This window comes from Phoenix dactylifera, unplaced genomic scaffold (assembly GCF_009389715.1).
Source record: "Phoenix dactylifera cultivar Barhee BC4 unplaced genomic scaffold, palm_55x_up_171113_PBpolish2nd_filt_p 000828F, whole genome shotgun sequence".
Lineage (NCBI taxonomy): Eukaryota > Viridiplantae > Streptophyta > Magnoliopsida > Arecales > Arecaceae > Phoenix > Phoenix dactylifera.
The window spans coordinates 70816-142904 of record NW_024068195.1 but is presented as its reverse complement, the minus strand read 5'-3'; the positions used below and the strand labels follow the sequence as shown (position 1 = coordinate 142904).

Here is a 72089-nt window from a genome sequence, read left to right as displayed (position 1 = left end):
ACACACACTCACATGGGTCTTTACATACTTTCTCCGTTTAAGTTCTGGCATCGTCGCCAGACTAAGGGTTCAAATTCATTCAAATCTAATCATAAGTACTTTAAATTCAATCACAAACACTATGATCGGATTATGGTCAATCCAAATGGATATGTGCTGCAATGTCCCCAAGTATATATGGGCCATGGGTCAAGTCTGCTCTAGTACTATTTGTAATGATCGAAGACCTTATCCAAAAAAAGATTAACTGAAAGGCGATATTTGGATCAACATAGTGCATAGCTAATGCAGGACTAAACGCACGCCCACATGGATTCTTACAAAAATCTATACCAAAAGGTGAGTATCTAATTTTTTGACACTTGGGTAACACTGGTTATCTCAAGTGACCTTACGTTTAGGGTGGATCTAGTTTGCTTTTGGTGAACCCTACCCCATTTGCACCGCACTTTGATCTAACAATCTTTTCTCCATTTTGGATTTTCTTTTGAATGTTATGTGCATTAGTAAAGGTTATAGAAGGTACATCAATTTCATATTGTTTTGTATTTGTACTAGTTAGACTATGGTTCGCTGTACTGGCCCGAATCGAGCAGTACAAGGTGTACCATATCGGTTTGATACCGGTACCCGGTATAGGAGGCGTACCGACACTTGGCACGTCAAAAAGATCCTGTACCTACCATACCGATACAGTGCTAATGTGGCACCGGTACGGGGTCCGGTACTGAGATGGCAAACTTTAAGCTAGACTTTTAATGTCATATCTACCTAAACACGTTGTATTCTACTAAATGATAGCTAAAATTGGTGGTAGGCTTATGGTGCCTCGTGGCCTATCAGGTTGGACATAAGTTAATTTGGGCAAAGTAAACTCGAACTGGGGATGGTTTAGGATTAGATTTTGTCTTGATACTGATTCCCGCATGCGACGCACTCAGGTCAACCTTGGTTTAGTCCAAAACTGAATATAATATACCATTATATGTATAATGATATATATACTTTATTAATAAATATGCTATAATATGGTTTATATACTCCAACCCGGTCCAAACCTAATGCATTCTCAATTCTTCTTGTCTCTTGCCTCCTCTCTTTCTAGAATACCATAGCTGTTGCAGCCTTGATTTATCATGCATTTGTTCTGCACCTCGTGATGACCCCCCTCCCCTCCCTTCATGTTGTTGGCACTGGTTTGGGATTGGTCCTTGAAATTAAACTTTGGCCAAGCAGGACCTTTATATTTTGTATTTAACATTGTCTAATCGGTGATCTGACTTGTGCCTGGCTTGTTACCTGCCCTTGAAATCTCAATAAACTGTCTGAGTTTAATGGGAGTGTTTGATATTTGAAAAACAATCATGCAGTTGTGATCTTAAAACTTTTCCATGCATGAAGTCATTTGTGAAAAATCTCCATGAGGGTGATTTCCTTCATCTGTCAACTATTTCAGGTGCTCTGTATCTCTTACAAACTTCACCCAAATCTTGTGTACAGTTGGTTTCTTGCAACACACCCTGTTATGAAGTAACCGTAGCTTGTGATTTGCCCCTCATGACCACAGGATGTCGCATTATGTTCTGCCATGCTTATTTAAGATTTTGTGCTCCTGAATATGTAGTAGATGAATGCTCTGGTGGATGTGAGACAAACCAGGATAAACAATCAAGGGAGCAATACATTAAGCATATTGAATACTAGATGATCTAGAATTTACAGAGAGAGTCTGGGCATGTCTAGATTTGGGAAGGTTCCAGTAGAAGATGGACTGAGGTATCATGCAGTAGCGGCACGAAAGAGGAGAGGAAGACCTAAAATGACATGAATGAAAGATATGACACAGAATTTTAAAAATACCTGATATGAAAGTGCGGATAAAGCCTTGTTGGAAATGATTGGCGAACCAGCATTCATGAGATCTTCTCCGTCTATTTGGGATAGGGCTTCATAACTCTGCTTATGGTTACACTATTTATTCTCATGTATGGGTTAACCCTTCCAATTCTTTTTTCACGTAATAATATTTTTTTTTCATGTTGGATCACTTAAAATATCTTGTTCTGGTCCTCTATCAGAAAATTTTTCGTGCGTGTGCGCGTGGAGTCATTTAAATATGGGGTTACATGCAATTTTGCATGAATGATTTGTTCTTGTATTTCATTTAAATATGGGGCTACATGCAATTTTGCATGAATGATTTGTTCTTGAACATGCAGCATGATCATATTGGTGTGTGACAACTCCAATTTGGAGACTTGGGATGTTGGCATGACTTGTCTCATGGTCAGCTCACTGTGGTACTGCATCTTTGCAGGTCGGTGATCTGGGCCTATCAAAGGTGAAGTGTCGTACCCTAATTTCTGGTGGTGTGCGAGGAACACTGCCTTGGATGGCTCCAGAACTTCTAAATGGCAGCAGCAGTTGTGTCTCCGAAAAGGTTAGCTGAACCTCCATGTGTCACTTCAATGGCTTTTTAGTTTCCTGGTTTGTTTCATCTTTACCCTAATGGATAACCACAGGTCGATGTCTTCTCATTCGGAATTGTTATGTGGGAGCTCCTTACTGGGGAAGAACCATATGCTGATTTGCACTATGGAGCTATCATAGGTGATGTTTTGGCAGCCAATGCATGTTGTTGCCTGACTATGTCTTTTCTCCATTAATTTCTGGGCAACTCTAATTTATCAATTTTGATTTCATTCCTGAATAGGTGGAATTGTGAGCAACACGCTGCGACCTCCAGTACCTGAGACTTGTGATCCTGAGTGGAGAAAATTGATGGAGCAATGTTGGTCGGCTGAACCATCAGAGAGGCTGACCTTCACAGAGATTGCAAACAGGCTGCGGTCTATGGCAGCATCTCTGTCTCACAAAGGATAAAAATGATTTCGGATGCAACTTTTTTTTTCTATGACCAGTATTTTATGACCTTTGGTGTTGGTTTGTCGATTAATCAGGCAGGTCTTGAGTTTGGGAATTAAAAGGGAAGGATTGCCACACTTTTGAAATGGCCATAACAAGGAGTGCTCTTTCCCTTGTAATTCCCCATATATTTTTCTTCCTTTGATTTTGGTTTTCTCATGGTTAAAAGTGCTTGCTTGTATGGTCACGACCTCAGGGTGTTCTTTGTAAACCATAAGCTTTTGTTACAGAAACGATCGCACTGATGAGCTGTTTGGACGTGTGAAATACTATGAATTGGAACTTGAAATTTACAGATCTGATATGAGGGGCCAGTTATTACATAGGATGATTCAACCAAGTTCCGACGCCAATTATATCCCTGTAGTGGTTGATTACTGATTTCTTGCATGGAGAAGAGTTTTTTGTCTTCATGGCAGAGTCGATCTTTATTAATCATGAAGAATAATTCTATCAGAGTCGAAAGTGATGCAATGTTGGAAGAACATCTCAAGTTCACGATACATTTCTTGATTGGCACTAACTGCTTTTCCATGACAGGTAAAATTAGGGGATGCATGTCCCCAGTATGATTATTTTTCGAAGTTTCTGATATGCCATTTGGTTGGGGTCATTGTATGATAAAGGGGGTGTATTAGTGGGGATCTCTACCATGTGGTTCAAGAAACTTTCTGAAACTATATTGTGTTTTGTTTGCTTGAAGAGACTGAATTTTCTGAACCCCAATCATTTGGGTTTTACAAGCAAGAGCCAACCGTGCGCCATTGACATGGACAACAACCAACGTTGGGCCTATTTGTTTAGAAAAGAAACATGGGGCCCGAAAACCTAAGACATGGTTGTTTTGCCTGGAGAAATCCATTGATTTGCTAATCTTTCGTGACTCAAAATGTTGGTCCGGGTGCTAAGATTCTGATGGCCAATTTCAACTCGCTCACACCAAAACCATGTAAGAACCAAAGAATTGCTATTAGCTTTCTTACAACAAAAATAATGCAAGAATCAAAGAAAAACTAGGAAAATAAATGAATGACTAAATGAACGAACGAAAAAAAAATCATCAAGATGCACAACTTTGTCTGGTTTGATCGGTCATCGGTTCTTCGACTCCGCAGTCGTCCCCTTCATCAAAATTCTGGGCATAGCTCGTCGAGTCGTAGCGAAACACCGGCTTTCTCCTCTTGATGTTGTTGTGGGACCTCAGCCTTCCCATGGATTCCAGCAGCAGTTCCTTGGTTCTCTTTCCTTTCTCCGCCCACCACTTCTCTTTCTTGCCATCTTCCGTCAGCAGGGACCTATATACGGTCCTTTTAACCTTTCCTAACGGGCATCTAAAGCACAAAAAGCAAAGACAATGACCTCCAGTTCCGAAAGCCTCCTCGTAGTCTTCTTCTTCTTCTTCTTCGATCCCTTTCATTGGAATTCCTTCATGAAGAGAAGCCATGAGAAGATGGAAAATATGGGGTTACGGGCGTATAAAGGGGAACGATGCTTTTATAAGAAGAAAGGAGAGGAAGTACCAGAGAAGATGAGGTAAAGTTTTGGTGTCCGAGGGAGCTCTCAATCCGCGTTTACGACGGCAACGATTTGGACACGGATTGTTGCCGGCGAAGAGTTGTCAAAGAAGTCACACGACGCGGGCCTTTTCCAAGTCCAAAGAACGGTTGGAATTAGCAACTTGGTACGCTTCTCCAGCTGTAGTTGACGTTATAAATCCATATTAATTAAAAAAAAGGGAATATAATAGACTAGATTGAAATTTAGAGATATAATAAAATTATGGAGTGACCAACTAAATATATTAGTCTTCTTGTTGCCATTGTAAACGCGATCTGAATGGAATACAAATTCTCTGTAGTTCTTGGAAATTCTACAGCTAGTTTTCATGGTAAATTTTCCCATGTCTAATCGTGAATTCGATGTAGTAGTTGCAAATTGGTGGATATTTGGGTGGACAATTGTAAAGATAGGTAGCAACTCTTTCTAGTAAAGGCTTCATCAAAAGAGGGGGAAAAAAAATCTTTCAACTGAAGCCAAAACAGGGCAGGATGTCAACTAGGCTCAAGAGTTTAGTTGCGGTCGCTAAACCTATGAAGAGTGGGACCCATGTCCATTTAACTTCAGCTCAGGTCATATCTAAATTAAGCTAACAGAGTTTTAAAATAATATTAATTAGTTTATATATAACATATATAATACATGGGGATGACAATTTATTCTGTTCAATTGGGTACCCAACCTGATTCGATCTTAATGGGGCATATTTTACCTAAGGGTATCAATCGGATTTGGATCGGGTCGGTTTGGATACATATCGAGTTAAAAATTCATCAGTCCTAATCCAACCTGTTTATTAAATAGATAACTCAATCCGACCTGCATAACCTATCTATTAAACAGGTCAAGTTAGGTTAAATGCGTTAGAGGAGTTTTTAATTGATTAAATAGATTTAAACAGGTTAAGAAGACTTCAAACAAGTTAAATAGGTTGGGTTATTGATTTGATGCAATTATCAAACGAGTTAAAATGGGTTAAACGGATCAAAGATTTAAGCCTGAACCGAACCTATTTAATAAACAGGTCTAGACGAGTTGACCTATTTTTTCCATTTATATCAAATCAAAATCTGCTTAAAGCAGGTTGGTTTGACTTGTCGGATCATTAATTGCCATCTCTAATTTTACGTGGGTCATTGTAGATCCGAGATGAGTATGGGTAATGCTAAAACTCACCCCAAATCTAACTAAGATATATAAAACTCTTCACAAATTCCCTCTCCGAGGAGAAAAAAAAAGTATGTCATTTTTTTTTTATTTTTTGTAGTTTTACCCGACCTAACCCATCCAATCTTCCTTGTTTAACTTGACCATTTCAAGACTCTACTTGTCTCATCTCGTCCCGAGGCAAGTATAGGGTGGGTATGGATAATGGTCCATCTACTCATTTCCAGCCCCGATAAGAAAAGAAAGAAAATAATATATCATATCTAACCCTAATTTCTCTCTCTTACATGGCCAGTAATAGTGTCATGTGGTTACAAGATTTAGGTCCCGCTATGAATAAAGTGTTGCCACGGTGACGGTGGTTGAAAGCTTTCCAGTTGATTTGTGGCATATAGATTTAGTACCTCTCCTACTTGAACTTATTCTGGGCATGCCCTGGCTTTGGTGGAAGCATTTGATATTTTAATTGGAGATTTTTCTTTCTTCTTCTCTTCAAATGGGCTGGGTGATTTCCATAAGTAAAAGAATTATTGGCAGTTCATTAATGAAGGCAGCAAGATCTACACGTTGTATATTTAACCGAATACAGTGACAAGATATTGCTACCTAACCCCTTCTTTGGTTACCCTCTTGGAAAAGATATCACAACCGAGGTGTCTTTTTGAAACAGAACAATGCTACTCCTGACATCCTTCAACGCAAAATAAAAAAAAAAAAAAAATTAAAATTATAGGGAATCAATGAATGGGTAGAATGAGATATATTTTCCATGCAAAGTTTTTTGTAATATAATCAACTCGTTGAGTTCATGGATATAGCCCTCAATTTGAGTAAGCCGTATCCCAGATTTTGTGGGAGTAATGTATGCATAAATGAAAAAAGGCTAAGACTTGCATTGGCTTCACAAAGTAGTAGCCTATATGAAGATGGAGCAAAATTGGTGTCATTGGCAATCAGAGCTACATGATGCCTTTATCTCTGTTTATCCTTCGCAATTGATAAAGAAATTTAGTAGCTGCTTCCAAACACACATCAAAATTCGCGTCATTCATCATAGCTTGTTTTCTTTTATAAAAGCCCTCATGATTATAACTTTCGCATAATTGCTGGAAAAAAAAAGAGAGACTAAAACTGTCACAATATTCAGGGGAAGCCTAGCATCAGCGGCACCGGATCCACCCAACCTGCATTCCACGTAAACATACACTACCGTGTTCTCAACTTCTCATCATAGAAGATGCTATTATATTATGATCGTAGCCAACAAAGTCTCGTTCTTCCAAAGCATGTCAAGGTGGAGGTGCACACCTTTTTTGAGAACAAAAAAAAAAATAAATTCTACTTGTCTTTTTACGAAGTGGACTTGTCAAACATTGGCAGAAGATGGCTCTTACTCCACGGCAAGTTACAAGAAGATCAGATTGCTGGATAAACAATTTATTGGGCCAAAGAGAGCTTATTATCGGGAAATTATATATATATACATCTTCTGGTGTATCTGGAGGACCTCGCTAAAATACTATACAGTAAAGAAAGCGACCCAATTCATAGCTCTATTTGCCTCACAGTATGCATATACGGCCTGAAAAGTTCTGCAGTCGCCCGCCATCCTCCAGATGTCACGCAACAAAGGATTGTCACCCCTCCTCGGCTCCCCCAATTGAATCCAATCGATTACTCTCGTGCTGCCCTGAGCTCCGCTCCGATGGCCGTCAATCCAGACAAGCGTCGCCCTTTGCAACAATCAACCTCGATTCGTGATTCCTGATCACAAAACTCACACCTGCACTGTCCCCAACATCAGACACACAGTTCTGTCAAAATTCACCTTCAGATGGCCACAGAGTGGGGACTCCCACGAAATAAGAACAATCCTAGGCGAGAAATTATATGTTACATGACGTGCACTATATGACCATGTATGCCGGTAATTAGAGCTGCTCATTTTTAAGGCAGTGCACCAAGATGAGCGCTTGATGAACGGAGTCTATAAAAATGAGTGGTTGTGACGAATGGCATACATGATGTGCGATATAATTTCTCTATATTCAATTACAAGATGATTAGATAAAATTGTAATGTTGAATGACTTTGGGTTACACACTGACACTTGACCCAAGATGGTCCTCTGAAATTCCAAGCAAGCAAAGGAGACGGTCAGACGAACGAGGATGTGCGCTTGCCCACCTTTATCTGGAGAAGTTTTCCATGTTCTCCAGGTGCCCGGATCAGTAACCAACATAAAGTTTGAATCTTTGAAAATTCCTAGCTTATGGCTCTCAGTAAAGGGGAAAAAAAGAAAGGATAATAAAATATATAGTTTGTTTTTAAGTAAAATTCAAACATTGTTCTAATGTTCTTCTGAAAAGAAAAAAAAGTACTAGTTCTAATCCAACCGCAAGGCACTGTTGGGAGGCGGTTTGTCTATAGCACAAATGCGCAATGATGCATGGCTTTATAAGACATCTTTTACTTAATGTTTTATTTATTTATTTATTTATTTATTTTAAGGATTGAACAGGAGCCCATCCTGCCCATTTCTTTCGTTGAGATGGTGAAACAAAAAGAACTATGAGATGCACAAGAAATATTGAAATCATATCCGAGTTGATTTGATTTTGTCGAGCAGTTCTCATAACTAATCCATCAATAATCTGCATGATAAATATTGAAACACAAATATCAATATATAGAACAACTTGTCTATCACAGAATTAATTTAAGTCCAGAAAGATATTGATGCTCTCTTGAATTTCATCAAAGTTGAGAAGGCAAGAATTGCACATAAGTGTTTGATATGCTTCAAAACTGACCTCTGTTGATATAGACGGGCTGGCTAATAAGAGTTTGCTGTGTAGCCTTCATTCAGAGCGCCACAAAGATATTTAAATTTTCTTTCAGGACCGACTGTTACGACTCAACCTATGATCGTGCATGGTTAACCTGACGCGCATAATAAGGCGGTGTTTATCGAGCAATACTCGGATACCGATCCTTGCTTATATAGGCTATGCTCGAGGAATCTTCACGTATAATTTTCTTACACTTTCTTCACGCTTGCTACCACTCTCTCAAGTCTCCACTGTTTTCTATGCTCAAGGGATCTTCAGGTATGATTTTCTTACACTTTCTTCATGCTCGCTACCACTCTCTCAAGTCTCCACTGTTTTCCTAAGATCTCCACCTAACTAAGGTATTAAAGAGTTTATGCGGGACAAACTCCGATAAATGGCCTTTCTTTTCTTGTTTCAGGTCGTACGTATATGTCGCACCAGCTTCTTTGTTCGAGCATAGCCACCACCAATCACTCTCTCCAACTCACCATCTTCTGCTTGGACCAATTTTGCCGATCCGTATAGCATCTCCACCAACCTCACTAGTGCTTGCCGACCTCATCAACACTGATCTCCAAACAACTCATGGTTGGGCTGAATTTTGGCGGCAACCATGTTGATATTACAAATTGTATCTTTAATACAAAATAATATTATAAACTACTGTACTTGTTCGGGGAAATGTACAAGAGTATGCAGACTTGAAAAGAAAAAAAAATACCAAAGAATTATTTTGTAGAGGAGATTTTAGAAAAAATAATTATCTAAAGTCCTCCATATACAAATTATATAACAACTATAGGTTTTGACTGATATCTTTAGATTAGATCATATTATTTTTTTCCCTCCAAACAAAAAACATCACGCCCTGTACTAATATGCATCTAATGTTAATTAACTATAGTCCACACACACGCTTAGCAGCAAACCTCCGGATATAGTAGATGATTGGACAGATATAATATTTGGAGGCCACCGCGCCTGTCGTTCTAAAGCTCGACACAGCCATACAACCCTCCAAAAAAAAAAAAAAATTGCAGCGACATTTTTTTTTTTTTAAGTTTGGGCGCAAAACACAATGATCCTAGGAGTTTAAAAAATTTCAACTAAATATCAGAACTTATTTTTCCATATCAACATAGTTTAGCCATCGATCTCGTCCCTGACATCATTAATGGAGCGACTAAAATGGCTGAAATACACTCAATATAGATCGTAAAAGAAAAACAGTAAAAAATCATTAACTCGGAATCCCTCTTCGTCATTCATTCAATTGCCGTCTCCGGATTCGTCGACTTTTAGCTCCGGGAGCTCACCATCCGATCCTCCGATGCGAAGCCTGCCTGCCTCCATCGTCTGATGCAACAAATCTCCTTCACGACTCTTTTGACTTCTCCGCCAGCTTCAACTCCAACATCTCTGGTGAGCTACTTGAGTCAAGGCTCTCGTTGACCTATGAATTAAACGATAAACATTTTTTTCAGATTCTTGTTGAGATGGTTGTTGGATTTTTAGTTCTCCCGTGATACAGAGATATCTTTAAGAATGATCCACCAGCACAAGGGATTATTTCACCAGCTTCAGCTCTCTTCCCAAGCTCATCAGTCCAAGACCGGTAGGCGGGGTTGCCACAGCGGACGTGGTGGATAGGCGAGAGATTTCGTCGATCCAAAGTTAGGGTTTCGAGGAAGCAGGCGAGGGTTTGGGATAAGGGGTGGCGAGGGATCAGAGAGCTTGTGGCCATGGAGTGCATGCGGCGGAGGTCGTCAGGGGAGAGGAGATGCACTTGGTGGGGGCTTCGAATTAAATTTAAAAAAAGAAAAAACTAATTAAAAGTTTTAAATTTTTAGGGCTGATATCTTTCTTATCTGGTTGTCGTTGCATTTTACCCAAAGATAAAACAAAATCTTACCATGAAAACGGCAATGATCCCGTCGTCCTTAAAACCATAAGTCATCGTCTCTACACGTAGCATATCATGGCCCGTTGGGCCGTGCCCTCCCTCCTTGAACCGCGTGTTATCTTCTTCGACTTGCATCACTCGATTTCTTCATACTCCTCGGAAAAGTGGATTTCTCCTTTTCATACTGTCCGATAAAATATAAATATGCTCAGAAAACTGGTAGGTTATTCAGAAACCCCCCTGCACGTCCCAGTTGCTTATCTTTTGCCGCCTGTGCCCTGCGATTGAGTCATAAATTAGAACACCAAATGCCAGCCTCGGTATATAGGGACCAAGCCCCCATCATGACCGAGCATTTGTATAGGTGGGCCCCGTTATGGGTCTGGGTTGATGCAGTGGGTCTGTTCCTTGGTCTCTGTAGATTTAACCGTATAACAAGCTATTAATGGAAGTGGTAGAACACAGTCCCGTAACTTTTGACGACAAGCTGACGCGCAGCTCGAGTCTCGCTACCGGATGTCGAGGCGGTGAGCCGGATGAGACAGGGCATCACATCGCCAGCAGCCGGTCACCCCCGTCATCTCACCGTCCTCCCTTCTCCCCTGACCAGTTACACCCGGTGAGATCGCGCAATCCACGTAGGTGTTACACGGGGACGATTGTGTAATGATCACACCTTTTTAACACGATATGACCATAAGTTAATTCTCCACCTCGCCTAACGCCTGCCTTTCTGCTAGCCTTGATAACCTTTACTGGTGCAGCGGCGCTTCCGACGTGGCAGGTATATGGTGTGCCACATCATCGACCTAAGGGGCTGGGTGCTGATCTCGGTATCTCGAAGTGTTACAAAGCTAATTACGAATGTACAGCAGTATTGGTGTGAATGTCATAATTAAATCTATACCAATCAACCAACAAGCAACATAAGTTAGCTTTTTTGAAAATATAATTTGGGACGAAAAAAATTTCAAAATTGCACAAAAACTGAAGATTTCAAAAAGAAGAAGATTTAATAATCTAGAGAGAGACTTCCAACCGATCCAATCAATAACTACACTACAATTATTTTCAAGTAATAATCTTCTACATTGAAAATTGTAGAATGCAACCTTAAAACCTTTCTAGGCAACTCTTAATATTCAGTCAGAGAAACAGATGTAGCCAAAAAAAACACCTGCTACCTGCATAGATAAGACTAACAAAATGGTCCTTAATAAAGAATGCAGCCGCATCTTAATTGCTTCCAAGCTAACTATCAAAGTTGATTATCTTCAAATTCTAGAAGGAGATACCCAATGAATATGTATATTAGTAGGAAGGGAGATGTTGGAGCTCCAAGCAATATGGTGCCTTGAAAAAATGAAGCATGGACTCGCTGATGTCTCCAAAATTTCAAGAGCAAGATGAATGAATTGAATAGCAATAAACCTTGAATTTGGAGAAGCCATCTAAAATATCCTGTCATTTTGATGCCTCCCAAGCAACCAACCGAAATAAGCAACTATGGGCTTATGTGTAACTAATTAAGTTACTGGCTGAAAGATAATCCAACAATAAACTGGCAAGACAAAATGACTAGAAATAGAGATTAGAGATGATCCCAGAAACCTTCCGAGCAACATGGCATGGCAATAGGACATGATTCAAATTCTCTTCTTTATCGCAGGTATCACAAGTGGCTGTATTAGAGTCAAGAATACTTGCTTAAGCATGGAAGGATTTGCATGGAAGTTTACACCAAGCAATTTTCAACCAAAATAAAATTTAACCCCCTTGCAATCGCCACAATAGAAGAGGACTTTCGTATCAATAATATCAGAATAAGATTCAGCCATCAAAAATTGCATGGATGCATCTCCTGAGCTTTCAAATTAACTGATCCAGAATTGCGCCAAGTCGGATTTTCAAGAAATTTCAGCACCCAGATCAGTGCTAAATATCTCCGAAGAACTAATAACATAATGAAGAAAAAAAAAACCCATCATTGCGACCATAACCCCATGGTCAGGAGGCCTACACACCCTCCGCCTTCCAGAAACGTTTGCAGTGATCGTGGGCCCCATTTTTTTTTATCTCCAGATGAGTGGGTCCTACTTTAAATCGAGCCTTGCATCCGTCCCGCCTGTTACCCTCCTCCGTCCTGCAGTCACCTCCGGTGACACCAGCGAGAACAAACTGAGCTTCCATGGCCTCCTTATACTCCACGCCAGCCCTCATGCACTGCTCCAATCGTACATAAAAGATCAGAGACATGTCCGTACGACCTCCTATCACTTGCATGGCCCCCCACCCGCCGTCTTTTCACATTCCCCTTGCCCGGCTGAAAGGAACTTAAGCTCACCGGAGGTGACCACATCTCCGAACTTTATACCACTCCTTCGCCACTCTCTCCAGCCAATGACCAGCCTTATCAAAGCCATGGAAGCCTCCACCGCCTCTCTTCCCTCGGTCCGCATCAAGCAAGAACCATCAGAGCCAGCCGAGATGCCCGCCCCAACCGGGCTGGTTTTGCCTGCCGCCTCGACCGCCGCGGTTGAAGAGAATCCGCGACCTCCACCGCTCGACGGGATAGCGGCCGTGGTGGGCTACCACGTGCTCTACGGGAACCGGCCTGACCAAGCCGGACCGGAGAGGCTGCCGGCGGCTCAGAAAGAAGATGAGTTTAAGGTAGGTGGGGTTACCGGGGCCGGTGAGGGGACCGGTGTTGGGAGGAACTATAGAGGGGTGAGGAAGAGGCCGTGGGGGAGGTGGTCGGCTGAGATACGGGACAGGATAGGGCGGTGCCGGCACTGGCTGGGGACGTTCGACACGGCGGAGGAGGCGGCGAGGGCGTACGACGCTGCCGCCCGGCGGATGAGGGGGTCCAAGGCGAAGACCAACTTCGCCACCTCCCTCTACATCCCCAAGCCCGTCTCTTCCTCTTCTTCCTCGTCCACTTCCTCTTGTAAAGCTGCCTCCAGTAGTAATATTGGTGGTAGAGAGGAGAGGAGGAGGGGAGGTGAGAACAAGAGGAAGTGCGAGAAGGTGACCTCATTCGCTCAGCTGCTTAGCTCTACGAGGGTTGCTGGTGGTGGTGCGGCTGAACGAGTGGGAGAGGGCGGAGATGGATCCGAACATGTGAGTTGACGTCGTCAGATCTATCCTCCTCTTTTTGTTATGCTTTTGGTAATGCATTTTTTTTGTTCTTTTGAAACAGGGTTCTTTGGAGTGTTATATACGTATATGATACACAAGTAATCTTACAATATGTATACGTGGGGAACCCGCGATATATGATCTTTTGGTTTGGGCTTGCATGGGGTTGGGTATCAGCAAGGAAAGGAGTGGGAAAGAAATATGTGAAGAAGAAATTTACTTAAGAGTGGGTTTGTTATAAATCTCTCCCACTACCTCTCTTCCCCCTTTCTATGTTTTCCTTTGCAAGCTTATGTTCTTCTGATGGAGTTCTTTTTGAAAGCATACGGGCGGATGTATAAGTTTTAGCAGGCATTATTGTATTAAACAGCAACCGATGTTTCCTACGTTCACCATTTCTGTCGTCAACTAAGCATGCTTGAATAGTAAAACACGGAAAATTAGGATACTGTGCGCAATCGTTCAAAAGTGTTCCGGTCGGCCACCGTGCTTACACCGCTAGGAATTTGAAATTCTTAGCACACATAATAATGTTGTTTTATAGCAAGTAATTTATTATCTGTTTGACTGTTTCTCATATGTAGTAGCACCAGTTCTATTTTCCTCTTGTTTTTGTTCGGTTTTACTCCAGTTTCTTGCTCGGTGTTCAGAGGTGCAGCTCTCCCATTTTGTGCTGTATCAATGTTGAGCTGTGCCTTTAAATGTTCTGCGTGATCCGGACTGTAAATATGCATGGAGCGAATCTAAGAGCATGCTTTTCATATTTGCCGATATATCGGGTCGTACAACGTCCGGCACTCGTTGATGCTGCCTGCACAAAATTTAGCCTTCTATCGTGTTGATAGATATATATATATGTAATTAATATATTTTTAGATAATTTTCAATGTGATACTAATGTATAGATCCGATACGATTCTTTGAAATATTTTGGCGTACTCTGATAAGATATATACAATCCTCGAAACCCTATCATTGTACTCTCGCATGTACGCCAAATATTCTATATTGCCTGAAACTATAATTTTCGCTCCCACCTATCAACCCTATTCTGATATATATGTATCTGTTCTTGTATATATGTTGTCCCAGTTTTTCAGGGTATGCAATTTTTTTTTGATCCTTTGATTTTTTTTTCCTTGATAATTCAAGGGAATCATTTCCTCAAAAGTGCAAAAAAAAAAAAAAAAAAAAAAATGGAGAGAGAACAAATCAAAGGAATCAGTTTGATATCTGGATATGAAAACCAGAAAATAGGCAGAAAAGGCATTATTCGTTGTCAAATGGTCGTTTAAGCTTTTAGATAAGCGATCCCAGAGGACCCAGACTATATATCGTCGATGCTCAACATATAAGAGATATAGAATGATATAGACTGATCGATCGTATGGTGTCTATTGGAGTCTGATATGCATTTGTTGTACCTGTTTTGTATACCCATTTCACTTCTGAAATGATCCAAAACTATACTCACCTGCTAGTGAAAGAAGATGGATTTTCTGTCCGAATAAAAGTAATTACAACTATTTGCAAATCTTAGTTATAGATGTAATTACCTTTCCCAAATTTAAAAGAAACTCTTTCTAGTGCCTTCATTGTTGAGGCCGCAGTTCATTTCAATGTTGTAAATAATAGTATCGCAGCCATTATTTTATGGTCATTATAATGGTTTTTGTGGCCCCCCATTTCCTTACATATAATTACAATGAGAAAAATAAATAGCCATCAAATAATCCTATAAAAATAATCTTTTTTCATGTCAAAGTGATTTTAAAGTTCACACGATAATGTTATTTTATCAAATGAAAATGATGAATAGAAAGATAATTCCAGTATTTTTGTTGTTATTCATTATTTATCATTATAACACTATTCTAAAAACTATCATAACAGTGACAATCTTAATATATAAATGGAAATGTTACTTTTCGAAGGCTACAATTGTATTAATCAATAATAATTTTGATAAGGGTCCATTATAAAGGCATAGCATACTATTCAAAACTTTTAGTTCATTTAACTTTATTTCTTAGTATTTTAAAAAAACTATGAATAATATTTTTATGTTCAGCTCTATTTTTTAGAATTTTTAGAAAGATTTTCAAATTTGATATGGACCTAGTTACTATTGGGTGCATCAGGGAGGGTCCCGGAGCAAAATGTATTCCATCGCGAAATGAAATTGAATGCCAAAATCTCAAAAATCCTAATTTGCATGTACAATATTCGATTGAAGTATTTTTTTTCTGAAATTAGTAACTTTTCGAGTTATACAATAAGATACGATCCTATAATAGTAAAGTTAAAATATATTTTTTAAAAGAAATTGCTTCAGCAAATTTTTTAATCCGAAAAAAATTAAGCAATGGAGCTATAGATGAAGTCTATTTAGAATTAAGATTTATCTCCTATAAATTTTTGACTTTGCATGATTATCGGAATTCAAGTTGAATGGGTTGAAAAGCAAAAAAAAAAAAAAAAACTTTCCTCCTGATTAGATAAGTACCAACTAATTTTAGCTTATTACAATCCATTTAGAGGGGGTTAGGGTTTCAAACTGTACTGGTAAAATATTTGCTATTTTCCTCAGAAAATACAAACAATATTGATTGTCGACAGCTCCCTTCGGAGCCTCACCACTTGGGAAGAGACAACGTACGGTACGTGGCGTCCCTCCATCGCGGTACATAAGATACATAATATTGTTTTATATTTCTTTTTAAAGAACGAAATCGCCAAAAAAAATTTCCCTTCCAGTTTTTGGATCAAAGCGTTGGAGCAGGGCAGGGCACCCGCATGGTAGGTTCAGCCACTGAACTACAGTAATTCCAGGTACTGGAGAGAGGAATACGTTATACCCCATTGACGTCATGACGTGCGGTATGATAGATCACACTGGCTTTCTGCGATCTTCGTACTTGCACCAAATGATTCCTCTTGCAGAACCATGGCAATATGGAGGACAAATTCGTAGATCCTGGTGGAGGAGGGGGTGGGAGGAGACAGCTGATGATATGTATGATGTAGGCTGTGACTGATGGGACCTTTGTGCTCCCTCTATCATGCTTTCGCTCGGTCTTAAATGGAAGTCCCGTGATTTCGTGAGAGATAACTCGTATCTCCGGGACAAGACCTGCTCTCGAGCTGGAGACCTCAACCTAAACTCAACTGTCTCTAGTATGGGAATACCTGTGATGGTAATAGTCATATTAAACCGATGGAGATGTGAGGGGATCGGTTCGCTGTGTTTTCCTGCATGCAGTGCTTCTACAGTGCTACGTACTCGTTCCCGGGTTTCCATCATGGCTTGGTATCATGAAAAGCCGGCGTCTTGGTGTGTAAAAACTAAAAAATGCAGGTCCCGACGATGCAAGCCCTGAGGAGCCCAGGAGACCGTTCCAGTCAAACTTCGACGAGTTCCCGTAACTTGGTCTGTTTCCTAAGACAAACGCTGCCCATTAGTTTAGCTGTCACTTAACTATTAATAATGTACTATATTATTTGTTTTTTTTGAAAAAACATTTAGTTAAGTACTAAAAGATATAAGATAGATATCTATTCTAATCAAAAAGCTGAGATTATAAAATAATACAATATCCAACCTACAAAAGCATGCTTGCATATATACATATACATTTAGTTGTCAAATTTAACATCACATCCCTCGCTTTAAAACCATGATAGCTAGTTTTCCCATTCCAAAAACTTGTGATAATTGGAAATATGTTAATAATGTATATCAAGCTTCGCAATATTTATGCACATATACATGGAGATTTGGCTATGCTCGAGTAAATCTGTGCCCAGGTCCGACAAGATTTATTATACCGACGATCCAAACTATTAAATATAATTTACTATCCAAACTCTTTCATCGACGTAAAACTCTCACCGTCTAATCCAAATTTGATCGATTTTTAGTGGAGATCGACTCTGAGTATAGTTATGTCTGTCTTCCTATACGTATGAAATATTTTTATATTGCTACATAATATGAACTATAAAATTTTAACTCTATACAAGAGTGTTACTTCGAAACAATTTTACTTTTCAATATTGAAACAATGTGCAAGTTTGACACCAACTCCAACCTTTTTTTTTCTCCAAAATTAAAGTTGCTTTGCCTGAACTTTTTTTTTTTTAACCATGTTTCTCCTGTCCAAGCTCATGCTCCTCAATTCAAACCATCTCTAGTGAACCCTCTCTTGTATTTGATTCATGCTCGCATGACATTACATATCCAAAATGCTAGTAACCATTTATATTATTTTTTTAAAAAAAATAAAATTAAAAAATGATTATATAATATGCTAGAATCAAAATTTTTGAGAATTCGTGTAGGTGTGTGATTAGCCTTGAATTAACTTTTTTTTTGGCATGAAATTCTTAATTATTATAATTCGAATTTAATTATACTCTGAAATTAATTACAATTTTGTTCAACCATCATTTGAATTGCTATGGAGCAATATTTGTGTTTATACTTCCCATTGGATGAATTCCAAAGGCACTTGTTGGATTTTAAGTCTACCTATTTACTTGAAAGGGTTGTGTAGAGGAAGCACGACTGATACTGACGCAGGGAACTGTAATGACCATCCCCAACCGTACTAGAAGCACGGCTCAACCATTCCTTTGCTTATAACAGGGCTTGCAGCATTTTCTTTGGCATGGCATCCTATCAGAATCAGACAGCAGAGCAAACTATCCTCTGTTCAGGAGATCTCAATTTCTTGTAGCACAATAGCATCGTGCGGAGTGATCTTGATGGATATGAATCTGGTTCTCAATAACACTTGGGAGTTGATGATGCCTCAACCTCATAGGAAACAGAGTACTGCTGCACTGCACGTCGTCTGGGACGTTTGAGAAGTTTGTGAGAATACACACTCACATTAATCAGACTGCTATAATCCACAGAGTGGAGCACCAAACATAAGTATACATTTTTTATAAACGTCTCATGGCAATGAACCGCTCTCCAAAAAAAAAAAAACGTATCAAACTTATATAAGTTTACCATATCATCTTCAATTTCATTCATCTCAAAATGTTGTGATTTCGTTATCTGAATTATTTTCAGTCTCATACAAATTTTTGGGCCCTTCCCTATCAATGAAACAGAGTAACAGACACACCCTAGTTTCTCCATTCATATCAGATAAATTCTGCTATAATCTCAACCGGGGGATGATAATTAGAAAGATTTTTATTCGAAAATGCTGTTCCTCCCTTGTTGCATTAGTTAGAAGACTCTAAGCTTAATAGCTCAGAAAGGTTAAAGGTAAATAACTTGCTACTTACCAATTTTATCAAGAGACTAAATTTTTTTTATATAAATGCGAATAACTATTTGAGCACTGTTTTGAAGAGCACATATAGAAGCCAAGGAATAAGTGTACGGGCAAAAACTATATAGTATGTCATCTGACTATAGAGTATATATATATATATATGTCTTTTTTTTTTTTGAAAGCTTATTTAGCAGATATTCACTTAGGACTCGAACACATATATATGTCCACGATTTTTATTTTTATTTTCAAGTTGAGTTCCCTGTCTATTTTTTCTTCTTTTTTGATGAAAATTTGAGTCCCCTGTCATGTCGTGCTTCTGATTGTTCATCCTTGGATTTTCATTTCAATAGATATTGCAGTAATTAATAAGCTACGGCACGGTTTCTCGAAATTTTATGGGCAAGTCTAATATCAAATCCACGCATTTTATCATCTCCAATACGCACCGAGGCAAAGGAGCGAAGCAAAGTCCTGTTGATTGGACCCTCTGACAGCACAGGAGGTATTGATTCGCCACACGAAAACTCTGATGTGGAAGCCTCATACGCCATTTTGCTCTCTAGATTACGTGTTTTTTTTAAAAAAATATATATCTAGAATATAAATTATAAATCGATTATCAAGTCATATTGTCACTAGAAATCCATCAGTCCCGTGGGACTCAAGCGAGCAGGCCGGGTCCGCAGGTCGAAGGGCACGCGATTTCATTTGTAAGAAAAAGAGAACGCTTTTAATTCGTTTTTATTTTTGAAAATATTATAATAACACCCCTTAACTTTGGATATTTTCTAGAAACACTCTTTTATTTTTTTTAAAAAAATAAAATTAATCTTTTAAGTTTTCAAATCATTCCAAAATAAAAAAAATATCCTCATCCTCTTTAGTGATTTATATTGCTCTGAACTTAAGAGTGATATCGTGCATAGTATTTTTCTGCTCTTTTCTTTTATTTTATTTTATTAATTTTAAATAAATTATAAATACAAATCACTATCTATTTTATTAAAATAATAAATAAAAATTATTACTTCGAATGTTTTTAGAAATGATAGGAAGATACAACAATATTGCAGGCCATCCAATAAAATAATTGACATTTTCTACTATTATATTTTTATGACTTACTCAAGAATAGATATATTAGAATTCTTTTTTTTTCTTTGGTAATTTTAGGAGCCGAGATTTAATGAGGAGAGCAGTTACTATTGTGGAAAAAAAAATATACCAAAGTAAAACTGTTCAAAATAATTGATATTTGCTCTTACCATCTGTTGCATACTAGCAAAACCTACATCAAATATTGTGACAAACCAAGGGAGCAATAGCAAAATATCATAATTGCCCAAGTCAGCCCAAGTTGATGGCTTAACATGAATACATGTTGGCAGTTGTGCAAAACAAGCTTAAAAAAGGTGGGTAGCAACAAATTTAAAAATTTATCAAAAAAAATGTACATGCGAGATTTTGGCCTTTTATTTTGTCTATTGTCGAATAAGCTTCCCAAAGTTGAATTGCAATAAAAAAATCGGATGACAAAATTATAGCTAGAAAAATGAAGTTGTATCAGTGCAGGGTGAGATTATGAACCAATGGCTAGAATCTACCATCCTTAGGGCATAGATGGGGACAAATCTACTATCTATATAATTTAAACAATAGAAATCTTGTCATTAGTTGATTTTCTTGATGATGTTAGAAGGACAATTGTAATGAATAGATGGCAATTTGGTTACTGTCGGTTGATTTTTCATGTCTAGACCACTCTGAGGTAGAGATTTTATTTGTAGAGATATTTTTTTTACTAGTTTTTCAAGTCCTATACTGAGTTCTAAGATATTCCACAAATTTCGATCGATGTAAGGGCTTAAAAATACTATAGATATGCCTTGTGCTCCCCTCTTTTTGATCATGGTGAATAATATTAAATCTTGAAGCTCTCATTTAGCATTTTCTTTAGTGGCACGACTTCTCCTTGCTATGAGGTGAAGTTATATCTAATAGCACCCATCCAATTCTATCTTCTTATCCGAATCTATTAAGATAAAATACAAATTTAAGCATTTAGTTCTATGAACTTTTAAAAGAAATAAGTGACCATATAAACATATTATTCTTGATTTACCTCCCATATAGTGAGATATTTGATTTGGTAGCCATAAAGTTTAACTATTCAACTTATACCATATTTATAAAAATGTTTTTATGATTTTCATTTGCATTGTTTAAAATAAATATAAATGTAAATTTTTGTATCTAATTATTAGTACCTGCATTTTTATTTTTCCCATACCCCTCCATTGCCAAAAAAAAAAAAAGGACTTGGCAACCAATGTGAGACTTGAATGTTTTCTTTGATTCGGTGTATCTCCGAAAGGCCCTATATGAAGCCTGACTCTAGTCAGATTAAACGAATCGATTGGCGAAAATTCAAACTTAGACTACTTTCTAGTTCTGTTTTGTTTCTTGCTTCCTAGTTCTAATTTAGTTTCAAGCTTTGTAGTTAAATTATAATCTTCTGATTATTTTTCTTTTGCTCTTACTTTCAAAATTTATTATAAAAATAAAAATTATTCCGTTACTTTTTCATCAATTCTAGAAAACCTCAAGTTCCATCGAGGTGGATAGTGGCCTTGTTCGGGTTTTGTTGGGTCCATTATGGCAATTTTGCACCATGGATTGCCTTCTACTCGAAGCCTTTTCTTCTACAACCCATGCAGACAAAAGCCTATTGCTTCCACACACCTAGTCCCTGTTGGTCCCAACCTGCATCACCATTAGTCTAAAATTGGAGAATAGAAATACTCGTTGTAAGGACCCGTGCGGGCGTATGTTTAGTCCCACATCGGTTATTCGCTGGGTAGATCTTGAATACTTATACAGGATTAAGGAACCCAAACAATACCTTCCGGCTAGCCATTTTGGGTGAGATCCTGGGTTATTACAAATGGTATCAGAGCGGACCCGACCCATAACTTATGTGGACTAGGGGACACTGAAGCATGGATCCATTGGAGTTGACCACGGATCGGTCGTGGTGTTTGTGATTAGATTTGAATGGATTTGAACCCTTAGCCTGACGAGGACATCAGGGCTTGAACGGGGAGAGTATATGAGGACCCGTGCGGGCGTGTGTTTAGTCCCACATTAGTTATTCGCTGGGTAGATCTTGGGTACTTATACAGGATCAAGGAACCCAAACAATACCTTCCTTCTAGCCATTTTGGGTGAGGTCCTGGGTTGTTACTCTCGTCCTATTGCATCTAACTTGCAATTAAAACTATGACCTTTGTCAATTATGATGAGAGATGTTGGGGTCTAGAGCTGGTAAACGAAGAAATCAAATATTTACCAAGAAAAAAAAAACCAAAGTCAAATGAAAATGCTGTCCAATAGGAATCAATAAAGCTAAATAATAGCCATACTATTTATTTTTTTTCTATTGACAAGATACAGAATGTGAGGATCCATGTGTGTATTTAGTCCCATATTGGTTATTTGCTGGATAGTTTTTGGGTACTTATATAGGATCAAGGAACCCAAATAATTCCTTCCGACTATTCATTTAAATTGGGTGAGGTTCTAAGTTGTTACAAATATTATTAGAGCAAATCCGACCCATAATCTATGTTTGGATTTGAACCCTTAGCTCGATGAAGACATCGGGGTTTAAACGGAGACAGTGGGCGTGTGTATTTAGTCCTACATCGGTTATTTACTGGATAGATTTTGGGTACTTATACAAGATCAAGAAATCCAAATAATAACTTCTGACTAACTATTTTAGGTAAGGTTCTAGAGTACTAAGTCAAGTAATTAGTCGACCCAAAATGGACCCAAACCTCAAATATTAGTTCGGCGAATATAAATATATGGTCATATATCTTGCGAATGCTTAAGGAGTTGCTTTCATAAGATTGTAGCGGTGTTTCTTCACTCTTTGTTGCTAAAAAATAATTACATCTTAAAAGAAATAGCTGATCTAACTTATTATGTGGATAGCGCACTAGTTTCATTGACCCCAAGCAAATGAGAAATATTATGACTTTTTCAACACAACGTTGAAGGGACTTTGGACAAGACCACAAATGTTATATCTTGAAGGAAAACAAAAGCAACCTTTTTTTACCAAGTTATGCAAGTCAGATGAAATCCAGCATGCATGCATAATCTAATCAACTACAGAGTAGCTCCAATCAATGGTAACCAAAATATATAATTAATCATTACCACGCAACACCATCCACCTATTTTCTCAGCAATTGGTACTACCTATATCTTGCTTCGAAGACCAACCCTATCAGCTGATGCATTAAAGGAAATGTCCCCAGATAGTCAATAAATAAAACAGAAAATTTGCCGCAAGTAGAACAAGAGAACTCTGTGCGAATTTAAAATCCGGAAACATAGCATCCATATCCTACTTTCTTCAACCAATAGTTCATTGACATGCAAAAACACGATAAACTCACCATGGTTCAAAGCATTAAGAAGCACTGAAAAATAATTATACTGCACACGAACACCTCCTTATTCAAAGATACGCAAACAGGAGCTGAATCTGCCAATGGAGGACGTTGCCATTTCATGCAATGGTATGGCTACATGCCTATAAAACTGCTGTATATAAGGATACCGAGTGCTTGCAGAACTGTGATGATTTCTCCCAACATGGCACTAGCTTTCCTTAGAAACCATGGAGTAGTTTACATGCGACGGTCTCTCCAGATTGTCGTGCAGCCTGTCTTTGATATCTGCTGTGCTTACATTTACTTTGCTGCGGTAAACAGTTCTGGGGCTGCTAACTTCTACGATCATCATCTTACGTGAAGTGTTCGGCATTGTTGTCGCCTGCATTACTTCTTATTCAAACTTAAAATAAGCAGAAAGCTCTTAACAGTTGCAGGATTCCAATTAGTGTAAAAGCCCACTTTAGGATACCTTTTGCGTTTACTCTTCATTGCAGTGGTGGATGAGGGATTGGTGTGCCAGTTCCTCTTCCTTTGGTTGATGAACCAGTTATTGATCTGTTTCAGTTGCAGACCTGTTTCCTGCACCAGTCGTGCCTTGTCATCTTCCTGAACAAACAATACATGACCAGCTTGAGGACAGAGAGGAAAAACCACAGGAGAAAACACAACGCAAACAAAACCAAAAGAGGGGAAAAAAGCCACAGGAAGCTATTGAATGAATTGAATGTATCATCTTCACTCACTGTTGGGTAGGGCCACTTGGAGTGAGACTGCCACCAAGCCTTCAAAAGAGAAGTGGTGCCTCCAGGGAGTTTTCCAGCTCTTCGCTTACGTAGGATCTCTTCTCGAATGTCTACAATCTTATTTTTGTAACCCTGCAATTTGAAGATTTTTTTCAGTAACCCCATGAATGATGCTGCTGCAATAACATACTACTTCCATGGTGCTTCCCCACCTGCTGCAACTCATTCTTCAGCTCTTGCCTGACGCGCTCCATCAATGACCGCTCGCTCTCGGTAGGAACAAGAGGACCAAACCCCATGCTATCAGACCCATCCAAGCTTCCATCAAACAAGTTGGTGTCGCTGTCTGCCTGGTCATCATCATCGTCGGACATGGTTGCGCCTGTACCTCCACCAGGAGAGACACCTATTGTATTTGACAAATTTAAGAACTAAAAGCTCCTCACAGTAGACATCCTCATCAAAGGTATAAGACCTTTGAAAAATTAATCTATAATCGATGTGCTCATGAAGATGTCCAACTAATGGATAGCAGCATTTCTTTTTTTCCAAAACAATATGCAATTTTGAGTTAGCCTTATCTTGAAGCAGGACTTTAGCATTGAGCCAGCCTAGTGCAGATCATATGTCTCTGGGTCTTATTTAATAAAATCAATGGTAAATTATGGATTGTAGCAGCTCTCTGTATCGCATAATCGATACATCTTTATTTGAAGATCTTGTACTCGACAAGATGCAGGAATATGATTATTACATCTATGAATTGATTGGAGCAGAAAATAGATGACTATTTCGAGAAGAAAATTTTAATGCTGGACTCAACAAGTCACAACTAACAGATCATTATAGAAAATGAGAAACAAGATTAAAAATAAAACCTTGACATCTACCATCTCTTCCAAAACTACAGCAGAGTGTAGATGTTTTAAGTTAAAACCCTTTTTTTTCGTTGAGAACAGTGCGAATTTAAAACCTTAATCCATGGTAAGGAAGCTTAGATGCCTTCCAAGGGCCTTGCATGATCAACTTAGACTATCATAGGAGTGATTGCCTAATAAAATCCACCCTTTTATAAGGTCTGAACGGCATGTGACCAACACAGCAGCGCATAAGCATTAAATAAGTGGTATGGAATTATGAGTACGAGATGATCTGAAATTTAAGGACAAGAGAGACAACTTTCCAATAAGAATCTATTGTGGGATCATCCACCTGAACTTAAGAATCGTATATTGAGTCCTCACAATGCATGAAACATGTACAGCAATATTTACTTCTAGCATCGAGTAAAGATGCAGTGGAACTTGATGTTCCACAAGTTCCTGATTTGCCCTCCAGCTGCTATAAATTTTTGGGTTGGCACTGGTCAAGGAAGCCAATTCCTTGTAGCAAGGTTAAAAGGCAGTTGCTAGGGCTATTAACAGGCCGAGTTGCTCGGGCTCGGCTTAGTAAAAGCTCAGCTCGTTAGTCAAACGAGCCCGAGCCCAAAATGAGGCTCGTTTAAATCCGAGCCCGAGCCCGAGCTCAAGCCGAGCTCGAGCCCAGCAGCTTACGAGCTCAAACGGAGCTCGTGACTTAACACAACCAAATGAGTTCGGGATCCTACGGTCAAGATCACTTGGAAACCCAAAACCCAGCATCCAACGATTCCAAATTCCCAACCCAAGTGCTACTGTGCTAAGGCCCTCCTCTAGTCCTCTTCTACCCGGCTGGCGGCTACCCCTCCTCTGAGTTAGGGCAGTTAACGGGCTGAGCTGCACGGGCTCGGCTCGGTAAAAGCTCGGCTCGTTAGTTAAACGAGCTCGAGTTCGAGCCCAAAATGAGGCCCGTTTAAACTCGAGCCCAAGCTCCAGATCAAGCAGCTCACGAGTCCAAACGGAGCTCGTGACTTAATACGACCAAATGAGTTCGGGATCCTACGGTCGAGATCACTTGGAAACCCGAAACCCTGCATCCAACGATTCCAAATTTCCAACCCAAGTGCTACTGTGCTAAGGCCCTCCTCTAGTCCTCTCCTACCCGGTTGGCGGCTACCCCTCCTCTGAGTCCTCTCCAACCATCCTCCTCCCCCGACTGGCTGCAGCGCTGCCCCAGTCCCCACCTCCTTCTCCGTCTGCCCTAGCTTTCTCTCTCCCCTCTCTTTTCGGTGGACCGGTGCTGCCATTGTCTCTTCCAAAACTATCTCCAACGCTGAGCTGCCTTTTCCCCGTGGAACTCGTTGCTTGACGCTCATCCCCTGCCCTAGCTGAGGTAATATCTTCTTCTTCTATTTCTCAAAAGTGAAGTAAGTTTTCCATCTCCTCTGCGATCTTTGTAGCTTTGTTGGCTGTTGGAAAGAAGAAGGAAAATCAGAGAACAGAGACCAGAACTGTGGGTATGTTTATGTTTCTGGGGTTGTAGGAGATTTATGCCTTTTCACTTTTTTTAACATGTTTTTTATCGTTTCTTTTCGGTTTCTAGAGCAGATTTGGAGGTTTTGATATGTATATTTTGTTAGTCTATCAAGGATTTTATCTGCTTATCTGCTTTTGGTGCGGCGAAGTAGAGACAGGGTTTGTGGTCTTATGCTGCTGCTGCAAATCTCGACATCTGATTTGCAGCAGCAGCATTGTCCACTTGATACACTGCGTTCTAATGGATTTGCTGGTGCAGACAGGATACTCTTTAGTTAGGCTTTTCTCCGAAAGTGTACCTTTATATTTGGCATAGGCTGCAAGGCGCTGAGCCAAAAAGAATTTATGTTGGCATAATCAAATCTCTTAATCTGAGACTTCTGTAGCCCAATCTTGCTCGTCCATTTTCTACTTATTTATTGCTCTACCACTTTATGATTTCTTTTATATATATTCAAATTATTTATGTGCTGTTTCAAGAAAACAAGAAACAGACCACCGAGCTCGTATCGAGCCCGAGCCCGAGCTCGGGCTCGGACTTGAGCTTGTAATTGAAACGAGCTTTACGAGCTCAAGCCTGAGCCTTTGTTTTGTCAAACAAGCCCGAGCTCGAGCCTAATACAAAGATCGGTACCGAGTCCAAGCTTCTGTGAAACGAGCCGAGCCCGAGCCTGGGCCCGAGCCTCCCAGGCTCGGGCTCGGCTCGGCTCGTTAACAGGTCTAGTAGTTGCCAATATGTTGTATAAAAAGAGCAAATTAATGACAAATCAGGATGGAGAATATTGTCAGCTTCAACTTAAGAAAAAGGAGCTCATACGGAACAGCCAGAGCAGGCTCGGGCTCGGCTCGGCTCGTTAACAGGCCTAGTAATTGCCAATATGTTGCATAAAAAGAGCAAATTAATGATAAATCAGGATGGAGAATATTGTCAGCTTCAACTTAAGAAAAAGGAGCTCATATGGAACAGCCAGAGCAGGCTCGGGCTCGGCTCGGCTCGTTAACAGGCCTAGTAGTTGCCAATATGTTGTATAAAAAGAGCAAATTAATGACAAATCAGGATGGAGAATATTGTCAGCTTCAACTTAAGAACAAGGAGCTCATACGGAACAGCCAGAGCAGGCTCGGGCTCGGCTCGGTTCGTTAACAGGCCTAGTAGTTGCCAATATGTTGTATAAAAAGGGCAAATTAATGACAAATCAGGATGGAGAATATTGTTAACTTCAACTTAAGAAAAAGGAGCTCATACGGAACAACCAGCTCTGGACAGAAAATTTTCACTAACTGGCCATAAGCCAAGTGTGACAAAGTACGCCACATAAGGCACCACCCACTTTTTGTTTTTTATCCCCTTCTCGGTATGGTACTCTTGAGGAACAAGATGTTTCAGCAGCTTGGTGTATCTAGGCTTCTAGCAGGCTTAAAGACATGTAATTGATTTATAATTTCAGGCCAAAAATACATTATTCTAGTCTTTAGGCTTGACCTGAAATGGAACCAATCATCAATATCTCTGAAGACGAAGGCCCTGTTTGGGGGAGCTTTTGGAGGGCCAGAAAGCACTTTCTGGCCCTCCAAAAGTACTTTTAGATAAAAAACTATGTTTGGTAAATTTTTCAAAAAGCTGTTTCAGCTTTTGCGGGAAGCTGAAAACAGCTTTTGGAAGGAAGCTCCAATTTGAAGCTTTTGGAAGGAAGTTGTTTCAGCTTTTTCGGAAAGCTGTATTTTTGACAAAAATGCCCATATTAAAATATAATAATTACATAGCTTGTCCCTTTATAAATCTAAAAATCTGCTGGAGCCAAGAATCCTAGCCGTCAGACTCTCTTCCGTATAAAAAGGTATTTTTCTTTTCAATTTTTGTATGCATCTCTTGAACCACATTTTAGAAGAAAAAAATTTTAATCCTTCTCCGTACCTTCCAAAATCAATCTATTATTTTTTTAATATTTTATACCTTTATTTTTGTATTATACTATAAATATAATATCATATTATATTATATCATAATACATTAATATGTTATATTAAATAATTTAATATTATGTTATATTATGGAAAATTAATTTATACTAATAATTATAATATTTTATACCTTTATTTTTGTATTATACTATACATATAATATCATATTATATTATATCATAATACATTAATATGTTATGTTAAATAATTTAATATTATGTTATATTATGAAAAATTAATTTATACTAATAATTATAATATTTTTTACCTTTATTATTGTATTATACTATAAATATTATATTATATTACATTACATTATAATACATTAATATGCTATTTTAAATAATTTAATATTATGTTATATTATGAGAAATTAATTTATACTAATAATTATAATATTTTATACTTTTATTATTGTATTATACTATAAATATACTATATATTATAGTATATCATAATACATTAATATGTTATGTTAAATAATTTAATATTATGTTATATTACCAAATATTAATTTACTTTAATAATTATATTACTATTATGCTATATTAACATAATATTATTTTATATTACAATAATATTATACTATATCGTATATTTATGTATTAATTTATGTTATGTTTTATTATGTTCTGTTGTATAATACTACGTAATGTCTTTTATGGTAATTTTATCATACAAAAGTACTTTCTCAGTTTGTTTACCAAACACAAAACAAAGTATCACAGCACTTTATGAATGTAGTCACCAAACAGCAAACAGCTTTTTATAACAGCTCTACTTCAGACAGCTCTACTTTCAACAGCTCTACTTCCAACAGCTCTACTGCCAACAGCTCTCCTAAACAGGGCCTAAATTAGATATTGTTCTGCATATGAAGAAAAGCAATTATACTGGTCTCGAATTTGGCAAGACGTGCAATACCGCAACTTTCATGCAAATGAAAGCTGCTTTCCTGGTGTGATCTTGAAAGCAGTGGAGAATACTAGACGCTTAATAGAAAGACTTTTGATGAAGCAAGTGAAACTGGTAAAGTACATATGAGAAGTTCTCAAATGTTTCTGGAATGAAGATTAAAGATACAGGGAAGACCATTCATATTAAAACTAGGTTCCTAGAACAATTCTCTGAGCTACTTCTAGATGGTGGATGTGTCACCAAATTGATCTAGTTAGACTGCAGTTAGTTCACCGCAGTAAAGAGGTCTATTGCCCTGATATATGGATGTTTTTTTTACTCTAAATGGTAAATGATAAGATCTCATCATTTTGATAGTGTTGCCTGATAAACATGCGATTTTTAGCTATAATTTTGAGTTGCTTAACGTATGTTCAGGCTCAACAATGCTGCGAGCTGACTTCAGAAGGAGGGCAAGGAGGTCTCCTTCAGCAGATTTTAATCACCCTATAATATGAAGTGCCAGTAAAACGTTTCCCTGCCCTGACATATTCTTGTTAAACTCGAGACCGAACGAAGGGAGCATGTGGATGTGGTTGGATTTGTCGACTGTCACTAATAGTGTAGAGTAAGCCAAAAATTCCCTGGGTATCCATTAAACTCAATTCCACATGGTATTTAGATTCTATGCGGATCGACTTAAATCAGAAAAGGAAACAGAATGAGGAAGTCACCTGTCAGGCTCTGTAGAGATTGCTCGAGCTCCCAGCAGGCCATCACTGCCTCCATCGCATGAACACGAACATGCTGTTGTAGTTGCTCTTTGAAGGAACAGAGTAACAAGACATAGTGCGTCTAAGCATAACAAGAAACTAGGAATCAGACACTAGGATATGAAGAATCAAAAACTAAAACTAGGTAGAAAATCGCTATTTTGTTCAAGTGCTCTGCTCAAGATAAGAATTGCAATGTGCGGCAGAGACATGAGCTTATGAAATAAAAGATCTACATGGTATGATCAATTACAAGCTAATAGCATATCGAAGCAGGGATTTACATGTCATTGTTACTATCTATGGATCTTTTTAGCTTTTTTTATACTAGGAATTATTTCTTTTAAGGTTAACAAAGACTCTGCCTTTAAATTTTCTTTTGGTTGACCTGAACTCATATTGCTAAGCATGGATATGATACGACTTTAAATTTTCTTTTGTTTTTATACGAAGAATTATCTCTTCCAAGGTTGACTTCTTGCCCACATCATTGTAGCTAGTAAAATGTTGGAAATGTTCATTGAATTTTAAATGGAGAACCACCAAAGCCAGAGATGGGAGGGAAAAGTAAAAACAGAAATCCCAAAACAGTATCGGTTACCAAAACTGTCTGGTAGTGAATGACCAAATTTTTTTCTGCTTACTTACATTAATGGTCAAAATCCTATGACTCTCTGTTATGGGTTCCTACAAATGGTGAATTCACTTGATCGCACAGAAATCTGGCAACAGATAAAAAAGTCCTCACCATTTTATGGAATCCTAGAGAATATCCCCGTATTATGGTGCACCAAAGAAATACAAGCAGGAAATTCCCTTACAATCAAGTACCTATGGAAATTCAAATATGAACATTCGTGCATAAGACACTTGGCTATTGACAAGTCTCACGTGTCAAGTTTAAAATAAGTTCAAATAGCAAAATTATTTGTTTTTTTGGTTAGCAAGCAACAATTAACACTCATTTAATCATACATGCACATTTTCTCAATAACTAAATCAAGTTGTTCTTGAAGCAGTCCTCGTGTGCGTTGCAGAACTAAATCCATTTTAGAGATCCTTCAGAATTGCACCTAACTTGAACAAAAAAATGGCTTTAGATCAGATAGAGGCATCACTATATAAAGATGTAGAAGTGAAAGAAATCGTTTTATCTACTAATAGTGCCCAAATTGGCATGTTACCAAACTACGCTTTTAGGCCAAATCTGTACAAAGAACCACTGCTCCCTAAGAAATTTATTTGAGCTTCTATCTCACTCAACCAGATCATAACAGCCAAAGAAAAGGGTCAAAGAAAGAAGAGCCTATCAATTGTAGGAGGTGTGGGAGTAGTATTACTTACCAATCTCATTTTTTCTGCCTTTTCATTAGGTTTGGTTCTTGTTTGTATATTCCTATGCTACATTCTATCGAATTCCAATTTTGTAGCTGTCGTAGAGAATAGCCTATTCCTCTGTATCTCATATGGTTTTACAATTATAGGAATTAGTTTTATAACCGATATGGGACTCAATGAAGCCATTTTATAAATACTCTCAAACTCGCATAAATATGGCCATCCCTACCCTATCACGTCAATCCCACAAGCTTTTTATCCATTCTCGTTCGATCATGGCAGGGGAGCAAGTCAAAATAGAAAAACTCACATTAGGTTTAGGAATAATCAAGCTCAAACTGATGACTTCTACCACGTCAAGTTGACACTCTACCGCTGAGTTATATCCTTTCTCGGCCTCATTGAAAAACAAACAATACTTCTTTATCTTTTGAGTTGTTCTATCGGATTGGCCGCTCAAGAGCTCTATTCTTCACCCGGACACGATGAAAAAAATTGGATCACTTCTTATGGATTACTCGAAAATGATTCTGATCTAGTTCATGGCCTATTAGAAGTAGAAAGCACTCTGATAGAATCATTATGAATAGAAAGAGATCTTCATCACACGAGGCCAAGTTTAACAAAATATTTGAAGATTCTTCCCACAATATATGTATGTATACTTGAATGTACATATGCGTGCATGCATGCATGTATTTATGAATAGATTGCTCCAGCTACAAACATGACATTCAAGTTGTCTAGTTATGGGTCAATGATCTATTTTTACTGATTCAAGGTTCTATTTGCGCCATGTTGAAGCATTGTCAAAAGAATAAATGCTCGGAATTATTCTTTAGCCCCAGATGAGGCCATTATGAGAAGATTTTCTTATAAAAGAGAGAAAGCATCTAAGCCAACCTCTTTAGGGAATATTAAAATTCCCAAACTTTGAATACAGGTTCTAGGAAGTTGCTTCTTCAATGTTTATCTTAGATGAATGACTCTCCCCAACAAAATTTTTGGATAAATCAAAGATGCACTTTAAATTCTTAAAATTGTCGGTGATGGCTCCTCTACCATATATTTCCAGATCTAGAGATAATTGTAGAAGAATGTAAACTCTATTCATGTTTGATTCTATAAAGTAAACAATTGTGACCTTTTTGCTTTATTTAGGCTCCTTTTGTTCTCCAATGATCAGGATATAGAACTACTTATTCAATTTCTAAAAGTCCTCTTTTCTTTCTATTCCTCAATTTGCAAGGAGATCTCTTAATTCTCAATTCTTGCAAGCTCATTGTAATGTTCAACTTTCGTCTGTCTATGATTGTATTGATCTTGTTGAACAATCTTACTTAAATTTAGTGCGTATGATAATGACATACAATATATTCTGATGTCATTTCAGCTTCGCGTATGCTTTAAGTGTGTCTTATCGAGTAAAGTGGTACTCAGATCAAATAAGTGTTATTAATAATGACCTCTATCAAAACCATAGATAGAGGAAATTTAACCCATTGAATAACATATTTAGCCCATATGTCAAAGTCAAATTTGGATAACAAGATTAAAGCTCTTTTTTTAATTTAAAGACATTGTTTGAACTTAGATGAAAGTGCCACTGTCTAGGGACACGGAGCTTATAAGGTGCCGGGGATCCCTTTCTCTAGGTAGCTGAAAGTGAAGTCTTGCCATGAACTTTAGAAATTCCAGGAAACCTACAACAGCAATCATCAACCGCAAGAAAGTTGCTTAGATGTCGATCCATGATCTTGCTTGTAACACCAGATGAACTGTGCAAGCCATCAACTAGTCATTCATAATAATTTGACATGCATTACAGTCACCTAAACTTCTACCAGAAAAATGACACTCATCCAGAATCTCAATAAATCTTAACTGTTTATTTAAGACTTTAAATAACTTCCCTGGCATAAGGTGTCCTTGATTGCATGTAGTTGTGTACCCTGAAAGCCTAGTTACTACAACCCTATTCCAGTACTTGTTTTGGACTGCAGAATTATACTGAGCTAGTGCTAAAAGGAAACAAAAATACTTTGGGAACAACCCTAGTACTAAGAAATAGCTTCAGGGCCACTTATTATAAAGGGTTGGCACTTTTTCACCAGGACCCACCCATCACTTGCGCCACCCTGGTGAATGCACCAATCCATTCGGGATACATGGCGCACCAGTTATGAACGACCCTTTCTTGGTACCAGATTTTTGGCCTGGAAGCATTACTCTAAAGGAAAAGCTCAAAAGCTGCAACCTATTAACCTAAGGCCAAAATGATTTTAGGTGAAGTTGCAGTGAGCAGTCATGGGCATTTAGTAGAGCTGCACTCCTATGTAATTGAAATCTTTGAAATTTCAGCTTCAAGCAACTCTTAACTGATACTCCTCTTCATTACTAGTCACCAAACATGACCAATTAGAAAAGGATTGTTTCCTCACTTTTTTTTTGTCACTTCTTTGGAGGAACTTTTAAACAAGCCACATACATTTATCACTGACGGTGAAACCAAAACAACCTTACTCGAACTCTTTTTTTTTTTTTTTTGAGCATGAAGAAAAATACCAACTTCTAGCCCAATCACATTAAACATGAGGTTAAATCCCCTCGAACTACATCTGCTGAAACTGGCTAGTGGTGTCGCCTAGCAGCTAATAATCACTACTCAGTTTGGAGTTTGCTGGAAAAGCTACTGATACGTTCTTGTACATCATTACTTATAGCAAGAAAACGAAACAAGGAAAAAGTTATGAGCTAGTTTTGTTGCTGGAGTTGGATTCATCCTCCATGTAACATTTAGCTTCACGTACCCCTCCAGAAGAATCGTAGAAGTTTGGGATCCTTGGACCTAAGTCGTGATCCCAGGAAACAAAACGGACTAACTTGAAGTAACTTCTTACTTCCAGGTCCTCTATTCCTAACGTTCATCATACTTGTCAGATTGCTCTCAAACTTATAGCCGCGCTGAAACTGGTCGTGCCACTCCAAACTAATTTCCACTCTGACTTCTCTTCCGTACTCAAGTACCCAATCCCCAAATCCAGAACGAAAACTACTACGTAAAGACTCATAAGCTTGGTTTTTTTCTTCTCTAAAATAATATGCAATTAATATATTTTATCATCGCATACAAAACTAATTAGCAAGAAATTAAAGGAATAGACGGAAGGAATAATTTCGAATATTAAATTACAGTAGAAGGAAGAGAGGTGAAGGGAAGATAATTCGAGAGGGGAGGGGGAGAGAGGATTTGTAACAAACCATGAACTGGCTCAGCTCCTTGTCGTCGGGGTTGGCGGCAGCGCCGAGCACGGAGTACTTGGCGACGACGTGCTGGGACTGGGCGAGCTGCGCGTCGATCCGGGGCAGCTGGTCCACCGGCGTCGCGATCCTCAGGCACGCCACGTGCGCCGCTAGCAGCTGCTCGTACAGCGGATGCGCCAGTATCTCCGCCTTGTACCTCGCGTTCTGCCACGTCCCCTCCCCCAGCGCCGCCACCTCCTCCTCCGCCGCTCCGCCGCCGTGGCCACTCGACCTTCCTCCCCCTCCTCCTCCTCTACCACCGTGTGACATCGCCGCCGCGATCATGGACTCGCCGGACACAGTGTTTTCCTCGTCGGTGCCGCGCATCTGCGGCCGCTGGAGCCACTGAGCGACGGCCGCCGGGGAGGCGGACGAGTCGGAGGCGGTCTGAAGGTGAAGGAAGCTCCCGTCGGCGCCGTAGTGCTGTCCCTGCTGCCGGAGGACGGCGTTGCTGAGCCACGAAGGTCCTCCCCCTCCTCCGCCGGCCACCTTCCCGACGGCCTCGTCGGAGCCCGGCGCCATGGTTCTGAGCACCGCCGGACTCTCCCCCAGCTGCTGCTCCGCGTACGGTGGCAGCACCATCTCGTGCGACAGGTGGTTGTGGAACGGCATAATAATATCCCCTCCTCACCTAAGCCCAAACCTCATCCCCAGGTGTCCCGACCCATCCAATAGCGAGGGCTAGAAAGAAACCAGGAAAGAGAGAGCGAGAGGGACGTCGTAGCTTTGAAAGCAAAGCACGAGGGGCCAAAGATCTAATTCCGCTCGAGCTTTAATACAGGGAGAAAAATATCATTAGCATAATTGAGGAAGGAGACTCGCGGGATGGGGAAACCGGCAGCGGGGGTAAAAACCCAAAACCCGCCCGCCGTCGGAGTCTTTGTGAGGTTACACACTTGCGAGAGAGAGGTGAGTTAAAGCTGCGCCGTTTACCGGCCGGTGAGGGAAGGAGGAAGAGAGAGGACAATAATTTCGCGCTTTTATAATGCTAATGAAATTATCGGAGGGCGAGGAGGACAGCGACGGGAAGGACACGCGGCTGCCGGAGGCGGCGAGGACCACTCGGGGAAGGGGGGGGGGGGGGGGGGGGGGACCGCAGCATGGAGCGCGCCTGCAGGAATGAACGAATGACAGAACGACACGTCGAGTACAGCTTGCGCCGCCGGCTCCAACGCGGCTTGCCTGTTGCGCGCCGCGTGGACCCGTGGTCTGCCCGTCGCTAGAGTAGGGTGTGGTCCTGAGAGGCGGGGCCCACTTTTACGTAGGTAGGGGGAGAGTGGTCCCCCGGCTAGACTCCTATCCTATGCTCTCAGATCGCTTTTGACATATATATACATATATTATTTTAATGGCAAAGGAATAAACGTTCCCTCGGAGGGATGGAAGGTGAATTATCTGAAGGCGGCGATCCTCTCGTACGGCCTTGCAGCCCTTCGCCCTCATGGAGGATAACATATATCGTGACATGCGCATGATGCCGGATGTTAATGTAGCCTATCTCTTACGTGCCTTCCGCTTCCCAACCGGGGATGTGCGAGTGTGGCCATGAATAGAACCCGCATGCTGGTGTCTTCCATGGATGCCATGCGTCGGACGTGGACTTGGAGCACCATGCATGCCAACTTGCAGACAAGAATCTTGTATAGATTTTTCATTAGTATCATCAAATAGAAAGAAATATTTTTTTGATACAATCTTCAAATAAATCTTTGAGATGAATCCATATGTTTTTAGAAACTTGGTAGCTGATGCCGCCATGAGAAGTATGGTAAAAAAAACAGCAAAGCAAGCACGGTATATACTTAGAAGTAGACACATGAAATGCACGTAATTAAGGATAAATTAAGAAAGGGAAGGAGACTCGAGCAGCTTATGGTGCATGGAAAGAGAGAATAACGTACATGTACAGAAATTGTTTCCTTTTCCGATCATACCAGGAGTGCAAAAAGTTTACCTACAAAGAATAATTCAGCACCAAAGTCCAGCTATATGAACACTCTTTCATTAAATTAGTGTGTAGAGTGTTGTAGTTGAAATTTGGCCCGAGGGCAACCACGCTCGAAGGGAGCTGAGGAGATGTCGGCCGGGGATGGAGAAAGAAAGCTGCCTCCGATGGTTCGAGGTACCTTCGCAAAGACGCCAGCTGGAAGGGAGAAAGATGGCCACCTTTCTGTGCTCCAGGGTATCTGCACAAAGCCTTAGCCGGGGATTCCGGCAAACACCCTCTGATGGCGAAATTAGACGGGCCTTTTTTGTGAAGTGGAGAGCTTTTTGAGTGCCTTACATGGCCTCTTGTAGCTCAAAATAGCTTGTAGTAGCATGTAGAAGCTTAATAATGGCTATAAAAACTTATCCAAGAGCCTTCCCTACCCCCTTTTTATAGAGTGAGGGTGATGGTTGTGATATGAAATCTAGGGCTGAGATGTGATCAACGGGCCAATAGTTGAAGATAGCATATCGGCGGGTGCGGCGGGGTGTGATCCTTGACAGGTGTGGCAACGTATGAGCCTTAACGGGCATGGTAGGGTATAGTCCTTGATTGACGCGTTGTGACGTAGCTAAGTACGGCTGAGGGTGAGGTCGGGCAGGCTTGGAGGCCGTGACATGTGCTTGGCAAGGTCGGCTCTAGCCTCTGGTGGAGGTCGTCTCGGCCTTTGGCAGCCTGAGATCGGTTGGTGGGTTGAGGTCGGCTCTAGGTGGGGCCGAGGTCAGCCTGGTTCCTGGCGAGGCCGAGGTTTGCAGTCGAGAGAGCCTCTTCGGCCTGCTTAGCTCTAAAGTTTATTTGGCTGGAATTGGATGACTCCGTGTCTGAATAGGACGATCCATTTTGCCTCCCATCATAGAGTATTCTAGATTTGTTGTGTTAGAGCATGAAATACTCTTGTATGACTAATGACCAGATTAAATAATATATGCCAATATTTAATAATATATATATATATATATATATATATAGTTACGATGGATGCTTACTATATTGAACGATTTCCCTTTAAGAATTAGGATAGCAGCACAGTCAAAAATCAAGCAGGGTGGGACATGAACCAAGGTCACTGGTACAATTTACTATTGAGCTGTGGAACACTTTGGTCACTACTAAAACAATTCCCATGGTTCAAAAGAATAACAAAAATGGCCATACCTTTCCATGCTTAGTATTTGCCCCTGCTTTGATGGTACAAAAATCCCATCCAACAAACATTACCAGGATAAGTGGAGGTATCCATTTTCTATCAATATATTTTAACGTCCATATTTTTTTTGATAATCATGATGCTTAGCTATAATTGTCAATGAGTCAACATTACCGCATTAGCTTACACCAATGCAGATAATAAAATTTGATATTTTGTGCACGTTATGGCAGGGAGATTTTTTTTTTTTTTTGCGCATACCATTTCACAGGATAATTATGGATGTGATTGAATATCTACTTGTTATTTAGAATTATAATCCAATCAAATCCGAACTAAAATAGTTTGGGTCGGGCGCAATAAAAAATAATATATTTTTTCAAATATAAAGTAAAATATAAGTCATGGAGTAATTTGATCTGAACCTTTTTTTTTCGAACAAATCTATTTTTCATACCATCCTTGGATTTAAGAAAATAAAGTTCTTTTAAAAGTTATTTTCACTTAGGCAACTATTAACAATGTTGTTGATAATCATCGATACGTGGTCATCAATCAACATTATACATGATTGCTTGTCAATGATGTATATATATTCTGGCCAATATAGCCAAGAAAAAGAAAACAAGAAAATATCAATGTCGTTTAGTTGTTTTTTACAAAATATTTTTTTCCATATGCGCATCAAGAATGTATTTTGCCGATTAAGTTTGTATTTTCTTGACATGATTTTTTTAGTTTAAGTTTAGGTTTTCTTGATATAATTCAACACGAAAAGTCTAATGGATCAACTAAATGCATCTTAAATCTAGTTTGCTCCTATACTAATGGAGTATCAGCCTTGCGTTGCAGCCTTGACCAGACTCAAAATGTAAATTTAATTTGAATCATGCAAACTTACTTCCCACCTTGACCTCGTAGTCTTTATCGGTGCCGAAAAGAAAAATAAAAGTGAATGGTGCTGCCAATTTTTAAGGCTCAGCTTTTAAGAGACCTGGTTGTATAGCGTTCGTCACAATATTAGAAACGCATTAAAGATCATTATCTTTCTGCAGCCAGGAAACGGTGGATATAATTGTTTAGCAATTCGATGCACCAAAAGCCATCTAATATTATGTAAATATTTTTCATAACAACGTTCATGGCATGGTGTGAACTCCCAAAATCTGGGAACCACTCTAACTATATATATATATATATATATATATATATATATATATATATATATATATATATATATATATATATATATATATATATATATAAAGCTGGGAACCACGGCTAAAATGGATCGTAAATCCAAATTGTAAAAATTTATAGATTTTCGTGCATGATGGATTTCGTTCGATTTTGGCCCGTCGAGGGTCGCCGTGACAGGTGCAAAAGATTTTCCTACCAAAAAACCGGACTCCGAGCAACCTGCTTGAATATGGCCAACTAAATTAAAAGGTAAAATTTCCTACAGTGGTAGAAAAAATAGGTACCTATGCACTAGTATTCCAAAATATATGCACTATTTTTTTTTTTGTACTAATTGTTTATACTAGTTTCGTTTGAATATGATCAACTGAATCAAAAAATAAAATACTCCACAGTAATAAAAAAATAGGTATAATTGAGAAAGTCTGTTCAAAATAATAAATAGTAAATATAGAAATTTAGCCAGCAGCTCTATTCATTTTTTAAAATATCGATGCAGCCTGAAAAATATCAAACTCCGGCAGTAGCTACGAACGCCTTCTAAAAATGGATGGTCGAAAGCTTCCAACCATGGAATCCACTTAACCATCTGGCCCCTGCCCTGGCTTCGCTATTTCCCGTTTAGCCCAAAGTCTTTTTCCCGTATTCCCCATACGGTCACGTCCCTCCGGGCTCACAACCCGTCGAAACGTGTCGACTTGGAAAGTTCGCGATTATTAGGAATCTCCGGGGCCCGGCATCTCGGACTTCAGAGCTTTCGTGGGGCATTTGCCGAGCACTTATCCCGGGCCCACAGAAAAGTAAATACCAACCAATCTCCACCTGCCACGTATTCTATTCAGGGCAGGGGACGAAAAGGGTGGAGGACTTTCCTTGGGAACCAAAGCTTTTATCTCCCACGAGCTCAACCACAGGCCAAAACGCAACCAAACCGAAGAGGTCTTGCTTGGCATAATAAAGTTGTCATAATTAAAGAAACCTTATTTAAAGTTTGGTAGGATGGAAGATGAGGACTGATATGGGAAGGGTGAGCTGATCCCACTGTGGAGAATCATCATCATCTATCAACTGGAAGTCCATGAGGGCTCTACTTTTCACCTCTTTTTCAATAAGGTAATATACCCAAATCTTGTCTTTGTTGGGTGTGTGAGAGATGGTTTGGCTTTGGGGAGACTTGGTCGGCACTTAAAGCCATACTTTTTTTCCAAGGGGGTGGGTTGTTGGGAAAATTTTCTTCGGTTCTTTTTACTCTTCAACTTTTCAGGCCATTTCGGACTTTCTTGGATTAAATTAAAACGTTCGAGAGGCGCTCCGACTGCAGGGCAATTAAACGCTGAGATATTTTGTATGAAGTGCTTGAAAAATGGTATTGCCTTTTTTTTTTCTTGAGATGTTAAGAAAGATTATTTTTCTAAGATATCTAAAAATGACAAATTGTAGAACTTAATACATAAAGAAAAGATCGGTTTCCATGAAGGCTTATGCATATGATCATGTTTCAAATTGAAGCATTGATATTCTCAGACGAATTGATCAAACTTGTACGCCTCGAAGCTTGGTGATTAAGTGCAATATGATAGGATTGTGATTAAAATGCTAAGTGAATATGTAAAATTTCTTTAAATTGAGGCACCAAGGAAGAAGAGATTCGTAAAATTGGATACCGGCATTGAAATCAAATAGTAACTTTCTAGCTGACAGTTCAAGTTCTGATCAACAATTGGAACCTATATTATACCCACTACGTACCCTATAATTTTTTTAAAAAAATTATAGCCTATTTGGATATTTCTATAAAATTAGCCTAAAAATTTTATAGGATTCATCGATTGTGCGCGTTTATTTAAGCGTGGCCTTGTATCAACCAAACACTACCCAACCCAAATTTTATAGAAAAAAAAAACCTTCCATTTGTTTTTTTTGCTTCTTGTGGCCTACAAACTAGAATTTCATCTAGATTTGAATAGGCTCTTACGAAATGCAAGTTAGATGGACCAATAAAATTGATTGTTATAAAATTTTCAGTCCAAGACTATTAAAATATCCGACAGGCTTTTAGTTTGTAATGCTCCCCACCGCCATCTATTCCTTCCCGCTTATCATGCATCGGCAGAGAGCCGTTCCTGGTCGCTCACAGGATCTATGTGTACCAATCTTTGACTACAAAACCGTCCAAAGCTGTGTATGCGACTTTGGTTTACATGAAATGACACCTATCGATGGGTCTCATTCACCGGCTGTTTTCATAAGACCATTTGGATAAAAGCCAACGATGCATGACGTGTCTTGCATACTGGACTTTTGTTCGGAACATACAATTACCGTCTCTCATGCATCCGGGGCTTAATTGCTCCATTTTTGAAATGGGCTTGTAGTAGGTGAAATTGATGCTTCAATGGCTCCAACATCGAGGGGGCTAAAAGGAAGGAGAGAGAGAGAGAGCATAAAACCTGTGACGTAGTATGTGATGACACTAAATACCACAAAATTAAAAGGACAGATTCCTCTCTCTGGGCTCGACACGCGCTCCTCGCACTGTTCTCTGCCACCATCAACACAGCCTTACAGTGATGTACTCCTCGGTCGTCATCTGGGGACGGTCAGAGAAGCAAAGGAATGAGAGAACAGGGATGGTCGTTTTTCTCAAAAAAAAAAAGAGGAGTGATGGTTGGTGGAAGCGAATAGCTCTTCGATCACATATGCCTCGCTATGATCGCATGTCCTGATGTCCAACGTTCTACGTACATGGTCTGAATCATGCTTTAAAAGCTTGCCTCCTCTCGGCACAGAGCCATCCTTTTTCCCTGCTGGGTTTCTCGGAAAGAATTGGACAAGACTGTTGCTGCGAGGGTGGGCCCGAGGGCTAGCTGTGTTCCCTGTTAGGGGCTTTGGACGGCACAGTTTTAGGCTCCCCTTCTTCGACGCCGTAGAGCTGTGGCTGATACGAGCTCGGGCAGTCTGAAAAAGTGAACCGAGAGAAGGGCACCTCTGAACGGGGCTGGGCCCTCTTAATAAAGCCTTCTGAGCGCCTACGACCCTGGGCTGCCATCCAGCTGCATACCTCTTAATAAGGCTGGTTTGGGCTCTACTCGTAGCAGGGATGCGCACTTGCAGGTCCACGTGTCACTAACAGGTTGAGTGCCGCTAAAAGTGGGTGAATTAATAATAATAATAGTAATAGTGATGATAGTAATGATAATTAGTATCATGTTGATTAATGATGCATGATAGTTGTCATGACGCATCATTGCATTCACCGCTTTATTCGTCTTTGTGAGCAATTGACGAATGACCCAACCCCCATTATTGACGAATATCACCTATCCCCTCCGATCATGTCAAACAGGACATTACTAATACGGCCTAACCTGCAAATATTTATTTTATATGTCATGGTAAGTGCATGTCGTTTCATCAAACGGATGGTTGCTTATGAACAAGTTTATTATGTACGGTGAACAGATGGCGAGCTAATCGACTCCTTCCCCAATTAACCATTCTTAAAGACTCTCTATTTGCCCGAAATTAGAGTTGCAGCTGCAAAAGGAGATCTTTTTTGGTTAAGATTGTTTGGTTGTTTGCGTAGAAAAGATAAAGTTGCTAGAAACACTCCTGATGTTCATATTTTCTAATACCGTATAATATTTATGGTATTATTTTTATAATTATAATGAAAAGATAATAGTGTTATTAAAATATCATTGGATTTGGATAAATTAGAATAATTTGATATTGTTATAATCATATTAATGTATTATTATTATTACAATTACAAGAATATTGTGGAAAAGGAAAGGGGGAACGGCCAGGGCGGTGAGGGGACTCATTCAAAAGGCTTGTTTTCGATGTCTGCAGTTTAACTAAAATCAATTGCAGCTATAGCTTGCCAATTACAACTAAATAAACAGTCTCTTGGTTGTTCATGCGAAGATTTTATTGCAGTGGAGCGGTGCTACCTCTCTTTTGACAGAAATTGCTTGCCATTGACGGGGACGCTGCCCCTACATTTTGAAGTTTGTGTCCACGTTGACGTAGATTAGCTCGGCTTTAGGTCAGTTTTGGCTGATACGGACGAGCATCTACTGGAGCGCTTCCAGGCCCTTGCCGAGGCTTTCGCTTCAACCTGCATGTACCAAGGAGCATCATGTTGTAGCTTACTATTTACCAAAAGCTGAAAATATATCCCACCGCTGCGTGTCGGCCGCTGGCTGAGAGTCCTCATGATGAAAACCAGAGCTTTAATGGAAAGGCTAGGCTGCGGATCTAGCTTTCCATCTACGGAAAAATGTTGCAGGCGAACAAAAAACCTCATAAATGAGACAAGCTCAAAATTGAACCAGGCTGCCTGATCCACCATAAGCAAGCAAAGTTAACTAATCAAAAAACCACAACCTAACATTTTGCATGACATTATGACAATTTCCAGAAGTGCATTAAACAATGCGCAAGCTCTCTATTTTTGAGAGTTTAACTGAATCCCGTGCAAAAAAAAAAAAAAAAAAAAAAAACTTTAAAATTGCAAGGTAATGACTTTCTGTTATCACAATGCCATCGGCAAGAACAAACCAGGATAACATTTGATGACAACTGTGTTCATTCTATGGTGACACCGTAATATACAGAAGAAAAATATCACACCAACACCCCTCCCCCCGCCAACAAACACACAGACCAAATAAAAAATAAAAATAAAACCCCCCAACCGCAGAACAAACAAAACAAATTGGATTAAAATAGATCTGACAGCACTTTCGGTAGCATCTACTTTAGAACTACATCAAACCAGATCTTCCCTCTCTTACCCTCTTACCAGAGAGAGAGAGAGAGAGAGATCCATCTTCCGTAGCATTAGGTACTAAAACTGATATGCCCTAGGCAGTCCCAACTACGTGCACATGGAAAGGGGAGCCACGACAAAAAATTGGTTCATCAGGTGAGTCTGTTCTTGCTCGGGCACGGAGGACATCAGTTGCATCATTTATGACAGAAGCTGCTTGCAGTGTGTATTCCCCGGGCACAAGAAAATAAAGAGAGAAGGCATGCTCCACCTCTTCTAGTGGTGGAACCTCCAAACGGATGTCATTAAGTACACCTATGGAGGAAAAACACCTAAATTGTAAAACAGATTCCACTTGCCTGGTAACCTGGGATAAACCATTAGCCGAAACTAGCAAGGAAACAAAACATTATGACAAACTGAATGAGCAAGTAAACAGATCCTCAACTATAGATGACATGGATACCACAAGGAGTTGCAGAATCAATGCAGATCCCGATAAAAATTTCTGCAAGTTGGTATACCCTACTAGGCAGGGTTACATTGGTTTAACAGCAGAAACCGTTACCACATAGGGTGGGTACATGTATTTAGCTAAAAATAGATGGGAATAAAGAAATAGACCAATGATACAAAATCCAAATGACATAATAACTCAAAATTGATCAACAAAGTTTGAAACTTACCAGCCCATAGCACAGTTGCGTTATTCCCTTCAGTACAATTCTCCCCTGCTACATCTCTGCATGCAACACAAAGGCTCATTTGAATCATTTCCTTGGTGTTGTTTCGAACAAGAACTTCCATATGAGTCATCTCATGAGCTGAGATAGAACCTTTGCATTTTACGACACTCCCATTAACACACTGACTGGGAGGATCACCTGAAATAATTGATTCTTCTGGGAAACCATTGATTCGGGCTGTTGCTCCATTCTTTGCCAGCCTAAACCCAAAGGTTAGAGGGTCGGGCAGCAATATGTCCATTACTGATGCTTGCAAAGCTGGTTGAGTAGCATCTTTAATATTCAACTCACCCGAACTATTGCGTCCAGAGTGCCATCTTACTTTAATTTTTGAGATTAAGTTGTTGATAGAAGCATTCAACTCAGCTTTGGCACTCCTTTCAGCCATATTTGAAACTTTACTGCAAAAGGCATCACTTGCTCGAGAATCCTTTGCAAAGAAAGAACCATCAAGAATAGGCAGCTTGAAGTGCTCCAGAGGTATTAGTACCCTTGCAGAGTAGTCACGATCTATTCTAGTTTTAGGATATCCAAAGTCAGCATTTTCATGGTTAAGAATTGGCATGCCATGCTCATTTTTGCGATTATCCAGCTGAACAGAGACATTAACCTCAAATACAACATCAGTTGGATTTGACAACTCAAGTTCAAGCAGACGCAGCTCCCAGCTTCCTCTATATGGATCAATCTTCACCATACTATCATCCCTACTCACAACATCAGCTGGATTCTTGTCACCATAAAGTGGTTTAGGAAGGGCTTCCGTAATGCGTGCAGGAATTTCCATCGAGAGCAATCGAGCCTTCACAAAGCGCAAGCCTTGTAAAACACAAACATTAAGTGGAACAACCAAGCGTCTTCCTGGGGGCACAGAGTTTTCAGTGTTATTGGATTGATCAGAATGTGTCCAAGGTCCTGGCAGCATATAAACTAGAGTTAGCAAATGTCAACAATAAAATGACACAAGATAGTGACGGAATTGACCAAAAGATGTATCAAACTAATCTCTGGCCAACTGAAATTCACCACAAAACTTTGTTCTAGCTGACATACAGGCTGAGAAACTTCTGATTTGAAACAAATATGAGCACACAATCTATAGGATTTTTATTAATTTTTAAATAAAATGAGTTTAGTAGGATTTAGGTTTCCCACAGTTGTTAAAGAATATCACTTAAACCAATTAAATTATGATGATTATTTCACATTATCTCCTATATATCTTCTCCACCTTCATGTTCCTCTCATTCCATAAAATTATTTAACTCCACCTCCATTAAATCTAAAGGTTGACCACCTCTTTTTTCCTCTCTAAACAATTTGCAGCAAGAAGTACCTAAAGCACAAATTGTGTTAGTTAAAGAATGACAGAGGATGCCTATGAAAAAAGTTGGAACTTAGTGTCACATACTCAGCTTCAGCAATTCAATTGGTGCTTGATGGTTCTGGTATTTAGGTAATCTGCTTGATCTCAACTTCCCATTTCTCTTGCTCTTTCTTCTCCCCACTATTTCAAAAAATTGAATAATTACAAGTGTCCAACTAGAATTGCAACTGATGCCAGAGCATGGTCGAGCAAATGACGGAGAATCAAGTCCACTACATTTTTGGTCCTGCTTTGATTCGTATCAAATATATATCCTACTCCTTTAGGAAATGTATAATAGAAGGTCGCTTTAGAGTATATATGTATGTATGTATATATGTATATACATATATAGAAGGTCGCTTTAGAGCATATATGTATGTATATATGTATAGGTGTGTGTGTGTGTGTGTGTATATATGTATGTATGTATGTATGTATGTATGTATCTCTCTCTCTCTCTCTCTCTCTCTGTGCGCGCGCCATCACATTCTATTGTGTTTTTAAGAAATAATATGTGCTGCTGTCTCATCTATAATTAACACATGTTTAAGGCCTAGCAGTAAAACAACTATATGTTCACTTATAAAAAGAAATAAGTGCTCCAAATCCATTAGAAAGGCCCGGTTACTACCATTACTATTACTATAGTTATTATTATTATTATGAGGGAAACATAAATAACAAGTCAACTTAAAAAGAAAACGAAAAACAAATTGCAAGAAATGCATGTTCTGTTCTGTATTTGCTAACCTGCAAATATTAAAAATAATTATTCAGGCAGAGTAAGGCCACTACAAGAAGTGAAGATCAGATTTTAGAAGATCAAATGTAAGAAAAGAATTATGAGATACTCAAAAATCTATAGATATCTACCAGCATAGTGAACAACCAAGACAGGGCTGCTTCCTTCTTTAGATATCCTCCGTGTACTTCCACTGCTCTTGCTAGAATCAATTTCCGAATCTACCATGCTAAGCTGCCATGCTTTTAAAGTCACTGGAAGTGTGACTTCTCCACCTGGTTTCAGAGGAAGGGCTGACAGCAAAGTATCATGTGCAATGGAAATAACAGAATCTTGATTTTTTCCTGATAGTGCAATATGCGCTTGTTCAACTGGCACAGTTCCAGCATTGGTGAGACTTATCCAAATATCACGAATTTCACCTTCATACAGCACTGTAGCACCATCACCTCCCACCGCATGAGAGACTAGCAGAGGAAGAGGGGGCACCACAGAAATGCTTGGAATGGACACATTTTTTAACTTGCCAGAGCCACAGCATCTGAAAGGGTCAGAAAGAACGAGACCCTGTGCTGCTCCAAGAAGCAAGTTATCAACATCCTTGAACAGGTGTTCTGTAATGACACCAAAACAATGAACAATGCATCCAGGAATGGAAACTGGTCCAACTTTTGTTGGGATTCCAGACAACAAGATCACCTTAGCAGTGTTAGGTGGAAGACTCACACTTACAGGAAAAGCATCAAAGTTTCCAGAATGAACAGAGAGATAGATACTTTCAACCATTAGGTCAAAGCTACACGGATTTGCCAATTCCACTAAAACCTGAACTGGCTCCCCCACAATCCAAGTCATCTCCTGTTTATTGGTATTGGTTGTACCACCCTTGCTGAAAGGTGTGTATATAAAAGGTCCTGAAGGAGCCGAACCAGTCCACCATTCCTTCTTCAGTGGATTGCGCTTTATTATATCTGTTTGTGAAGGATGGAGTGAAAAGGAATGCAATCTGAAAGGAATAAAAAGAAGAAGCACAGTTTAGTTTGTTTGAATATCTTGAAGTAAACTTGCTACAATCTCCTCAAATTAAATCTTTTATGAGCTAGTTTTATATTTCCAAATCACATCACACTGATTGGAGAACTTTTCAACACATAATCTAGCACGGTATGAAATCAGCACTATTGCAGCTCAAAAGACAGAAGAATCAATTGAAATACTGAATATCCACATCAACTAAGAATGCTGACAGCTAGTGACCACCTTCACTAGTTTGATTACTATCTGCACGAACTAGAAAAATGATTAAACCTAGTAAAAAGATCAGACATTAACTATAACCATGAGAGAACATAAACTGAATGTTACTTATCAAGAACAAATGTTCCCTATCCATAATGAATTTCATGATATATGTGTTAGCATTCACTAAGCCCCTCTATATAGAAAGACAAACTTCAGGCATTAGATATCAGATTAAATTCTCCAAAGCATGTCAAACAGAAGAGAAAATAAATAGTCTTATTTATAGAGCAGTTTGAAGAAGAGCAAAAAGTACAAAATCTGATGTCAACATATTCTGGATAAAAATTAGTTAAGAGCAAACTATGCTAGACAAGTTTTTCAAAAATTTTGTTTGGATGAATTCGGAAACAAATTACCAGGAATGATTTCTATAGTAAAACTTGCACAGGATCTTTGTAGTTATACCCAGACAACGGTAAAGGAAACAGTAAGGTCAAAGATTGGTCAGACTTGCTCCAAGGATTTCTAGCAATGCATGTTCCTTAAGGTTGCATTGGTCACAGAATAGGGAATTGAGGGATAGGCATCACTATTCTCTGTTATTCCTCCAAAAAGGTACTTATCCTGTGGTTAAGGGATAACCTTGTTTGGTTGCGACAGCAGTGGTAATGGAAATGATAGGGATGAAAAAATAATGAAAAAAGTAAAAAAGTAGGAAAGAGATTAATAATTCGTTGGACAAATCACTGGATACATCAATTTGCGGGGAGGAGGTTGACTTATTCTAGAAAAAAGTGGGCTATCTCATGAAGACTGGAATAACCTCAAAAAGGTAATGTATTTGATGGACTACCCAGTTGTCCCCTATTTATTCACGTTTATCCCACAACCAAATACAGCCTAAGTGCAAAACTTTGAGGCTGATAACAAAAAGATGAAACCATTTCGGTGGACTAGCTCCCTTTCAATCGAGAAAAAAAAAGATAAAAGAAAAATGAAACCAAGATTGGTTTCGCAAAGATGAAATAAAATACTTGCATGGAATAGAACTGTTTAGAAGAGAAAAGAAAAGGAATGTATAATTTATCAATAATAAGAAGAGCCTGTAGATGCCTGATGAAAGGAAGGGCAGGATCAGCACAGCGTGTCCCTGGTGGAAGCCTCTCTGCAGACTTCGCAAGTGAGCTTGCAAGGCCACTCTGACCAGCAGGAGTGATCAGCGGGTAAAAAGACCTAAGTAAACGAGCTGCTGCACTCCATGCAGCAAGAGGATCTCCAGCACGAACAGAGGACATCAGTATCTCTCTTAACACAACCATTTGCAGTGTGCTCCACTGAGACTCGAACAAGGAAACCACAGACTGTGGGTGCAACTTCCCACCATCACCATGACTTGGTCCAAGTTCCTTTCACAGAAGTAAAAATAATGCAGTTCAGGGCATCTAGACCTTACAAAGGACATCAGAAAAAGCAATATAGAAAGAGTAACCTGATATCTTAAAGCATACTACATCCTTAGATTTTGAGTAGCATGAAGAAGTAAACCACTGGCACCGTGAAATATTAAAAAACAACAAAAAACAACAAGCGGCAATAATTTGGCAAAACAAAGGTCTTACTCTCAGGAAGCATAGTTATTATCATTGTTTTTGGTAGATGATAGCAAGAAAATGTTTGAGGATATAAAAGGTTATAACACTGCTTAAGAAAAGATATAATAAACACGAAGAAAGATTTTTACAGTCAATGCACTTGTTCTTCATATATAACTACTTGGATATTGCCCATAAAACTTCAGTGTTGGATGTAGAAATCAAGTAGTATGAATATTATATATCATTCAAATTGCATAGCTGTTGTTTGATCAGTAATCTCGGACGTTACTAATAGAGGAAAAGAGGGAATGCATAAGAGATCACAATCACAATCATAATCATCTAGTCTTTTTCTAACTATTCAAGGTCGGCTTTATAGATCTTCATTCACCTAGTATTTCTATTGAGGGCCACCTCTGAAGTTATTCTAAGTTTCTCCATATCCTTCCTCATAATCTCCACGTCAATTTAGATCTTCTTTTCTTACAACCTTCAACACATACTGAAATTTCTTTCCTTGTAGGAGTCCTCATAGCTTCATTGTACATGTTCATACCATCTCAATTGATTTTCCATCACTCGGTACTTAATTTGTGCGACTCTTACAGCTCCTCTAATATATGCATTTCCTAATCCTAGTTTTACCGGGCATATATCTTAACATTCTCATTTCAGCCACACTCAATTTGATTTTATATACTTTCTTTATTTCCCAGTAGTGTGAGACATGCCTTAATATTGTTGTATAAAAATTTTCTTTTAAGCCTCCAAGGTATATGCCTATCCCAAAATATTTCGGATGCACTTCTCCACTTTATCCAATTTGAACTTCATTACATATATCTTCATTTATCCCTCTATTATTTTGTATAATAGATCATAAATAATGAGATTGGCTTCTTTTTGGTATCTCTTGTTCATCAATCTTAATTGATATTATGCCTACACTTCATTCTTGTTAAATTTACATTTAATATACTATGTCTTTGTTCTACTAATTTTAAGTCTTTATCCACAATTTTTCTTCATAAAACCAATTTAGTACTTAATCTAGTTTCTTTTTATCAATCAATACTATATCAACCACAAATAACATACATCATAAATATTAGCATTGATTTCATCCATAATTATATAAAAAGATACGGGTTTAGTATTGATCCTTGATATAAGCCAACTGTGATTGCAGAAATACTTGTTGTACTGCAACAATTCCCAACACTTCTCTGCCCAGCATACATGTCCTCAATTATTTAAATCTACCATTATGTACACCCTTCCTTCTTAAAGCCCATCAAATCACCTTTCTTGGCACCCTGTTATAAGCTTTCTCTAGATCAACAAAGATCATTTGCATAAATCCAAATTGGTTATCTACAATAATTGTTATTTTTCTTCATCTTTGTTCAGTTGCTGTTTCTCATAATTTCATAGAGTGAATGATAAATATAATTCTCCGATAATTAGAAAAGTTTTGTACATTACCTTTATTCTTATAGACAGGTACTATAATACTTCTCCTCCAATCATCTACCATTTTCTTAGTTTTTATAATTTCATTAAGTATGTTAGTAAGCTAATTTAACCTAATATCTCCCATGATTTTCCAAAACTCAATAGGTACTTCATCTGGTTTAAATGTCTTAACTTTTTGCATTTTTTCAGAGCTATCTCAACTTTGCTTTTATGAATTATATGAATAATACATTGACTTCTCCCTGATTGTACTTTCTCAATAAATATTTATTTAATAGAATCCTCATTTAATAATTTTCCAAAATAATACCTCCATATTTCTTTAATTTGCTCATTTTTTACTAATATCCTGTTATCCTGACTTTTAATACATCTCACTTGATCAATATCTTTAATTTTCCCTTCTCTAGATTGAGCTATTTTGTGAATTTCATTCTCACATTCTTTTGAACCCAACCTATCATATAATTATCACGTACTACATATTTAGCCTTATAAACTTTTTGCTTCTCTTTTAGCTTCCCTATGTTTTATAAAATCCTCGACATGTTTTGTTTTTTACCATTGTTTAAAGCAAACCTATTTTGTTCAAAGTGCCACTTGTACCTCATTATTACATCATCAATTTTCTTTATGTATACCTTTTTTCCCTTTGTTTCTCCTAAAATATCTTTAGCTATGCTCTTAATACATTCAGCCATTTGGTCCCACATTTTGTTCGATTTAGTCCTTAAATTCCAATTTCCCTTCTTTAATAATTTATCTCTAAAAGCTACAACAGTTTCCCCTTTTAAATTTCACCATCTTATTTTTGGATAGTTATTAATTTCTTTACTTTTCTTCTTGCACTTGGCATACACAACTAAAACTAGTAATCTATATTGTGCGGTTAAACTCTCTCCTGGCATCACCTCACCATCCCTGCATATTTATCTTTTACTTCTCTTAATAAAAAAGTAAACCATTTGTGACAAATTTGATCGACTCTAAAAGGTTATTAAGTGCTCGTCTATTTTCTTAAAATATGTATTTGCAATTTCTAAATCATAAGCTACTACAAATTCAAGGATTCAATCTTTAATTACCTTCGAAACCAAACTGTCGTGCACTCTCTCATATGTTATATTGTTTTTCCCTACATGCTCATCTAGATCATCACCTATAATTATCCTTTCCCCTTCAGGAGTCCTTTGCATTAATCCATCCATTTCTTTCCAAAATTGTTTCTTAATCATCTACTCTAAGCCTATTTGTGGTGCACAAACACAAAATATATTAATAATCTCCCCATCCAAAACTAATTTATAGCTACTAATCTATCACATATCCTATTTATATGTACAATTTTTTTGTCATTTCTTTATTCACTACTACTATAACCCCATTTTTATTATTATTCTTACCTAATATAATAGTTTATACCAATCTTCAATTTCCATACATTTACTACTTCTCTAGTTTCTTGCAAACAAGCAATTAGATTCTCCTACATATCATCATATTCACTGGTTCTCTACTTTTTCTATTTAAAGTTCCAACTTTCCAAGACGCAAATCTAATTTTCTTCTTTTGTATCGCAACCTTCTTTGTATGATGTAATTTCTCATCTCTTTACTGGTCCAATTGGCCACCACTGTACTAGAAGACTCTCAGTCCTAAATAACCCTTGCTCATTTGTCGCTACAGTTATATTGGAGCATGTTGTTTACAGGCAACGTAAGCAAGGCAATGCACTAATTAGGCACAATTTGCCAATCCCTATTCCAATCTTCTAGCCATCCATTCAACAGGGTCCAATTTAGACATAAATTCTATTAAAAGTGCCTCCTATCATCTTAACAAAATATTTCTGATGCCCTATGACATAACAACACACACACGCACATACAAAAACACAGAGGGAAAGAGAGAGATCCACATACTTGGGCGAAATCAAAAACATTCAGATGATAAAGCTTGAAAATCCAAATTTGGAATCCCATTCTTGTACCGATTAGCCTTGAAGGCCTAGGGCAATACTCAGAGGGAAAGGAGGCCTTTCCTGAAGCAATAATTTATAGTACCTGCCAACAAAATTTCAGTTGTGATTGGTAATTTCCCATCACTCTCACTCTTTTGCACTCTTCCCCGTCCCTTTCCCTGTTTGCTCTATTCCCCATCTTCCCTCAATCTCTATAATCTTACTCTATCCTTATTTGTTAATGGATCATAAATCCAGGAGAAAAGGGTATTGATCAATGCTGGATATCAACTCAAATGATGGGGGTATTTGATGGACAGTTATCTTACCAATCAGTGAAATTATATATGCAAACTCTTAGTTGATGTAATCTTGTTCCTCCCAACAAAATCTTTATTCTAAAAGGGCATATTTATTAAAGAAGAGATTGTATTTCTGGAATTGAAATAATGTATGCACTGTCAACTTGTATTGATGTACTTCTCATGTTTCACTTTCTACATATATGGGCATGGCAAAAAGATGATTGATTGTCATCATAAAATATATAGAGTACAAGATATTCGATTAGTCAAGGCTCCCTAGGCACCTAATCAGCTGCCTCGCCTCAGAACCATGGAAGAAGTAGGCACAAATCATGTGCTGGACCGGCACCTGTCTTTTTACTCTCACTCTCCCCTTTTATTTTCTAGTGTGGGCTGCAGTGGTGTTGTGGAGAGATGTAAACAGAAACCATTATTGCATTAGGTGATGATGGCATCCAGCCCTTCCATTTTATTTAAGTATAACATAAAAACAGCAAAGCATATCTTGTGAACCATCCATAACCTCCACATAGCTTTCCCTGTATGAAGGTATGGAATGAAGTTCACCATCTTTCAAGACAAGAAGATAAAGAGGATCACAATAGATCTTGGCAAAATGATAGTAGTTAATCAGGAAGATGAATAAGTAAAAAACATTTAAAATGAAAGCTTTGCATCCTATAAAATCATTGATGATTCCATTTATTCACATACACCAGATAGAAGTTGGCAGAAGAACAAGTACATAAAGAAAAATAAGAATACAGTATTATGCTAGATATACCTACATGGGGTGACGTATGTGGCTTTGAGTTGGCCCTTCTACTCTGGACATGGTAAGCATTTGATGTCATAGTCAAAACTTGCATAGCGCTGATAGCAGCACAAGCATTGTCCTGTTGTAGGTACAGCTGAGCAACTTGGCGTGAGAAAAAGGCTGCTTTACGTTGATAGCCCAAAGTTCCAAATAATCTAGCTATTTCAACATATAGTATCAGGCGGTCACTGGCATCAATTAGTGACTTTGCACCATCAGCAGCCCCCATCAACAACTCCACTACCTCCTTAGCAAGTTCACGCCTGACAAATTTAAAAGAAAATCCGATAAAACTTTTGACATCTCAAAAGTCTAAAGACACTTTCAGCACGTCTATAGATCACTGATTTCCATGAACTAATAGAGATTAGAACAGTATAAACTGGAAACAAAGATAACCTCTTAGACCAGCAATATCTAATTCATAAAGTTGGCAAGACATACATGACAGTCACCCCAAGATAAAGATTTCTTGATAGCATGTAATCAAGTTCTTCTGGGAACACTTCGAGGAAATTAACTATATAAAAAAGCCACTCAGCCAATATAGCTACAGGAAAATGGTTCAATTCATTAGTTTTTCAGTTAAATATTATTGGTATCTTATCTTTGAAGGTCCTGATCCTACACATACCGGAAAAGATTTCTTGGTCACATAAAATATGCAAAGATCCTCAAGTAACCATAGTATGCTGTACCGTACCAAACCGGACATACCGTACCATACCAAATGCGTACCGACACTTGATACGCCAAAAAAAACTACGTACCATACTGTACCGACACTATGCTAGTGTGGTACCGGTACGGGGTATGGAACCAAGATAGCGAAACTTGCAAGTAACCCAACTTAAACATCTTCTCATCATGCTCATTATATATTATCAAGTAGTGCACCTAGTTCACCAAAATGATGCCTATCTGAGAAGGATAATATGCATGAATATGGTACAACAAAATGATCGCTGAGAAGGGCAACAGGCATGCAGATAGCATAAAAAAATAATTGCTCAACTTGATAAAAGGAACCCAGCAATACAAACAATTCTTCTTTCCCGCAAACAAAACCAGTTCATTCTTACCAGCATGAATTTTTTATTTTTGAAATATTGATAGTAAGAATACAAACAATACAACCAATCATACTCTCTGTCCTGGTTTCTGTGTTTTTTTTTTTAAAGTAAAAAACAAGAAATAGAAGCAACAACAAATTGGCCCTAAACAACTCTATTTTAACTTAAAACAATCTGAAAATCTTCCCTGTCACCTCTTTTTGTGTCACTTTAAGAATTTGAGGACCGGATCCACACCAGACATGGTTAACAACAAAAAATTAGTTCTACAGGGATCAAATATTAGAAATATAAGTAAATCATTATGTATAAACTACATATGAGATTCCCACAATATTGTTGGTGCATGAACTAAACCTACAATATGTATTTCATGTTTGAGCATAGTTATATGACTCCTTGTAGCTTTTACTGTAAATTTTGAGATTCTAGCTTGTCTATGTGTATTGGCAGCTGTGTAGTGCTTGTTTTTGTAGCCAATTATTCTGTACATATTGAATGCAAAATGCAAAGCATTGAGGTATTTTCAACACCTAAAAACTACTAAAATTTTTCTGAGCAATTTATAAAAAGTAAAAAAAAAAAAAACTTGAACATTATCTTTATTATGGTATTGCAGTTGGTTCTCCGTTAATGTAGTCCTTTACTATTCAAACGACCTTTTATACAGTGCAAAAAACATGTACCTTAAAGTTGGTTTCCACTCACTTAGCTCTCAGTGTTGTAAAAAAGAATATCAGTTTTCTGTCATGAGATACTTGCATCAACTCCATGCTGCATATCGAGCACATCAGTACATCAAGTTTCACATATTTGGAGCTTGTAGTTTATGACCATCTAAGTATTTCTGCAAGATGAAAACATTCTTAGGACCAACACATTATTGGATTGATCTCTTTATGTTATCATTGCAATATTTTCAGCAGCACTGCTGAAAATATTTTTATTAGAATTCCCCAACTTGGAAGTTCAACAGCCTGGAATAGTTGTCCAAATATAGTGATGATTTAGGATATCAGTTGCAGATGCAATCAAACTCAGCCTTTGCACCCACAAGTCTGACCCTTTAACAGCATGTCCAGAGTTGGTCAAGTTTGACCCATTTGACAATGGGTTCAAGGGTGGTATCAACATCCACAAGAGTTATGCAAAAGATATGTGGAGGCAAGCCGGGGAAGGGTTTGTTCTTTTCAGTTATATCTGTTAATGAAAAAATAATAAAACTGGAGGACCATTGACAATTTATTATTTTATAAGGCAACAGTATTGAAAATCTAGTTTGAATGTTTATATCAAGGGGCTTCCTTGCATATGATTGTATGTCATTAAGTTGTATATAATACTAAAAAACAAGGTTTTTTTTATATAAATTTTTCTCCAATTAGGGAGCAAAGAAAAAGCAGAAACTCTTCAATGAAGTAGCTATGCTGATGCACCTAGTGTAGAAATATGGCAACAGGGAAGTTTTTGGGTTACATATCAAATAGCTGATCTGAGTATACTTGATCTTTCCAAGCAATATGGCAGACTTCGACATGCCATAGCAAATCCACTAGATCATGGAACTACTAAATATCTTTCAAAACAAATTTATGATTATTCTAGCTCATTGACAATGGCAGTCAACTGGCATCACTACTAAGTATGTGAAAACGAGCTTTTATGTTCTTTGATTATCCAAAAAATTGATTGGGTATTTTGGAATGTATTGTCATATGATCCAAGGCATGTGAGATAGACAGCAGGTACATGTAGCAAACGCATGATATGCCCAAGGGTTGATATAGCTTCAGAAAATGATGGTCCTCAGTAGTGATGCCAGTTGACTGCCATTGTCAATGAGCTAGAATAATCTATGGTATTTAAATGATTGAAGTAGTTTATTGAAAGCCAAAATGCTTGTAACAATTGAAAATGTCTTAGACTTTCATCCACAAACATGTTGGAACTGACCACATCGACATACGTAAAGCAGTCCTTGCTAGGTGAGAAATGCATGCTTTGATATCTAATTTCAGGTCGCTGGGTGCCTTTATTGGTCTTACAAAATAATAACTTTAGCAAATGGCAAGCTTAAAAATATCATATGATTCACTATCGAATTTATGATTAGTGCAATAAGTCCCCTTAAAATTCTAAGAATGGAAACTTGCTGGCTGAAAGCTTGAATGCGTAAAAGCGACGAGCCTAAAGGAACATAATATGTAATCATTTGCTTGTATGACTATATTGAAAGAAATAGAAGTCAAAAAATTAACTAGAAAAACACATATAAGTCAGAGCTAAAGAAGGCCTCCTACTTAACTGGTGTTAAATGCCATATTTAAATTCAACATTTTCAAGTAATGCTCGACAAAAGTCAACAAGAACTAACGATAGGTTTCAAACTAGTTTATACATGTTATATCAAGTATTCTTATTGTTGAAATATAATTTATCATGCACTTGAGGTCGAGGTGGATTGACATAGATAATGAACACATCTCAAACTTTCAAGAGCACGCCAAAAGTAAAATACAAGTATATATAACTAATATGTACAACCTTACCGGCAAAGATATCTAGCCAGCTTCAATGCAGCCTCAAGTTCAAAGCTCACCGTTGAAACTCTATAAAAGATCAAAAGAGATCGCTTGTTCATGTATTGCAGTGATTTTCAATTCATAAAATAACAAGAAATACATTAATATCCATGAAACTACACAAATAAAATTATATGGTGTAAAAAACAAACTAGTTGATGCAATTATTTCCCAGATCTTGGTATAGGTAAAGATACAAAATCAGGAATTCAGCCCTCAGTTAAAATGCGAACAACGATGCAATCAATGGACAACAACAACTTACACAGCCATTCTTTGGTGATTTAATATTTTCAAGTATGAAGTTGTAAGCTACTCTGGAGGTCAGGTGTTAGTTAAGTTTCAGCAAAGATTTCCCTCTTCTTTCATAAGTATTTGTTTTAGTTCTCTAAATCTTCCAAATGATTTACAAGACTGAATATAGTACTTATACTTACCTGCATACCTTCAGTGAGCACTTACATTTTCAGAAAAGATCAACAAAATATTGGAATTGACAAGCCAAAAGATAGAGATGATTTCTTGATCTTCACTAAGTTTCAGATATTGTTATCATGAATTCACCCTTGCATTGGGTCTAACTTTTATTCAATGCCATCAAATAAATTTGTTAATTAGGCATCTATTACAATTTCAAAGAAGGCCATTTTAGAAGGTTGGCTTTTACGATTGTGGAGCATGTAGCTACTCTAATAAAAACCTAATCCGGGAGAACTCTCCTCTTGGAGTTAATGACAAAAATCAAATTAATGTTCTTGCTTGGTCACTTGGTGAGAAGATTTAGAAAGATGAGATGGAAAAGTTGAATAATCGGGCACCACAAGCAGTGACTGGGTAGACAGTTAATGGAAAAGGTGAGCCAGGGCTATAGCATGTTAGAACTGGCTATGATGGTAAGGACAAGACCGTAACTGATTCACGCAGGTCCAAACCAGCTGAGCTAGCTCATTTTTCCTTTACATGATCTCGGCTCTTTGGAATGGTTGGAGAGAGCCCTGCCTCCTCTTGGCATCAATAACTTCTAACTGAAATTGTCCTATACTTCAGGTAGGCCTGTTGTCCATGTACCTATATCTTTACCATGGATTAGCTAACTACTGATATCGAGGAGGTCCTAACTATTTAATTATCATGGATTATGTAGATGTTATAGGTGTTAATTGATAAGATACCAACAAGTTTAGATGCTAATTTAAGTTAAAGGAAGTTTTTCAATTTTTGAGGCAACAATCAATATGGACAACAACAAAGTCATCACCTATTGCTGGATAGGAATTTCCACCCACAGTCACAGCCAAAGATATTGCAACTTAGGGTATGGCAATTTATGAATAAGGCAAAAAAAGAAAAAAAGATGGCAGATTTATCACGAAAGGATGAATATCAGCTACCTTTGTGCATTATCTTGTAAATATGATCTTCGATAAAGCTGGATGACGGTGTAATAACGATACTTGACTTCCTCCTCTAAAACAGGGTCTTTCTGGTCCATACGGTCAAGCTGCAGACACAGAAAATAAATCTTCATGAGCATATAATTTGAACTTTTTCCTTCCCTATATCATCAAGATTTTTTGTCCAGTGCCATCAGCCTAGACAAATGGCATCATCGGCATCTTAAGCATCTAAAATTTAAGAACTTTAGGAATAATGGACAAAAGTAGAATAGCCACTTTTGTGTTCTAGCTGAATTGGTTAATGATTAAAGTAACATTCATCTTGAAATAAAATCATATATTAATATGTAGCCATGCAACCCATCAGTTTTTTGCATAAAATTGCAACATGAGCTGCTTACCAGTAAGGCGCAAACACTACCCTCTAAAGCCCCTGCATGCCAAAACACATCTCCAGTCAACCTAGCAAGTTCTATTGCTGTAGAATAATGTGCATTAGCATCGACAGGTGATCCAGCCAACAAGCAATAATCCCCTATCGTCTTTTGGGCACGACCAAGCCTTCTTTTTTTCGCTTTGATCACCTGGAATTTCACCAAACAGATATAATTTTAGAAACAATTTAAGTCTTCAATGGCTCAAAAGACTCTCAAGCCATTTTTAGCATCAGCACATATAAAAAAGGGCGATCTGGTGCACGAGACTCCCGCCAAGATGTTGTTTCTGTGTTTCGAATCTGTGACACTCCAGTCACAATGCAGCAGCCTTACTGTTGCACCAAGGCTCACCCTCTAGCATCACAAAATACAGCAATTTAAAATTTTAAATACTTAGAACACAAAGAATAAACCTCCTCTGAACCGAGACTAGATTGAGAATCTAAAGGTGTCTTCAAAATGGTCCCTGTAGATTCTGCACGAAGAACCCATTTTTCAAACTCCATCAATAGCGTAGCAGCAAGATCTTGCACCATTGTAAGCATGTGAAACTCCTGTGTTTGTCGATCGGATGGTGGGAAAAGTATAATATTTTCTCTTTTTTTACCATCATCCTCCAGCTGTCTCCAATAGCCATGCAAACATAGATACAGTAAGTCGAACAACAAATCTGTAGGCAAAATAAGTGCTTAAAAGGGATCTTTCTACAAATCTCAAAAAATAGGACAAGGATGCAGAATGTAAAACTAAGTTGTATAGTGCAATAGCACAAATATCATGAAGGGTGTCATATATAATACTCCTGGTTTCCAAGAACTACATAGGTAAGTTCATTGAATTGTCTGCATATAATACGTGCATGCGTAAGAGATCCACAGATACAAGGCATGCTTCAAAGGAATCAGAACTTTTAATATATGACCAAAGTTCATGTGAAACTCTATAGATCCAGACTGCAAATTTTACGAATCATTCAATATTTTAAGTTTGGTGTGATGATAGCAAAAATTCTATCGAGTAGTAATAAGTACAAAACAGATATTCCTGTTGATATAAAGTTACCAAATAACTGCAGTCTGATATTTATTAGCTGAATTAGTATGACCTGGCTTGAGAACATAGTGTGATGCATTATGCTTGAAAAAGAAGAAAGGTGTTAGTTGTCCCATTTATATAATCATCATTTGCTCATAATACAAATTAATACAATAAAGAAGATTCAACACCTGTTTGCTTTCTTGTTAGACTGCAATCAATTGGAGGCAGAGTTCTGTGGTTCTGTGGTTCTTTATAATGTTAGGTCCTTGAGGAATACTTTAATTCCAGTCAAACTCAATTCAACTGACTAGTCCAGACTGGGTCATGCATGCACACATGCGCACCCCATGGCTGGTAACAATTATTTTATATTTTCTATTTACCTTAATAAATTCAAGAATTTCTCTTTTTTTTCAAAGCAACACCAACTTCAGAATTATTAGCTCATGCGTTATCCTAGACTATGGCTCATAAAGCAAATCTTGCAAAAATCTTACTCCTTTTTGCAAGAATCTATAACTACACCGTTTAACCCTTTCTCACAATTGATGCTCTTCATCATTGCTAATCATTGACATTGCTGTTGCCCTTCAATGTTACTATAGCTTATGCTCTTCTTTCTTGCCTACAATGCCTATCACTTAAGCTAGTATTGGATCAGTAATGTTTGTTTCTCTTACCACCATTTCTCCCAGTTATGTCATCCTTGGTTGACTCTTAATTTCACCATTACCTTGTGAATAACTTCGCTGCTTTTTTTACTGTTATTACCAGATCAGCCTCATTTGACTCTTATGTCTTTATGCTGCTCATTCCTCATTGGTAAATTTTGTACAAAAAGGTGTCATTTACTAGAATGAAGTTTCTAAAAATGGCCATCGAAGCTAATTCGGATGGCTTCTATAGATTATGTGTTCATGGTCTGATGCTGCCTAACAAATGGAAAAGTCTACTTACTGCATGCTTTTCAGCAAGTACACCTTAACCTAAACCCTTTTCAAATCATTTGCACAAATGTAGCCTTGGGATTCATAAAATGACCCTTTCCTCTTTCAATCATAATTTTACATGCCATATAATCATCTCCTTGCCCCCTAGTTCAATGCTTGATCTAAACCGACCTAGCTTCACTTATACAGCTGCATAATTAAAGTGGAGGTTATGTCAGTTCCATGGTGTAGCTATTTTGTGACATATATGTTGCTTTCCGGACTCAAGTTGTAAGGAAACCAACTATTTCTATGGCAAAGAAATTCAGCCCTTGGAGGGAAGAGAAAGATTACAGGGAAATTGTTTCCTTCTGCTATGGCTATCAATTTGAAGAGGAAAAAACAACTGCATCTTTTCTTCGGTAAGTTATGGAGAGGAGACTAGTTGAGTTATTATTAAGATTTGATTTGGTGAATTACTCACAGTTACTGGTACTTGATATACATGATTTTGACATTTGAAGTAATGATTTTTTTTCCAAGAAGCATATATACAAGTATAAATTCTACTTTTTACTGTTTCAGAGAAGCCACTTAAGTTCTCATCTTAGCAGCAAGAAACTTCTAATTAGGACATGGTATCTTCTTGAGAATCTCTCCAAAAAACTCAGTCCTACACTCGCTTCCTGAGTGCTTCCTTACTTCAAATTCTTTCAGGAGATCCCTTTCTATCCATTCACAAGACGATCCTGGTTTAGGTAACTATGGTCCCAATGTTCATCCCGGAATTATAAACCTATAGTAAACAACATGAACATGATATCACTTAGCCATGTTAAGCTTCCAAGTATGCTTCAAACTTAATGCCACAGCATCTATTCAGAAGTTTAAGCACCACCTTTATCACTGTTGTCCATCAACCTAAAAAAACTCCTAGCTTATGATATCATTAATTTTTATTATTCTGAGATTGGAAGTTTCAACCTAACCCGACACTAGGAATTTAAACCTTAAGTTCTAACATAACCCTAAATATCCCTTTAAAATACCTAATCAATTTAGTCATAGATCATTCCCCCATCAATTTTAATATTACAAGCAAGGTTGAATTGTCATCACAATCAATGATGTGTCAAGCATCCCATTGCAAATTAGATGCACTATTTTCGAAATTGCTCAAAAAGTCAGCAATTTCAATGAATAGGTCACTGTTTTGGTCATATGTGGCACATAAAATTCCACAATGCTAAGACCATAGTTTCTCTCTTTTCACAATCTTTACTTCACTAAGACGATCATAACATTTGTACAGTTTTTTTAAGAAATAGTAATCTAATAAGAACAAGAGAACAATGAAAGAGATATCACCTTCTAGCAACCTAAGGGAGCTCAATTCATGTTCTACGAACTAAAAACAAAAGCTTTGAGCCCAAAACCATCCCCATTAACCACTCAAGAAGACTTCCTAGTTTAATCTCAAAAAAAAAACAAAAAAAAAAACCTCCAAGCCATAACCCACTTACATACAGAATCTTTTGGTGATACAGATATTATATTAGCCCATGAAGTGGACGGCAAGATCACTACATAGTAAAGATTATGGTCGGCATCATATTGAATAGGTTCCTCAACAAGATTGAGCTGAAGATTTCATCAGATAAAGATTCCATAATCTAGATATGTTATCAGATCAAGAACCCATAATTTCAAGAATTCAACTGATCAAGGATCAATAATGTCAACATTTTACTGGATCAAGAATCCAGACTTTAAACATTTCACCGGATTGAATCCAGTTGTGGTGACCATGGGGCAAAGAGAGGGATGATGGACAGACCTGGGAGTCGGTAGGGCAGAAGGCGAAGCAACGCTTGGCGAGGGCGGAAGAGTAGCCCTTGCAGGCGGCAGCAAACTGGTCGGCGACGAGATCAAGGTCGGGGGATGAGGGGCAGTGGCAGAGGCCGACGACGGCGAGGATCTTGCGGCAGGACTGGAAGTCCTCCCAGGGGCTGGGGGGCGCGCCGCCGAGCATGTACTTAAAACGCAGGCAGCCCGTTTCCCAGGGCTGGTGGGCGAACGGGCTCTTCTGGTGCTCCTTGTAGAAGGAGCTGATGGACGAGAGGTCGATCCGGGTCTGGCGGCCAAGCATCGCCGCGTACTCCCGGAGCTGGCGGTGGGGAATCGCCCCGCCCACCGGCAGCACCGCGATCCGGATCATGGACCCCGTCTCCATGCTTACGTCTGGCTCCATCGCCGCCGTGGGGTCGCCGGATACCGGCCGAGGGGACGGGTGAGACGGCGGTGGTGGTGGCGACGGGAGGGGGGGCCTCGGAGCACAGGGCGTGGAACTAATTTACCGAGAAAGAACTGGAACGGAAGAGTTCAAGAAATCAGGAAAAGGGGATGGGTCATGGCCCTATTGCTATTATTATTAGTTTATTAGTAAATATTTACGCGACAATAAAAATTAAATCGACGATCTTTACCTGCATTTGGCACCCATTTCCGCACTTTCCAGTGACGGATAGTGTCCGTATGGGGAGCGGGGCAGCGGTCTCTTTGGATAGGGTGAAGTGATGGGTGTCCTAGGAAGGGTTTTTTTTTTTTTTTTTTTTTTGTGATACAAACCGAGCATTAGCCAGAAATTACAAAAATAAGAAGTGGCCTATGAATACATGTCGTTCCACAGGTGCTGAAGGTCTTCTTCTTGACGGTGGCTTCGTGGATCTGAACGGCTCTGGTTGAAGATATTCCGACCAAACAATACTAGGTTTAGGTCTGAAAATTAACTTGACCCAATAGCTAGCAAACCGATCCGAACCATCCAATTTAGAGTATACGAAATTGAATTGGTAAGAAGCTAGATTAGTTTGACTTATTAAGTTTGTACTCAATACGAACTGATTCAAACCACTCCGAACTGGGTAGAATCACTCGGTTTTGCTTGGTACAATTCGATTCGAGTTAGGTTGAACCATTATGTGACCAAAAAGAGATGAAAAGGCCATGGGATGTCATTTCTACTTTTTTTCAAAAATTATGAGACAAAAGGTGAGTTTTGTGAGAAAAATTATGAGAGAAAAAAAGTTGAGCCCAAAAGCCAAATCAAGTATAATTCTCTTTCTCCTCTTCATTCTTTTCTCTTTTTTATCATTTTTATGCCAAAAATAAACTGAAATTATTTCTTTATACTATAAGTTTATATTTTGGCATAATTTCATAATATGCAAGAAATAAAATAAATGTCCATAAAAGGTTCGATAGTTGATGAAAAAGCACTTTCATGACCTTATGAAGGAAAAAAAAAAAGTGCAGAGAAATAAGTAAAGATTGATTGTTAGGCAACTGAACCACCATTGCATCACTCTAGGGATATGTAAGACTATGAGGAATTAGATCTAAATGACATGGAGGAAGCTCAAACTCAAGCTGACATGTGGGGTAGTTTGAATGATCAGTGATAAATGAAGGAGGTTGCTAGATACGGGATACAATTTAGACCTTCATATTACAAGAGGAGTATTGTTTCCAAGTCTGCTAAGGCGGATCTAGGTTATAGGAGAACCCAATCAGTGAGAATGGTTGTCGGTAAGGGTGGGAGTCAAATTGAATTTATATTTGAGCCCTTACCGGTAAGAAGGAAAAGAAGCCTAGAGATATACTAGTAGGGACCATCATTTATTACTTATATCCACGTGCCTCCCCGTAAAAACTCAAAGCATCAGAGAATAGATTCTATGCTTATTAAGGATTAAGAAAAAGGACATATGGAGAGTTATTGCTTTTTAGTTCCACTAATATTCCTGCAAATGCCATAATATTCTACTATCAACTCTACTTAGAATAGATGTAGATCCTCCCAGGTCGAAGGATATCTATGATGAGCTGCTTGATGATAATAAGAAGAGTCAGAGAGGCTCCCATTAAAGCAAATGGGATACTTATAGTGGGATATTGATATGTGATGGTTGGACAGGCCTAGTAGGTAAAGCATCACCAATTTTTTGACATATTTTGATAAGAAGATATTCTTTCATAAGTTGGTTGATACTTCTGACAAGATACACGATGCTCAACATATCCTAAGCTTGATAGAGTAGTTTAACGATCAAATAGGGGAGCAATATGTTCTGCAAGTTGTTATCGATAATGAACTATAATATAAGGCCGCCAAAATTTCTTTATGATCAAGAGACCATAAATTTTCTACAACCCATATGCTGCCTACTATATAGTCATGACGCTGATAAATATTGGCAGGATCCGCAACGTGAAGTAGATGTTGGTTACAACTAAGCCATCGTTAATTTATATATAACCATAGATAGACATTGGTTTTGATAAGAAGCCAACTAAGATGAGATATTGAGGCTAACAATCACTCGCTTCGCCACATAATGCAACGATAGCCTTGTTTAGGAGAAGGTAGATTCGAGTAAATGTTCGTGAGTGCAGAGTGGTTGGATAGTATATATGCCTATGCTAGCATAGAAAGGAATCATGCAGAGGGCATTTCTCGAAGCAGATAGAGAAAGTGGTTTAGACAATCACCCCCTTGTATCAAGTGCTTAGGTCCATGGACAATGAGAAGTACCTCTAGATGGGCTTCTTATATTATATGATGACTACCATGATCAAAATCAAATAGGTGAATCTGAAGCATATTAATAAATATATTGACATTATTGCCATCTACAAAATAGAGCTTGATGCACTCATTGTCGTCAGAGGTCTAGAGAAGGTAAATTAATTTTAATTGGGAATTGGAGACAATATTTTATCAAATTCAAAACGGATATATGACACCATTTATGGTTTGTGTTTCACAAACTAAAGCTTTTAGAGAGAGCTCTCAAACAAAGGGGTATCTACTTCTTTTAAGCATAAAATCAATAATAAGGCACCTAAAATCCCCATCGCTAAGGGACTCAAGCTCAACAAATCTCACAACTATTTTTAGAAGCCTACCGTGATCTTTGATCCCCGTGATCTATACTACTAAAATAATCAAAAGTCATGTGTTTTAATGGCCTCTAGTAGATACAAAAATGTACAATTAAATTGATATGAGAATATATATTGCTATGATCTACAATACAATCTATTGATTTTTATTTAGTACATGATTCAAGATGCGTAGATTCATGTGTTTTCAATTTAAATGCTTCATCATTTAATTTACCATTCTAAAATAACGAAAATCATCTATTTCAGGCATTGTTGCTAGTCATGGGTATGATTCTTGGTTGATTGGTATAATCTATGTGAGTACCTGTGGCCGCCAAAGAAGAACTGCCTCGGATGCAGTGGCTAAAAGCATATCTATTTGGTCAGCCCGTGACGATAGCAGGGGATTTCAATATTATTACTACTAACCAAGAAGAACTAGGTAGTAGAAGATTCAGAGTTGATAGGTACTTGGATAGCCCTTACACTTAGTGTAATAACAAATCGGATGAATCTCGGGTGTGGGAGAGGCTTGACAGAGCTTTGGCCACAGATGCTTGGATAAATAGACTTCTAGAGTCTAAAGTGCATCATCTGCCCCGGATTGGATCAGATCACTGTCCACTTCTTCTTTCAAATTGACTCCAACCGTCGCACTAAAAGTCAGTTCCCTTCATATTTGAAAAATTTTGGCTCTCCTGCGAGGGCATTAAAGAGGTTGTCATGGCAATGTCTCACATGGAGTGAAAATTCTGAAGCTCATAAGCAGCCCTTTGGATATGGAACAGGTAGTACGTAGGTGATCTGTTTCAGAGGACTGAGGGCCTGGAGCAGCAAATTAAAACTTTACAGGAAGAAGATGTGAACTATGGAGGAGCTCATGCTCGGATCCAAACAGCTTTAACCAGAAAAATCAATGAGTATCACAAGACTATTCGGCTCCAAGAAATTTTCTGGCGTCAAAGATCCCGGATCCGTTGGTTAAAGGAAGGTGACACAAACTCATCCTTTTATTGAAGGAAGATGGATCTATGACTACGAATGAGGTGGAGATTAGAGATACTGTGACTAACTATTTCATCAAACATTGGAGCAGACAACACACCAGTAGTCTGATTGAGCTTCCCCCAGTCCATAACGGAGCACACATTAGACAACAGATTTTGAATATTTTCACTATCCCTGTCGAACATGGAATTTGGAAGTACCTTGGTATTCCCTTATCAACTGCTAGATTGCAGAAACATGAATTTAAGTTCATATTTGATAAGATCAACAGTAAGTACTGTAAGCAAGGATTTCAATTGGATTTGGAGATTGGCTGTGGAGTCTAGAGTGCAACTTTTTTGGTGGAAAGTGACCTGGGGTAAGCTGCCTTGCAAAGATATTTTACAAGCCAAAGGTGTTCTTCATCAGACTAATTCAGATTGTGATATCTGTATAAGGAAACTGAACTCTGCAATTCCTGATTTCCATTCCTTGGATGAAATGATTGACAGACTTTCAGACCATCATATAAACCAACATGACAAAGCTATCATCTGCTACACTGCTTGGGCAATATGGAACGCCAGAAATGAGCGATTATTCCAAGGGAATCAGAGCAGTCCAGAATTTCTCAACTTTCTCGACACCTCGCCGAAGAGTACTATGAATCAGTTGCGATCGACGCTGGATCAATACATTTGCAGCGCCGGGATACGGGCAGCTCTGTGAGCTCTCTAACTCGACTTTTTTCTTGGGTACCCCCTCCCAGTGGTATTATGGAAGTAAATTTTGATGCGTCTTGGATTTCTTCTGCCCGACGGACATTGGGTGTGAATCGGCTCATTCTCGAGGACAACTTGGCTACGGTGATCAATTGGGTCCGGGATCGGAGTCGTGCAGGTGAGGATAGGCCGCTACTTTTCGATATTCGCAGACTATTGCAAGAGTGTGATGCCCACCAGGTCACACACACCTACAGATAAACGAAAGAAGCAGCTGATTGGGTTGCATCCTATACGCCCACCACTCTTGCAGATTTGTATGGATGGAGCATGACAGAGTGCCGGGTTCTTTAGCGAGGCTGTGGCCGGCCATTTCATGAGGGATGAGATTGGTAGTTTGCTGTATGCGGGAATAGAAACCTTCTTTGCAGCTACTCAACATCTTCAATTTAACTGTTATCAAACGGATTAAAAACCTTCTTTGCTGTACCAACCTATTCCTTGCATCCTCTTCTTTCTGACATCGTTCAATCTGCGGCTACGTTAACATGTGTTCAGGGAAGGAAATCAGCTAGCAGCTTCGGGGACTAAGAATTTATTTCTATAGCTCACCTACCTCATGAGATTAGAACGTTGGTGATGGCAGATGCAGCTGGTACTTGTTTCATTAGACAGTAAATTTTTTTAATTTTTTTTCTTCTTGGGTCTTAGACCCCGGGCTTTACCAAAAAAAAAGGGACCCCTATAATACATGATTCTTAATTTCTAGGTATTTTTCATGGCATAGATCGTGATGAATATAGTATAGAACTTCGATTTAAATGTTCACTTATTCATTTTAGATCCAAAAGGTGTAAATACCATTTGCTCCTTGGAAATTCAAAATCTATAATTTGACATCCAAATCTAAGATTCATACTGTTAATTTCAATCTATACTATTGAAAATAATTAAAAAGCAAAAGTTACTTATTTTTGTAGTCTCTAATCTCCCCTGAGAAGGGAACAAGGATCTCGATGTTTATAGAAAATATAGCTATATATCCAATGGTCAATATGCGAAAGGTCATAATTTTGGATGGAAGGTGATTTTTTTTAGTGAGTTCTAAAAAGAAGACGGTTGAACAGAAAGAAGTATCTCGATGACATCCAATTTAAGAAGGTAGTTGAACGGAACCTATGTTATAAGTTGATTTCATAGGGTTTTTTTTTTTTTCTGATTGAATTTTTGTGGTGGAGGGGCAGGCAGTTAAGGTGGGAGGAGGTATTAAACTTAAATATGGAGGGATGTAAACTCCAGAGATACAGCTCCAAGCCAAGTATCATGGGCCACTTTCCACAAACGCTAAGAGATCGTTTAGTTCGTAAGAAAAAAAAAATTTCACCAAAATATTTTTTTTGAGAAGCTGATTCCTGAAGATATGATACATGAGAAAATAGTTTTAGCATATTTGGTTGACCATAGAAAAGTGGTACATTTCAAAGTGATTTATGTTTGATTAAGCATCTACTTTCTTGAAAAAATTGTATAAAATATCTATTATATCCTTAATAAAGAAAGACATTGCCAATGGATTTTGATGGTTTAAGAATAGTTTTAGAAAAAAAATCAATTTTTAACTAGTGGTAAAGTAGTTTTCTCACATCTCTCATGAATCTTTTTCTTCTATGGAACATAAAAATCTCATTCACATGTCAACGCTATTTTTTTATTTTTTATTTTTTGAAAACTTCAACCAAACAACTAACAAACAACTAAACAAAAGATTTTTCTTTATTTTTCCATTGACTATATTTTTCTCTTCTTTTTTTTTTCTGCGCATCAAACAAGTCCTAACTGGGGCTTTACAAGTTTGACATTATAGAACAATTCAACCAAAAGGGATTATTTATTTGTTTGAAATATGAAAAGTGATCAAAAGTTCGAAAAGAATTCAAATAAATAATAATTAATAAGATACCAAGGATATGTATCTGATATTGTTAAAACCAGTAAAAAAAGGCAAGAAAATGGATAATATAGAATAAACAACAACATCCATGGTAGATTATAAATCCATGATTACCTGATGGATGATTAAGTAATTTTCTGTTTCTTTACAGAATATAATTATTTCGGTACGTGAGAGTTTATGCGAGGGGCCAAAAACCTTCTTCTCCATACATCTCTTCCACCGAATTTGTGGACATCAGCGGGTTACTAGGAAGAGAATAGAAGAACAGAACGGAAACAAAAACATGGAGAGAATCGTCCGGATATTCATTTGCTACTGCCGCTTGAGACTAATTGAGACGCTTCCCTTCTTTGACATTGACGACCCGAAACCCTCCGGCATCGGCGGAGTCGCCGGCGCCCGACATCTGCGAAGAAGCGACGGAAGCTCCCCACGATCGCCGGACGGGGTAGGACACCTTGGTGTTGCAAGGGAGGTCCTTGGGGAGGCCGCCGGATTGGTGCAAGGCACAGCTGCAGTTCCGGTGGTACGGGCGCCGCCGGATCTCGGTGTCGCGGAAGGCGATGCATCCGTCGAAGACGCTCTGCAGCATCACCTGAGCTGCTGCAGCGGCCATTGGAGCGCCGGAGTTGGAAGAAGAAGGCTCTTTTGGCTCCCCTCGTTTTCTTCTCGCTCAAACGAATATAAAGGAAGAAGGAATCGTCCGGTGGAGAAGGAACCTTGGTTTCGTGGGGGCATTCCAAATGGTCGGAAGACGCGGGTTTTGCCACGGCTTTTGACGCACGCGGGGCCGCGAACCTGGACCTAGAAATAGTCAGCCGACAAAGGAGAACTAGAAATTGAGCCCACTCAATTAGGCGTGCCGTGGGCGGTCAGATTAGTGCAACCTTCTAAGAAATTGAGTGATCATCGCTGTGATACGGTTTTTGCTCGACCGTTAATTTGAGACCACGGTAGTCTCTAAAATCTCTAGGGCTCGTTTGGTTCGCAGGAAAAGGAGGGGGAAAAGTGTGGTCAACGGGAAAGTAATGAAATGCCTCTTGTTTGGTTGGAGTTTTCAAAGGAGAGAGATGGGAAAGTTATATTCCCATGGGAATATGATTCCCACATTTCATGGAAAAGTCTTTCCCATGAGAAACATGGGAAAGTTACTTTCCCATGAGGTGAGAATCACTCCTTTTTTATTTTTTCCCAAAAAGACCCTTCAACATTAAAGAAGCATTAAAGAGGCATTAAAGAACTAATTTTTATTAAGGGCATAATAGGAAAGTGGATGGTCAACCAAACATAAGCACTTTGGAAATTTGTCACTTTCCCATGGTTAACCAAACATGCTAAAAATACTTTCCTAGGTATCCTCTTCCTAGGAATATGATTCCCAGGAATCATATTCCTAGGAGGAAAAATACTTCCCGCGAACCAAACGAGCCCCTAGATTGTTTTGGGATCCTTTTTGGCACACACGCAATGTTGTTCCCTTCCAAATAAGGCCACATTCGAACGCAAACAAGATGAGGCAAGTTGCATCCAAAGGCACCTTTATTTCTCGCATTCGAGTTCGGGTTTGTATATGTCATGCAAAAAAAATGATTGGTCTTCTTTTGCTTCGCATCCTACATAGATCTTAAAGATAAATTACATCCTTCATTCATCCATCTGCATATATCTCAAAGTGATCGCTGCATGATTTAACGATGGATTCGTGCAAAGAAAGATGAAATTTTCTTTCGTGCAAAAGGTAGGACCCCTGTCCCCCCATCATACATACCACTTTTGAGGTAATGTGATAACCGCATCATGATGTCATATGTGAAATCGATGCAGGGTATATGTATGCTCCTGAAAATTTTCCTAGTTTCTTTTACTCGAACTTTTTTTCCTTTATATATGTGCTATTGATAAAGCCAATACCAGAAAATAGGAGGCAATCTTGCCTAGGTTAATCGATATTGGAAGGTGAT

General features: G+C 38.5%; 4 protein-coding genes across 6 annotated transcripts in view; 2 read left to right on the top strand and 2 right to left on the bottom strand.

Annotated features, from left to right (window-relative positions):
- Positions 1-3227, top strand: part of LOC103703666 — a 9950-nt gene extending 6723 nt beyond the window's left edge. For both annotated transcript variants that reach the window (XM_008786591.4, XM_008786590.4), the window contains exons 7-9: positions 2318-2440; positions 2523-2610; positions 2714-3227. In XM_008786591.4, coding sequence (XP_008784813.2) covers positions 2318-2440; positions 2523-2610; positions 2714-2883 — 381 coding nt within the window. In that variant the 3' untranslated portion in view covers positions 2884-3227. The remainder of the gene's footprint in view (positions 1-2317; positions 2441-2522; positions 2611-2713) is intronic.
- A 9539-nt stretch (positions 3228-12766) lies between these two features.
- On the top strand, positions 12767-14532 carry LOC103703714 (ethylene-responsive transcription factor ERF084). Its single transcript, XM_008786662.3, has 2 exons — positions 12767-13506; positions 13586-14532. Exons 1-2 carry the CDS (start codon positions 12787-12789, stop codon positions 13613-13615), a joined length of 750 nt encoding a protein of 249 aa, XP_008784884.2. The 5' UTR covers positions 12767-12786; the 3' UTR covers positions 13616-14532.
- Positions 14533-23180: 8648 nt separating this feature from the next.
- LOC103703664 (homeobox protein knotted-1-like 13) lies at positions 23181-35601 on the bottom strand. Of its 2 annotated transcripts, none has more exons than XM_008786589.4 (6): positions 34658-35601; positions 30020-30140; positions 24246-24439; positions 24034-24165; positions 23760-23896; positions 23181-23669 (listed from the first exon to the last, which is right to left on the bottom strand). In XM_008786589.4, exons 1-6 carry the CDS (start codon positions 35309-35311, stop codon positions 23636-23638), a joined length of 1272 nt encoding a protein of 423 aa, XP_008784811.2. In that variant the 5' UTR covers positions 35312-35601; the 3' UTR covers positions 23181-23635. The 2 variants fall into 2 exon arrangements, with proteins under 2 accessions (XP_008784811.2, XP_008784810.2); XM_008786588.4 differs by having other exon boundaries at positions 23181-23677; positions 34658-35595.
- A 7916-nt stretch (positions 35602-43517) lies between these two features.
- LOC120107333 (trafficking protein particle complex II-specific subunit 120 homolog) lies at positions 43518-63925 on the bottom strand. The gene is made up of 10 exons (XM_039120568.1): positions 63356-63925; positions 59965-60171; positions 59516-59698; positions 59109-59218; positions 57685-57744; positions 54034-54325; positions 49023-49315; positions 46799-47673; positions 44497-45471; positions 43518-44125 (listed from the first exon to the last, which is right to left on the bottom strand). Exons 1-10 carry the CDS (start codon positions 63767-63769, stop codon positions 43905-43907), a joined length of 3630 nt encoding a protein of 1209 aa, XP_038976496.1. The 5' UTR covers positions 63770-63925; the 3' UTR covers positions 43518-43904.
- Between the last annotated feature and the right edge of the window lie 8164 nt (positions 63926-72089).

Coding starts and splice junctions, on each gene's coding strand:
- LOC103703714 (XM_008786662.3), top strand. CDS start 12,787: ATGACCAGCCTTATCAAAGCCATGGAAGCCTCCACCGCCTCTCTTCCC. Junction 13,507..13,585: donor GCGGAGATGGATCCGAACAT/GTGAGTTGACGT, acceptor CTTTTGAAACAG/GGTTCTTTGGAGTGTTATAT.
- LOC103703664 (XM_008786588.4), bottom strand. CDS start 35,311: ATGCCGTTCCACAACCACCTGTCGCACGAGATGGTGCTGCCACCGTAC. Junction 30,141..34,657: donor AGGAGCTGAGCCAGTTCATG/GTTTGTTACAAA, acceptor TGTTATGCTTAG/ACGCACTATGTCTTGTTACT. Junction 23,678..23,759: donor ATGAAGAGTAAACGCAAAAG/GTATCCTAAAGT, acceptor TTGAATAAGAAG/TAATGCAGGCGACAACAATG.
- LOC120107333 (XM_039120568.1), bottom strand. CDS start 63,769: ATGGAGCCAGACGTAAGCATGGAGACGGGGTCCATGATCCGGATCGCG. Junction 49,316..54,033: donor AGCCACATACGTCACCCCAT/GTAGGTATATCT, acceptor CTTCTGTGAAAG/GAACTTGGACCAAGTCATGG. Junction 45,472..46,798: donor CTTGGTTGTTCACTATGCTG/GTAGATATCTAT, acceptor ATATGCTGCCAG/GACCTTGGACACATTCTGAT.